General features: G+C 40.9%; 1 long non-coding RNA gene across 2 annotated transcripts; it reads right to left on the bottom strand.

The window, feature by feature from the left end:
* Positions 1-21,718: 21,718 nt before the first annotated feature.
* Positions 21,719-43,151, bottom strand: LOC308046055. 2 transcript variants are annotated; one of them, XR_013922859.1, is made up of 3 exons: positions 42,497-43,151; positions 27,596-27,770; positions 21,719-24,807 (listed from the first exon to the last, which is right to left on the bottom strand). It is a non-coding gene; the product is annotated as an uncharacterized lncRNA (long non-coding RNA). The 2 variants fall into 2 exon arrangements; XR_013922860.1 differs by lacking the exon at positions 21,719-24,807 and adding an exon at positions 25,932-26,643.
* Positions 43,152-55,283: the final 12,132 nt, after the last annotated feature.

Below are 55,283 nucleotides of genomic sequence, written 5' to 3'. Positions count from 1 at the left end.
GATGGAAACTGTGGTAGAGACATCAATTCACTGCAGCGTGGTACCATTGGAAACACTGTCTGCCCTTTTCCCTCGTAGATGAGGAAAAGCTGAAAATGTCCCAGAGCTCCTGGTGACCTTGGGGTCTGAGCTCCCACTCTCCAGAGGCCCTTCCACGAGTGCCTGTGTTCTGTCCTCCTGCTGCAGCCGCTGCTTTGCAGCTGGATTCACTTCAGTTAGCTTTGAAAGTATCCATTGTCTTGTTTGTATTTGCTGTCTGTGTTTGAAACTTATTAAATCAATAGGTCTTCTATTGTATAATCCTCACAGGATTCTTCAAAATCACAGAAGTATTACCGGCTTTCGTACTTCAAATTCTCTTGATGCCCACCTGGGCCATGAAGTATAGTAAGGATAGCAACATCTCGCTTGCTTCTCTGCTAACAAATTTCAAGAGTTTTAGTTGTGTGGGGTAGGTTTCTTATTAATGTGTCACTTTTTATTTTCTTCCATTTTAGCATACATATAAAAGTGAGATTTTGCAAAATGGGTGTTGTTTCCTTCAGGTATGTAAAGCAATTTCAAATTCCTGTAAAAGACTGTGGTTGAGAATGCTCAACGTTAAACTTAAGAAAGACGGATAATCATCAGAGTCAATGATTCTGGAAATTACCGAGGACTAAGAAATGTATCAGCTCCAATTGCCACTTTTCTTTTTAAAAGTATTGCATAAATCTTTTGGTTAAAACATCTCTTCAGTAACAGAAGAGATGTCTATCCTGATGTCTATCCAGATGTCTATCCTGAAAATAGCAAGATGATATAGAAGTTATAAATACAAAATTACTAATATATAACATGTTACTTAAAAAGAAATTTACACTTTATCACTTATATCAGTTGATTTGCATGGCAAATACATTAGAAAAATATAACTAAAGGGAAGGAAATTACAGGGTGTTTCTGTGCTTATGTTTTTTTTTACACATTCCATTTAGTCACTAATTATTCTGCGGCCCCCACTACTCTGCATCGTGAACGTTCAAACAGCTTGTTATATAATTCAATAAGAAGTAAAGCAGATTTTTGTATGTTAATGGTAGTTTGTGGCAGTGGGGATGAGAGTTGTACTTTGAATATGAAGAATTTCTCAGTTCTGTAGGAAAAGAGACACACAGACAATTGATGCCATAAAGCATTGACTTATAAATGAATACAGATAGTGTAAATGTTGAATTCCATAACTTACGTTTTCCCTTGCGGAATGGGGTGTTTTCTTTCTTTGCATGAGTGGGAATGAAAGTGCATGAATTAAAAAACAGTTATTGTGCAGCCTGTCTTCTGATTGCTGCAGACCACAGTCTGAGCAGCTCTGATGGGAAAGGTTAGATTTGAACTGGCTGGCTACATTTCATTGAGAACTTAGAGAAGGAGAGAGGCGGCAGTTACAATGTAATTTATCTTGATAACCAGAGAGATTGAATCACTTACCACATTGCCATAGCGCAAATATTTGTGCAGCTCGGTTTTCTGCATCCTTTCTTCGCCTAGTGGGAATCTTTGGCAGCTTTCCTCTCTGCCATCCCGATGGGGACTTCTGGGCTCCTCCTACACATGCAGCAAAGAACATGAAAGAAGCACAAAGGGTTTGTTTCTCCTGTTTAATTACCAGTGCTCCTCATTGTCTTTACCTGCTACATTATAAATGCATGCACTATTACATACTACAGATAAAGCAACAGCAAGTAACAGAGTTAAGCAAAGGGTTTTAGAAAGGAGAGGTCCCGATAGAGAGGCATTATTTTGTACATGTGATTTGGGAAATGGAAAAAGTATTAAAAGGTTTCATGGAGTGTTTAATTTAGATGTTTTTATTTTAAATTATTCAAATTTAAGAGCTAATTAAGAGACATCGCAAAAGTATATCACTTCGTCAGTACTCAAATGTACAGAAGAATTTATCTTCCATGTCAAAATGGTTTAAAATTCATACTGGATCTATTTTAGTTGCATAGGGTTTTCAGAAAGTGAGAAACATCAAGAAGCTGGGTGGATATGTGTGGGTTTGAATTTATTTTTAAAATATGAAAATAATTTCCATATTAAAAATGAACCTTTGAACAGCTGTGCTATGTCAAGGTCTTGAGTGGAGAAAGGAAAAATAAGCCAACAGCAACTGAATATTTGTAAGAATTTTAAGTATTATATAAATAACACATGCCATCTTTAAAGCAGTGTGACTAAGTACATCGGAGATGTTAGGGGCAGATTTGTAGTCTTGTTGGTTATTCTTTGCAGTGGAGCTCTTTGGCAGCGCGTTGTGTTCTGCAGCCACAGGAGCTGTCCTGAGGCACCTACACACGCCGTTTCCTCTTGGAAAATCCCGTATCAGTGGAGCGCTTGCTTTGGGGAGGGCACATCTCTTCGGTAGCTCAGAACTGCTGCTGCCATCGATTCTGTGATACCTTGCTGAGTTTTCTTCTGGCTGTATCCACCAAAAAGTAGCAGAATACCTGCACAATAGCCATTTAAATTCAATATATTCTCAAGGGACAAAATACTATTATAAATTCTCCCTAGTAGAGAAGAAGTGCTATGGCAGAAGCCCAGTGCTTTCCCTCAGGCTTCTCAGGAAATACTTTGCAGTTATTTGAGCACTGAGAAGCCAACAATCAGATTACACAAATTCGTTTGACCAAACTAGGCAGGAGAGGTAGTCAGTGCCACGAATTATCTCCTTATCAGATTTGGGTTTGCCATCCCACATTGCTGTTCCAAACTCCAGATTGCTTAGCTCCATTTCGGCAATCCAAAATGCCATGTTAGCAATCTGGAATTTGTCCCCTTCACTTGTGAAGCCAGATGAGAGGGAATTGTCTGTTGTGTTTGTGTATTTCTGGTTACCACAGAAATCTTTGTGTTAGAGAAATCTTTAGAATTCCCTTTCTTTTGAATCCTTTCTTTTAGGAGATTTAATTACTTTTTTTTTAGGGAATCTTTCTTTAATTCCTACTAATATAATTGTATCAAATAGAGTCACGCTTCCATAATAACAATGAAATAGTATAATGGAGTATAGAGATAGTGACAATAACAGATTGAAAAACTTTAAGACTAAAATGGTAGAAGATGTCTGGTAATTATGGCATTTACAATCAGCTCAATAATATCAGAGATTCTCAATACAGAAATCGTGGCAGGAGATACAATTGATTTCTACAGAACACATGTAGTGCTTATCACCTTATATATTCATTAAAATACATCTCCCAGATATTATGAAAAACCAAAAGAAGATGAAAAGTATAATAATAATAATAAAATAAAAAAATAAAATAGCAGACTTGTTGAGGCAAACACGTTGAAGTCATTCAGAAAAATAACTGCATGACATCATGTGAGAAAGACAGAACCAAAAAAGGGCAAGTTTTCTAAGCCAAATATCTTCTATTCATTCCTAAAGAATTTGTCCTACTCGCACAAGAATTGGGAAAGGGAAAGAAATAAAACCTTCGTCCTTGGAAGCTCACAAAATACCAATATGTTGTCCCAGACAGAAAAGGTCAAAAAAGTAAAAAAATAAAATAAAGACATGACTAATCAGGAACACTTACTGAGAAATACGGACTTGGTGCTCAGAAAATCAGAGCTGAAAATTGCTTCCAGTAATCCAAAGAAGTCCTGGAGCCGTTGTGAGTCCTGTTTGCTCCTGTTCTCTGACATTTTCAGCAAACTAGTGTTTGCATATAAAGGGATGGTTTTCAACACTTTTCCTATCTTGATCTCTCAGAACAGCGGAAGTTTTACACCTTCATTAAGTCCGCAAGGTGATCCCAGGCACTCATTCGGCACCCACATTTCAGAGCGGGAGCTGCCATGCCAGCTGCTCTGTGCGCTGGAGCTTGTCCTGCTCCTGGGCAGATAATTGTCGTCTGAACTCACCCACGTTGTTCAGCAGGAAATGAAGCAGTTGGCTGCAGAAGACTTTCAGGACTGAAGGACTACATGGTCTCAGTTTTGATGTCCCTTGAGAAATTCCGGCTGCTTTGCAGTAAGATGCTGTGCTAGATAGAACAGGGTGAATCTTGCTGTGGTTGAGGTGACCATCCCAACTCTTCTCTCCCAGGGCTATTTCTCTGCCCCAGGCTGTTACCACATGGCAGAACAGGACCAGCACCTGCCCCAGCCCTTTCAGTTTGTTTTCTGACATGGTGGCATGAATCAATGGGCTTCACGGTGTGGTAATGGGTACATGTGCTGTCTTGCACAGCCTGGGGACTATTTACCATCACAGCATCTCTAGCAGCCATACTCATCTGCTGCCCTGTCTTGTGTTCAACACACAGACAATTACCATTCAGCAGGGCTGTTCCCTGGCTCTGTTACTCTTCATGTTGTCTGGTAGGATGAGCTTTTCACTGTTCTAGTTCTCTTTGAGTACTTTATTTTCTTCTCAGCTATCAGAATCTGCATTGTAAGCTTGCTGCACAAAATGTAAAATGTTGGTTTTACAGGCTCTTCAAAGATCCCTTTTCAGCCCCAGGCTTCATTCTGTGTGCAGAGCCCGATACCAGGAACTCTGACTCCTGTGTTAAGAAGCACAGTCTTCACAATTGCATCCACGTTCACATACTGTGTCTGTAAAATGAGAACGTGCTCCGGTACAGGATGGTGTATTCTGGTGCAATATGGAGCTGGATGATATTCCTCAAAGAGTTCTGGTTACCTCTGAGTAACCTCCACATATTAATACCTTATTACAACTGGATCTGTTGAGCTATAGGCACGTTTCCTATTTTGGTGGCTTTGGTAGGGAAATGATGATCTGCAACAGCCACCACACCTTGACTGCTCCAGGAACCAGAATCAGCACCCTTAAATCTGGCTCTACTGCAAAAAAAATTACTTCGTATTAAAGTCAGATGATATTTTCCCTTTTTATGGAATGCTACTACAATAGATAGATGTCATAACACAACATACAGAGCTTTATTAATATTTTTCCGATTCCTTTTGTTTTGCCTAGATGATCTATTGACAATTTTCCACCTTGTGTTTATCCTGTAATAATACTACTTGGAATTTTGTTTCAAAGATTCCTTTACCTGTCCTACTACCATTTGGTGGCTTTACGTACTTCAAGAGCGTCTGTCTCAGGACAGGTCCCTGCTACTGGCCTCCTCATTGTTTCTGCATCGTCTCGTGATGGCCGTTACTGCACCTTCCCTCCAGCTGCCCACAGTTTTCACATCATGTAGTTCAATCCACTTTAGTAGAAATCTTATTTGTCCTTGAACATGTGCAATATGCGTAGAAGTGAGCAGATTGTCAAATTAACATATAAAAGCCCTTGAAATGGATATTTCTGGAAAAGCAGTTAAACTGGTGCACTATGTTAGTCCTAGCGTTCTGCTTTTATCAAGCAGAATAAAGGAACGACTCTTGTTGAGAAGAAAATAAAACAGCAAAAATGAAAAGAAGTGTCAAAAGCTTTACAAAATCAGCAAGGAAACTGGCTGTGTCATAGGGAAGATGAAAAGGAATTAGTTTAAATGGGTACAATTGGACAAGATTAGAATAGCTGGGTACCTTTTATTGCACATATATAAGTAATCAGAATTATTGTCTTGAATCAGTCTGGGGTTACCTTTGGAAGGTGGTGCATCTTAAAATAGCATTATTGTCACACACTAATGTCATTGCCAGGAATAACAACCCAGGCTTCAGAGGTATATTAGTGCTTAAAAGCAGATTAGTTGGTTTCCTGACATATAGATTTTTATCAGCTTTATTGATAAAATAATGATCTAGAGTATTTGAGACACTTATAGCTTTGTGATTTAACACCAAATGAGTAGTCCTAAAGTTCTAAAATACTAGAAAGGAAATGCTATTCTTAAAAGAACTTAGATGATGAAAATTGCTCTTTGGAACCATGCAGAGTTTCGGGGCAGCAGACCAAACCAGACTGACAATGTGGCTGCTGTGATGAGCAGCGTCATTTGAATGTTTTATGGTGTTAATATGAGAAGTAATGTGAGATTTGTAAACTTCTGTGGGAGCATGGTGTTACTGCTGCCAATAATTTTGGTTCTATTTATTCATATGCATGTGTGCATTTGCAATCCCCGTTGCTACTATGGTACGTGGGTGTCATAGGTAATTCATATGTACACCCCTCAGGAAAAGGTTTTAATGTTAAGTAGCATTTCTTACTTGTGAGAAGTTGAACCTTTTCAGCCATTTTTTGGTAAGACAAGATGCATCCTTCAAGTCATTGTTGGGGGCGGGTGAAGTGAGATTACCCACACACATTCAGGTGTAAGCTACACTTAGCTGCAAACTTGAAGAGTAAATATTAGTTTACAATCATTTATTTGCTACCATTACATTTCTGTAGTAGCAGTGTTGTTGCCATGAGAGTCTTGAGTGCTGCATGATATGCTACATAATGGGAATGGGCCCACTGTCTTACATGAGGTATGTGGCTGTCTGCAGTTCTGCAGGATTGTGTTTAGGGAATTGCCAATTTAAAAAAAAAAAACCAAACAAACACAAAACCAAAACCAAAACGAACAAACAACACACACACACAAAAAAGCTCCATTAATTTTGGAGCTATGAACTGTGTGTATTCAAACATCCATCCCTAATGGACCAGTTCCCTGCTAATTTCTGTCACCAGATTCTGTTCTTCTCCTTCAGCTGAGGAAGGATCAGAGGTTTAATCTCTTCTGCGACGATGTTCTCACTCCACCTTTTTAAAAGTTGGCTGTTCGGTCTCAGTTCCTTTGGAGTCACTCCAGAGTCAGTTCCCAGGACACAGGCACTTTTTCCCTCAAGACACAGACACTTGCACAAGGCAGTTTTGCTCCCTTATGCCTCTTGCCTTAAGCAGCATGGAGAGTGTAGATTTAGATGAACAACTGGGGTTTTTTTGCATACCTACAGAAAATTAATCTCACCTGAATCAGGACAGAAATGGTCCTGCTTCTTTTGCCTTGTTTTCATACACTGGTGGAAAGCATCGAAAAAATCTTCCATTTAATATGTTACGAAGGCAGAGTCCTCTTTAGAAAGCCCATGTGAAATATGCCTATGTGGTAGCTATTATACTAAAAAAACCTGACCTTTTATTTTGTGCTGTCCAGAAAGAATTCCACATATTTGTTTCTGTCATTCGCTCTAAAAATCTAAGTGAATGAGCCTGTGGATTTACTTAGTAAATTGTCATCTAAATCCATTGAGCAAAGAAGTGTTTACTGTAACAGTCCAGAAATCTTTATAAATGCAATCGTTAATCCCTTAGAATTCAGGTCCAAAACCAAAGTGTGCCAATATTACTTTCTCAGAACTGAAGCCTATTCATCTTTCTAAAGAGATGAAATGCATTTGTCATATTTAACAGGAGATCTAGGAGAAGAACACAGTTTTCCATCTAAATCTTTAGTCAAAATAAGGGAGTTGTAGGTGAGGCACAAAAAAAGACAAAAACGAGTCATGACAAGACATTTTCTTTCATGTACATACAAAGAAACCCCCCACCACAAAGGCAGTAAAGCTCTGTACTAAGGGACAGCTTTTAAACACTTGTGTTTTGCATCATTTCCATTACCATCACTTTAGAGCCTGATTACCAAAATGAGAAAATGATACATGGTGGATAAATAGAGGAACATTCAGTGTTTTATTTTTTGGCATTGTTAGTACATTTTACATGGCATGCACTAGTAAAAGTCAGAGCAAAGCACTGGAATTTGGCTTAAATTGTATGTGTTATTTCTTCCAACAGAGATAAATGAAAACAAATCCTGTGTGAGCTGGTTCGAGTTCAACATTTCACAATCAATGCGGTTAAGCAGCTGAACCAACCTATACACTACGTGTCCAATCTTTTCTTATAAACTAATGTTTTTGAGTTGTGTATATAAAACCCACTGCTTACTGTTATATTTCAAACAGCATGTGTGGTAATCCAGAAAATAAAAACCCAGGTTTTGTCTCAATAGCTTGTAGATTTAAGTTAAAAAGAAATCCAAAACTCTCTGTGCCAAGCAATGAATTTTAACCCAGAAGAGTATTAAAACCATGGCTGGGATGATTTAATGTCTCTAAAAAGCTTGGTGTGGCCTTCAGTCTCACAGACAATGGAACCGTTGATTCCTTTTGGTTGGAAAAGACCTTTAAGAGTCCAACCGTTACATTTCACCTGTTGCAAAGCTTGCCGGAGCTCCAGATGGTTTTGACTTACTGAAACATTTTTGTTAAAGGCATGTGCAGCTGTGAAGGTTTTCCTTCTATCCGTTGGAATAGAAAGATCAGTTTTGGTAAACCACATGACAGTATCATTGCGATGGATTTCAGATATGCACTGATTGTGTATTCTTTTCTTCTTAACCATTTTGAAGATTAGTGATATGAGCAGCAAATTTTTAGTAATAGTGCCATTAATAACATATTTTCAAATAAAATGGACGATTTAAAAATGGTTTAGTAATAGAATAATAAGAAATGGAATGTCGTGGATGATGGTGAAAAAGGAAGGGGACAGTGGAACACAGAGCTGCTACAGAAATTAATCTGATGGAGCTGTACCCATGCATGCTAAAGACAATATAAGGCCAAGAAGAAAAATGAAGAGACAAATCCATTTTTTTTAATTATGAATTTGTTTTAATTTGATGAAATTACATGTCTTTTATCATTGCAAGCGACAAAGAACAGGTGAATTTTCCTGTAACTTAACTGAAAATATTGATTTTATTCAGGAATCCAACTCATTTCTTTTTCATTAAGTAAGTTTAGAAAAAAAATATTGTAGAATAATAAAAATAATTTGCAGTAATCCAGGAGATAAGTAGGAGGTGAGTAACAGGATGGATTTGTGAACAACAAACCGTGTTGAGCAAGTCTGATTTCCCTCCATGACAGGATAGCGGCTCCTATGGATGCAGGAGAAGCAGTAGGAGTTGTATATTTTAATTTTAACAAGGCTTTTGAAAATGTCTCAGATGGCATTCTCACAGGCTATCCAGGGAAATACAGTCTTGGTCATACATTGGCAACATTAAGGGCTGTGTTCCTCCTCCAAATGAAGTGATTAAGAACCTGATGCAAGTTGGGAGAAGTTACATCTCAGACAAGATGCTTCACACTGGCAACGTGTCCCCTCTGTGGAGGTTGGTGGCTTCTCATATATCAAATGTCCCTGACCATGTGCTGCGGTTCCTGTTGTCGGGACAGGCACAAGACAAGAGGCAGAAATATCGGATGAAAAGGCTGCAACAAGCAATAGCTCAGAGGCTGAGCTCTGCCTGCTAACTGCTTTTATTAGCTCTCATGATACTAAATGCAAGCGCTACTGAAAACATCATGTTTACAAAAGATAGTCTCCTTTGAAGGGGTATAAGTCTACCCTGACACCTGTCTCCCGGCTTTTCTTGCAGCAACTCCAAATTTACACATAGATTTTCGTGTTACTCTTGCTATAGATTTAGCGGTGGTTGAAAAGTAGTAAAAAATTATCAGCAACTTGGTGGCGTTTACAGAGGTGTGTAAAATATTGTTTGGTGGGTTTTTTCAGTGTCTTGGATGCTGGAATTGGAAGTTAGAATATAATTATTAAAGTTCCACAAGTTTGGGAGGAGTTCCCAGTATACTGAAAGGCAGGATTAGAAATGAGAATAGCCTTTACAAATTCAATAAATAGTCTGAAAAAATAAGATACAATTTAGTAAGGAAAACCACAAATGTTTACATATAAATATTTCAACCATGAGGGTTATACAGAAAATTATGTGAGTCACAATGTGTTCATATCAGGGCATTCATCCTGGGAGTTGTCCCATTAATATTGTACTAGCAAAGGTCGGAATGGGTTACAAAAGGTGGTTGATTAGGTTATGAGACGTAACACTGTGGATAATTTTTTGCTCTTTGGTCCACAGCAAGGGGAACTGCTCAGCAGTGCAGATCTGAAGAGTCGCACTTGGAATCGCTGCTGACAGCTTGAGAAATCCCAGGTGATGAAGAATGAATCAGCACCAACAGCTGACTTTGCTAAACAAACCGTCGAAAAAGCAAAGCTTGGCTTAGAAGTACAAGAATTAATGAGGCGGCGTCAGGAACAGAAGCAATGATGGTTAATGCACCACCTGGGCATATTCACATCCACTGATACCGGTGGATACGGTGATACCGTCAGCAATGGAGAGCAGGAGGAGTTCAAGCCAGGAAAGTAAGAGTGACCTGGCTCAGCTTCTGAGTTTGTTTTGGAGGAGGATGAGTAGCAGAGTTCTCTTTCTGCTGAGTGACTCTGATCTGTTCCTTGTCAACTAAACAAGCCAGGGCAGAAGAAAACCAGAGCTACTCACCACCTCCAAATGGAGCGTGGATGCCAGGTGTGCTCAGCTCTTCACTGCAGAGTGACTCTGTCAGCCCTAAACCTGCACCTTCTGACAGCTGCTATTGCTGTACGTGGGGAAAGAACCAAAGAAAAAGATATTGACAACAATGCAGGTAAAGTCTTCTGCAGTCCTCAGCTCCAAACAGTTCTTTCATGTGAGAAGAACAAGGTCAGAAACACTTCCATAGCACTAATGAGGCTGTATTCTTCTGCTAACACAGCTTAACTCAGCAATTCACAGCCCCTAGCTTGTACCGAGTAATTCTAGATACTGATACGTAAATTTTGAGTGTAGTCATCTTAAGGTCTTGTGTCATCATCAGAAAGTTGCCTTCAGCTGAAGTAACTTTTTGGGGTAGATCCTGTGTGTCCCCATAGGCAGCTCTGGCTAGTCGGGTCACACAGCCGGAGCTGCTGCTCCTGGAGCTGCTCCAGACACACACAGCAGCTCTGTCACCCTCCAGTCCTGTGCTGTCCCAGAGGCACAGCAACAAAGACTGGAACTGAAGTGCATCCTGAGCAGCTGTTCTGTGCCATCAGATAAACCTCTGGCCAGCACAAGATGGAGAAACCATGTCTGGTGAGGTCTCCAGCACAGAGACCCTTAGTCCATGAGATCAGTATGATTGGAAATGGCTTGTTTCGTTGACCTGAAGAGGGGATTGGAACAAACAGACTGGCTCTAAATGCATCCCAGCATGTGTGAGAGATGCTGACTTGACAGCTTTGAGGACTATCTGTGATTTTATTTTTTTGCTTTTCTTTTTCCAGCATGGCCGCCAGGCACACACACTCTCTCCTCAACCAGCTGATGGCCAGTCTTCACTCACTGTTGACACAATGAACAGCAATGAATATTATTCTTGTCTGTGAAGCTATGCTTATTTTCTAGAACTTTCTTTCTTACGTTGTGTATCCCTGCCTTAAGGTTAATTTTGTATTGCACTCTAAATTACACTATTTTTTAATAGTTAAGTAATTTTCATTTTCCTGAGAAGTAAGAATGGAAGTAGTGGAGCTTGACAGTTCTTAATATTATACTCTGGAATCTGTTTATTTTTTTTCCCTGGCTTCTTTGTAGAACTAGTCTAAGTGGTGGTGTATCAAAGATAGTTTTAGTAAATTACAGCAACACAATTAGAAGTAGTTTAATTTGCAAGCAGGTATTTTTACTGCTATTTTCTGGGCTTCCTCATACCAAACAAAATGTTTGGCTTCTTAAGTATATGTAATAAGATAAAGATTGAAGAAACTAATGACTAAACCAAAAAATGTTTCCTATTTTATCCTTCAGGTGCAGAATCAAATTAAATTCCTTGTCTTATTACAAAAATTGCACCAAACCTTTCTTGATACAACGAGGACTGTAAGGGCTGATGTCTGAGAGAGCAACTGTCCCGTCCCGCACCGCCAGCCACAGAGCAAAGAAGATTCAGCTGCGCCAACATTTCACCAACCCATCAAATCTCAAAGCACAAGGACTGCAGGAAAGAAGTCTGAAGTAAAATAAAGCTTTGCAAGAAGAGCCCAGAGGGCTACAGTGGAGGTGAGGAGAATATAGCCGGCCTTTATGGAATCTTGGTTGAACAAGATTGGGTTGAACACGATCAAATGTGGGAGGAAACGTGTGCTGGTGTGGTCTAGTATTTTATTGACAAATTTGTGTACAACTATCTTGAACAACATGGGTAACTGTAATAACTTAAACATTACAAGTCCTAGCAAGAAAATGCTACGAAACACTAGAATTAAGAGCTCTTTTTAAAAAATTTTGATAAAGAAAACAGGAGTCAGCAAGACTCCTGGTATTGCAGGGCGTTAAAGAACGGCAATTAAGACTTTTTGCCCTGCACATTAGTATTTTGAATGATGCCAATTATAGTTCTGTGTTTCCCACCAAAGCTCTGTAGGCAACAAGATTTCTCTTTTCAAATGTTGATTTTTTTTCCTTAAAGAATGTGTGTACAGGATTAAACCAAGCTTGCCCTTCTACCTACTTTTTTGAGAAGAACCACCTTTCTATTGGTGTGTTAGAGGAGTGAACCTCCCTCCCCCTTCACAGATGATGGCTCAGTTCAGAAGTTGTTTCCAAACATGCTGAGTTTAATTACAGGATCAGTGAACACAGCAATGTTTTCTTGGCAACAGGTAGAAAAGCTGGCAGTTAATCCATTTCTCTGGAGCAGTTTCTTGGCATTTCATCGCTGCATGAGAAACTTGGATTTCATTTCTTATTTTGTTTTTCTGTTCCCCTTTTTCTTTATCTTTCTTTTCCCTCTTCTCTTAGTGGTACATAAAAATAACACACTGCATTCTTCGTTATGAAGAAATAATTAACTAAGTTGTTTTTTGAATTTATAAACAGTGGTGGGATCTGGTAAGAATTCTGCGTATGCATTATCCAATAATAAATAAGGTGGCTAAATGAAGATCATGACCAGCTTAGGAAACAGTTTAGAGGGATAAATGTTGGATGTTAAACTTACACAATAGCCATTGCTGAACTTATATATTGAGATGTATTACATGCATAAGAAACAAATCAGTTAGGTGTACGGTGTACTATTAATAGTACCTCAGGCAAGAGGAAACCCTGAGGGTAGGAAGACAGAGCACACTCGCCAATAGGACCTGTGACTGATGCTGGTGTCCCATCGCTGTTGCTTTACTGACTCACTGCCTGCCCCAGAAACATCATTTCTCATCAGCACCCCATATACTAAGTTGAATTTAATACTCAAAAGTAGATATGATATATTAAAAGCAGTATTTTTCAGAGAAGATATATTGTTCTCCTTGCCTTGTCCCTTTGAGAGACTGAACAAAACTCACAGCAGAAGTAACTGCTGGCTGCACAGAAGGATCTTGTGAGCTCTGCATATAAATCTACACTTGACAGAAGAGCATAATTTTCCAAGTTTTACCATTCAGATTGCTGGTTTTCTGCAATATAGTCACACATAGAGAATATGAAGAATTAATTGACAATCTGCAGTGGATTAATGATGGAGCTATGTGAGCAAAGATGACTCATAAAGAATGAAATGCCTCATAGTAATTGATGGAACTTTTAGGAAATAATCTACATACCTGTCTAGCATTCAAAATTGCCTCATTTTTGCTATACTCTTACCTTTTTTTTATCATATTTGTTTTTAATACTGTCTGAAAATAGTTTGATCAATCATTTGCTCTGCATGAAATAAAGTTGTAATTTTTGCTTAGATGATACATTGTTATTTTTATGTTTGTACAGCATATGGAAGCCATAAACAGACAGATTCTTCTTAAGAGTATGCCATGCCAGCACTCCGGCCTTAGAGTTTTAGTTCATTTTTCTGTTCTGTGCAAGTTCTCATCCAAATGAAAAAAACAACATTGGAAATAGTTTCTTTTTCTGTCTTCCTTTCCACTTAGGCCGTTGTACAACAATAACTGAATATGGCTCCCATTACAAATTCCCATCACGTACATTATCACGTTTGGTAACAGTTTCTCATTCTGCAGTTCCCAGTGTAGCATTGGAAGGAGGACCCAGATCAGATAACTTTTTCAAAGCTTTCTGTCTTGGGATGTAATTTTGCCCCAGTGCTGAAGGAACATATTTAAATTCCTATTCCAAAGCCTGCAAAGCAGAAAGTAGGGCAACACTTGATTAGGTGAAGATGTCAGGCTGTGTTTAGTGAATACAGAGCATAGAGTTGGGTTATTTGTTTGTTTATGAGTTGTTGAGCAGGCTTTCTGCACGTCTGTGCGCTTCCATTAAAACAAATTAAAATATATTGAGAAGTAATGAGTTTCAGGACAAAAAGAGTAAACAACTAAATAGTACAGCCTCTGAAAAACCGTAAACTTCTCCTCTAAATACTCCTCACAGCAGTAGCCTAAACTTTTTAATTTAAATTTTGCATGATGTTATGAAGTGCTTATAAGAGTTTGCAGTGTCGTTCACTAAGGCTGGAAATAATACACTGAAGTTATTTTCCAGAAGTGCTGCTTATGTCTGTCTAGCTCTCACTGAAGTGGCTTGAGCTTATTTCCAACAAATAATGTTCGAGGAAGCCTGTTACTGTACTAAACCCTTTGTTTTAAGACAGAGATGACACAGATCTTTGCCCATCCATGCCACATCTTACTATCACTACTACTCCTCAATTACTACACCAGTGCCCCCAGCCCCACTCCTCCGGGGTTTCACACCGAACACAACACCGGCAGCTTCAGTGCCACGCTCTAGGACTCGAACCCTGGAGCTCAAGCAATCCGACAGACTCTGCCTCCTGACACAGCTGGGACAACAGGCGCACACCACCACACCCGGCACGGCTGTGCTGCCATCAGAGACCTGGACAGGCTGGAGAGTTGGGTAGGGAAAAATTTAATGAAATAGAACAAGGGAAAGTGTAGAGTCTTGAATCTGGGCAGGAACAACCCCAGGTTCCAGTAGAAGTTGGGAAATGACCCGTTGGAGAGCAGCATAGGGGAAAGGGACCTGGGGGTCCTGGGGACAGCAGGGTGACCATGAGCCAGCACTGGGCCCTTGTGGCCAGAAAGCCAATGGTACCTGGGGTGGGTTAGAAGGGGGTGGTCAGTAGGTCAGAGAGGTTCTCCTGCCCCTCTGCTCTGCCCTGGGGAGACCACACCTGGAATCTTGTGTCCAGTTGTGGGCCCTCAGTTCCAGCAGGACAGGGAACTGCTGCAGAGAGTCCAGCGCAGCCACCAAGATGCTGCAGGGAGTGGAGCATCTCCCGTGTGAGGAAAGGCTGAGGGAGCTGGGGCTCTGGAGCTGGACAAGAGGACACTGAGGGGGGACTCATTCATGGGGATCAATATGGAAAGGGGCAGTGTCAGGAGGATGGAGCCAGGCTCTGCTGGTGACAACCAGTGACAGGACAAGGGGCAAAGGGTTCAAACTGGAACACAGGAGGTTCCACTGAAAGAGGAGAAGAAACTTGTTTGGGGTGAGGGTGTCAGAGCCTGGCCCAGGCTGCCCAGGAGGTTGTGGAGTCTCCTTCTGTGCAGACATTCCAACCCGCCTGGACACCTTCCTGTGTAACCTCATCTGGGTGTTCCTGCTCCATGGGGGGATTGCACTGGATGAGCTTTACAGGTCCCTTCCAACCCCCAACATTCTGGGATTCTGGATTCTGTGAAAATATTAAAGTTGCGTGTTGGATTTTCTCTTCCCATCTTGTTGTTCTTTTCCTCTCCACTGCATTCTTATACTACAGTTTATGTAGTGATAAATACGAGAGTAACGCCTGGCAATTTTGACTCACTTCTGATGATAAATACGAGAGTAACCACTAGTGATTTTGACTCAGTTCTGATTTCCCTGCAGGGCTTTCTGCTTTTCTTTTCAGGCTTAATCATTGCTATTGTAAAAATGTTTGGTCTCTTCACAGAAGTTCCCAAGTGATTTTGAATATGACTTGGGTGTGTCCTGTTATTCATACATATATAGTGATCCCAAATTGATACACATTGACTAATTAACTCCTAGGTAAGTACAAACCTCCTTATTTTTTTCAAATATTAAATATAGTTTTATCTTGTCATACTGTGCCACAGTTAAAATACTGTTTGAGGAATTTATCTTTATTTATATATGCTAATCCTGGTAAAAGATATAAAAAATATTGCTGGTAGCTAAACTGAATAGGATTTGTTCTACTTTTACTGGATTTAGCATCAAAATTTGGGGTTTCTTTCCTGAAGTGCCCAGCATCTTCATGTTTCCAGATCTGAAGTACTTTGTACAGTCCAGTCTCATCTCAGCAATTTTCTGGGAATATTCTGTTTCTACCTGCAAGGGTTAAGAAATAGTTCGGGAGGGGGGGGGGGGGGGTGTGTTAGGGTCTTCATTTTATTTATTTCTAACAGGGCACTTATTTAATCACTTGCCATTTACTGTGCCTTCTCAGTAGACTGTAGGATACTTTCGTAGGGGTTGTAAGTCATTTGCAGGGTAGAGGCTTACTATTGCTCATTATCTCACAATTTTCTGATATTGAAAGTGAGAAAAAACTTTTTCTGAACTGGAGTCATGGGCATTTATAGGTAACTTTTGAGCCATGTGGTGTTGAAAGCAATGGAATTTGTTTCCTATTTTTCACCTCTATTTTTCAGTCTGGTTTACCTTTTTCAAATTTTGTTTTCTTTTAACTGAGGTGTATTATTGCCATTTACAATATCAACCCACATCAGAATAAGAAATAGAAGACAGAAGGGAAAAGTGAGAACAAACAACTTCTAGTCTTAATAATTCTTAATTGGCTACTGCTTTTGATACTTTAAACATGGTGATAATGAACGTGGAAAGCTCTGGAAGCCTTAGTAAGTTAGCCTGATCATCTGAAGAATGCCAGTACTTATTAGGGAAAGTTCGTGATTCATACTCAAGGATTAAGCCAAGAGAATCTTGTGACCTAAGCAGCCTGGCTCTCCAGTGGTAAAAATGGGATTTTCTTATCTTCAGAAAAATAATAATTGAGACAGAGAGCAGGGATGGAAGCAGACAGCATACATTTGACTTGAGAGCCAGCAATACTTGGTGCATAGGGAAATTGCTGTTTGGCAAATTGTTGGTGCCGCGATAGAAATGTGAAGTTAAACTGCAGTATACAAAGTTTTCCGCAGAGATGAATCAGAGCACGGCCAAGAAACAGCAAAGATGAGAACAGTAACGCGAAATGTTGGGCCTGTTGTCTTCAATATGCGGGTTCTCCTTCAGAAATGTTTAGTCATTTGCCTGATATTCAGGAAACTGCTCTTCCCTGGGTATTAATCACTTAAAACCAAGCACATGAACATGTGTCATATTATGGTAGGTGGTCAGTGCTGAAAGTCTGGATGTGAGTTTTGGTGTGACAACATGAAATCTAATCCTGTTCCTAACAGCCAACATTGACTTGACAGAATCAGTCAGCTTCAATACTTAACTTCTCCATTTCTACAGCTGGGATAATAATTAACTTTTGATTTATTTGTTTAGAATCTTGAAAAAAAAGGCCTTTGAAATACAAACAATAAAGGATACAATGTGCAGGGGAGCACTGTGAACCAACTCCCTAAGAAAGTCACATAAACACGTACTTATACTGTTGCAGAGCTATGTGTAAATATACATTTAGATGCCTTGCCACCTCTAGCCTTCTCTTTTCCTTCTATTTTAGTGCTCTATCTTATTTCACAAAGTGGAAAGGAAAATGAAAATAAGATAGAAAAGCTCTAACCATCATCACTTTTTAATTGACCCGCATTCACAAGCCTCAGAAAAGCAAAACACTTCCGGTTCAGTGGAAGTCGAGCCTTATTACATTGCTTTCGTTTCCTTCAAAGAATTGATGAATATCAGCAGGCAAACATGTAATCATTGTATAAAATCAGTGATCCTGTTGTTTTCTTTAGAAACCCTGGCACTGACGCTGTGGAAATCTCAGGCGTGCACTGAGAGGGGGTTCAGCTGCAGCTTTGGTGGGAGCTGCGAAGGTACCAGCAAACTCCCCCTGTGCCTCCTGGCTTTTTATTGTACAAATCAATTGCAAGGGGGTGATGCTGTAAGGGACACATGCAGCCACACAACTCATTTTAATGACAGTCTACCAGTGCTTTGCTGCAAGTTCTGTGGCGGAAATCATATATTCAAAGCTTCTTGCAAGGAGCTCATTTGTAGGGAAAAATTTACCATCATTACGCTCCTGTGCCCAGTTGCAACATCTCAAATTCACATTTATTCATCCCTCCCTTTGCGCTCCTGTTGAGTCGCTGTTGAAATAAAACAAATTATACGATGAAAAAGTATAAAGCATAGCAGTGTATAAACCACATTCCATTGGTGCTGCCAGAATCTTTGCTCAAATGACAAGGGTCATTTAAAATCTTCTGCAAAGCATTTATTGCATTTAAATTTCAGTTTGCTTCTGTGGTGTTTGGAGTAAAAGCAGACAAATTGCATTAAGGAAGTCAATTTCTGTGTAATAATACTTTAGACAATACAATTTATATATAAGAATACTTTAGCTTCAGAGATTGCGGTCTAAGATTTTTGTTACATTTCAGGAGTGCACCAAACCTTGGCAAGAAGTAGAACTAGAGCTTTAGAGACATCTTGGATGCTCCTTTTGTCCCTCTTAGTGAAAAAAAGACGGAAAAATGCTCTCTCAGGACAGCAGGAGTTTCCTGTAATACAAACCTGCAATGACAGAACTGCTGGTGGACATGGAAACCCTGTAGAGCGGCCCTTGTCCAGCAGCGCTGTCCTTATTTTTACAAATATCACCACCTTTACTAGCAGTCAGGAATTTTCATTTCTTCTCATATAATTCCAAAAAAACTGACAAGTGAGGTTTAGGATAGCAACAGATTTCTTTCTCCTTTGTGTTTATAGTGAACACTTTTATATATCCCCATTGTTACTGTATTGTCAAAGGGAAGACTTTTAAAAGCAGAAAGGACAATTAGATCCCAAACTACATGGAAATTGTCCTGACTAACCTGCTTGGTCCATGTGCGCCTGGGACAGAGCCAGAGTCTGGTTAACAGATTTGCTAAATGTTATTTACTACATTCAACACATGGCAAAAAAAACCCTACAACTTTATATTATGAACGTAAAAGACCTTTCATTCTACAGCCTGTTTCACCTGCCAGGACAAGACAACCTATCATGGCAAAAATGAGGACCCAAAGCTGTAACATATTTGTAGATAAATGCCATTAGGAAGCTATCAACAATTTAAATAAGTCTAAAGTGGTAGTTCCTGCTGTTAAACTTGTCCTTCTTTCCATGCAGCGATTATTTCATGCATAAATTGAAACTCTGTGGGTCTTTCAATCTTGTTTTTTAATGTACATGTTTTAAAAGTATTCTCCAGCTGAACTTGCAATTCTGACTTCCCTGATTCCCATTCTGAATTAACACTTAACATTTACAGCTTCCCATCTATAATTGTGCCTAAGTTGCTAGCTTTCAGACCATGTTTTATTATTTACTGTTGTGATATTATAGAAGAAAATGCATTTCAAGTGTTATACTAAAAAGTCTATTTTATTTGAAATTTCACTTCTAATTCCTTTGACTTTGTTCTTGCATGTGAGCTGCTGCTGTCTATACATTGGTCCATCTCCAATTTCTTCCTGCTAGAAATAACACCATTCTACTAAATGTAAGCAAAGTAGAGGGTTTCTTTTAGGAAGAATGCAATGTTCTTAGTATTATAAATTATATCTTTGTTATTATTACTTAAAGATGCCTTGTTAATTAGCATTTATTCCTGCAATCAATATAAGAGAGGTCATCTGTCCCAGAGAAAAAATGGGCCGTATAACATTTGTGACAATTAAAGAGACTTTCAGAGATCTATCCAGTATTAGAAAAATATTTTATACTCATTTTATTCCTGTATCAAAGTTATGCCCAGTGTGAATACCTAGAACTCATATACATAATCCTGGCATTTGTATGGACAGAAATTATCTCAATTTTCAACACATATTTGAATAGCAGGCTAGAATATTTTACCCATAAGAAAAGCAATCAGCAAAACAAGGATTATTACAAAATTTAGATATTTTAATTCCCACAGATATTGTAAACGTTAGGAGACTATATTTATTTTCTGCTGAGTGAAAAGAAGAAGAGCCCCAATTCTAGACAGCATTGCATCCAGGCAGTCTGATTCCTGGGCGGAGTCCCACCAATTTGATTATGTCCAATGCAGATGAGGGACCTACTTGCAGAAGCACAGTTTACATAGTTAAAATAATACATTTATATCCCACAAATAAAAACTACTTCTACAATGTTATACAAATTTAGGAGTTGGATTTTGGAAAGCGAGCCAAAGCCACCTCTATACTGAGGGCAAGACTTTGACTCTGTGTAGTGAATGCCACCCATGGATATGGAAATGATGAATGTAGGTTTACAAATTAGGAACGATGTCAGATCAGATTAAACTATTTTAAATATTAGATGTAAAGAACAGAGCTATAAAGTTATTCAGCAAATTCTCTCGCCTAAATCAGGAAAACAGTTTACTTGGCTTTATTTCACATAAATCTCATTTAAATTTTTGCTGTGATGTGGATTGTCTGCATCCAGAGTTTCTCACAGTAAAAGACCGACTGAGAGATGAACTCTGCAAGATTGACAAGAAAGAGCTCTGTAAAAATGTAATAAAAGCCAAGTTTATATCTTTTGCTATAACTTCAAAGAGCGATCAAGTTTATCAATGATGAAGTTCCTCAAGCAAGGAAAACTGGTTTTCCTTCCAAAAATAAAGTAAAATGAAGGCATAATAGAATATTTATGTATAAATGTAATATCTCTCATTTATTTTTTTTAGCATTCATGTGAAACACTCAAGATTTAGTATGTGAAGATGTGTGAGGTTTCCCATTACTGTAATATACCTGTGTGTGTTTTCAATTATCCACATACTGGCAGCACAAACAGCATTTTATTTCTTTACTTCTGATTTTGCACGGCTCAAGTTTTGAAATGTGTTTTCAGATATATTGAGCACTGACAACTGCCTACTGATGGGAGCTGCAACTGAAACTGCCCCAGGAGCCCATTCTTTTTATACTCCGGAGGGACCTGGGGGGACTAATGGACAGGAAGCTCAACATGAGCCAACAGTGTGCCCAGGTGGCCAAGAAGGCCAATGGGATCCTGTCCTGTATCCAAACTAGCGTGGTCAGCAGGCCAAGGGCAGTGACCCTTCCCCTGTGCTCTGCACTGGGGAGGCCACACCTGGAGTATTGTGTTCAGTTCTGGGCCCCTCAGGTCAGGAAAGAGATGGAAGTGCTGGAGCGGGTCCAGAGAAGAGCAACAAGACTGGGGAAGGGACTTGGACACAAGCCCTATGGGGAGAGGCTGAGGGAGCTGGGCTTGTTTAGTCTGGAGAAGAGGAGGCTCAGAGGTGAGCTCAGCACTCTCTAGAACTACCTGAAGGGCAGTTCTAGCCAGGTGGGGGTTGGGCTCTTCTCCCAGGCATCAGCAATAGGACAAGGGGCCATGGGCTTCAACTCTGCCAGGGGAAATTGAGGCTGGAGATTAGAAAGCAATTCTGTGCAGAGAGTGGTCAGGCATTGGAATGGCTGCCCAGGGAGGTGCTGGACTCACCGGCCCTGGAGGTTTTTAAACTGAGATTGGCCATGGCACTTAGTGCCATGATCTAGTGAATGGACTGGAGTTGGACCAAGGATTGGACTGGATGATCTCTGAGGGCTTTTCCAACCCAGTCCATTCTGTGATTCTATGAAAAGGCAGTAAAGACTTCGGAGTGAGGGGGAAGAGAGAAGTTCAGTGGAAGACGTTTTTGGACAAATATTTATTTTACAAACATAGTATTTTTCAAATTAGTTTTAAAGTGTGATATACATCCATTGGTATAAAAACTTAAATATTGGGATAGTTATCTTAGGACACTTTAAACTCAAAATTATGAAGGATGCCTTCATAACAGCAAATGGGCTGAACAACTCAGTTTTATAAACACCTGGGATATAGAGATGATTTTTAAAACAATGCTGTATTTTCCTGAATTAACTTACAGCATTTATTTTGACAACATGTAAAAATTTCATGTAAGTAACTGAAACTCCATCTTTATCAACATTTTAGCAATATGGCGTATGGACTCTGTAAATTCCAGCAGTGCCCTTAAATTCCAGCTCCAAGTGGATTCCAGAGCGCTGGGCAGAGAGCAGAGAGTAACAATCTGCTCAGGCTTTTCAAAATGTAAGTAACTTGGGCATTGTTGTCAGCATAGAAGTAGTTTATTTGAAAAATCTCATTGTAATGCATTTTAATTAGGAAATAATACCTTTTTCCTCCCCCTAGCTATTAGAAATTTTGTAGATACTGCTGCAATCCTGGTTGGCGTAGTTCTGACATAAGGCTGAAATTACTTTTTCAGCTTGGAGCAGACTCGTTGCTGACTAAATCAAACCTTCCTACAAACAGAACAGAGACCAGGAACACTAATAACACATCCAGAGCTCTTTCACTACAACCTGATATAAATATAACAATGATACTTAATATCATATAGTTATTTAAAGGACTTTTATTTTCAGAGTATAAATATTTTTTTGCAGTGAAATAAACGTAAATTGTCTCCAGGAAATTGTTATAATGCCAATTTTCTTCAAAAAGTAGGAGAGATTTCTGCAGTAGTTCTGTACTCCTACACATGATTAATGTGTCGGTGTTGTCTTTTTTATCAGAGTGTCTTTCCTAAGGTATTTATGTCAGAGGATTAATAGTGCTGGCTGCTGTCAGATCTCATGTAGAGGCACCGTGCAGGCTGCTCCGGATTTTAACCAGACATCGCATTTTAGGACAGACTCTCAGCCTAACGACAGAGTTTACTCAGATTAACACATACCAAGCGGTGAAGCAGGTTAAAAGTCTAATGCCAAATGGAGTAAAAATCTCATTTGGCGCTTGCTCAGCTGCATTTTCTCCAGGCAAACGCCTCGGTAAGTGCAGCCGGCAGCTCCCTGCCCGTGTCCTGTCTGCTGTGACGAGGGTGGGGACGGAAAAGCTGCTGCCCCAGCACGGATGGGGCCACATTCCACGTGCACCTGGGGTGCACAAAAAAGAGACACTTCTCCAGTAGAGCCTTCAAAGTTTTCACACTTTGATTTGTCCATGCTGGTAAAGACTCGAGGAATTCTGATAGAATTGTGTTAGTATTTGTCTTGGTGAATAAGTGCTTATCACGATTTAATAAAAACAGTGAAGGTTTTGCTACATAACTTGGATCCAAGTGTCAAAAGACTTCTTTAATGCTAACGAGAATTTCAAATAGTTTTCTGTCCTAGCTATTAGTCATTCATTTAAGTCATTGTTTAAGGTGCCTGGCCTGAAACTGTGCTTTTTACATTATTCACTATAGTCAAGCTTTAAAGACTTGTGCTCCAAAGAAAAATCCATGCTTGGGTTCTGGCTAAGAGTTATACTTTCAATGGGCATGTATGAAGACTGTAAATATTCAGTGAAAATATATATTTGTATAATTGAAACAAGGTATCAAGTATTTTGTTGTGCACAGTGTGAAATAACACCTAATACTCCTGAATGTAAGTTTGAAGGAGAAGGTATAGTTACCCTACAAGATGTTTGGGTTATGCTAGTCATTGCATTATGTGCTGCAAGTATCTGAATATGGGATGTCTCTCTTTATTTGGTCTAGGTACTGGAATAACGTCAACATAATTTTCTAATTATCAGGCACTGTGCTACTTTATAACCAAGAAAGTTCCTAACAGTGCATTACAGGCCTCACTTCTGCATCACGTCCTGGCGCTGAGCTGCGTTTGCCCTCGCACCGCACGGCCCCAGCAGAGCGGCAGCTCCTGACGCAGCTGAGGAACCTCTTCGAGTGGTGAATTAAACATGTGACTTACAGTTAACTTGTTGTGCTCTCTCCTCCTAAGCCAACAGGAGTATTCCAGAAGAATGAGCACAAAGAAATTGCCAGTGGTGGTACCTGGATGGTCACCATCCTCATTCATTCAGGTGTTCACCCAGCTATCGGACTCGGAGAGGCCCTCCTGGGACAGGCACCAGCCATTTTTACCAAACAGCATTGACGGTGTCCAGCGTTCAACCACTGTGCATTCAATAAGTGAGTGAACCTTGTTAGCATGGATATATATTGAGCACTGGCCCAGGCTGCCCAGGGGGTTGTGGAGTCTCCTTCTGTGCAGACATTCCAACCCGCCTGGACACCTTCCTGTGTAACCTCATCTGGGTGTTCCTGCTCCATGGGGGGATTGCACTGGATGAGCTTTCCAGGTCCCTCCAACCCCTGGCACTCTGGGGTTCTGTGATCTCCTTCATTTCTGTTTCTCACGCTTTAGAGTTACTAATACTCCAGATTCCACGTGAATCTTGGCGAAAATCTTTCGAGTTTCACATTATTTCCTGTTATTAGTGCTAACTTTTTGCTGTGTTGAAATGAAATCATAAATCAGCTCAGGCATGCTAAATGTGTTAAAGGGAATTTGGTCTGGGTTTCCAGTTGATTTAAAAGCAAAACCTATTGAAATCAAGACTCTTTTCCATAGACTGAGATTTCTTTTTGAGTATTTCACACCAATCTGTGCGACGCGCATAATTTACATAAATGATTTTTAGGGTAAGATCAGAAATATAGGGAGTCAGAACAAAATGTTCTGTCAAGAGAACATTTTGCCGTGTCTCATTATAAACAAAACAGTCTCTTACAAATGTAGTTGTTTGAAGAGATGCTGAAGTTGGGGTTGTGCAGGTCAGGTTCAGACTTCAGAGCGGATCTGTGCCCAGCAGAGATGGCGGGTGACAGAGACACCTATTTCCGCACTCTCACATTTTCAGCAGGGCTTCTCCAAACAAGGAAGTGCAATAGTTTTATTATAACCTTATGCTGTAAGGGTTTTTACAACAGAATATTTAATGCACGCTCTTTTACTCCAGAAAGTTTTATCAATATAACTATAAAAACATAAAAATATTACTGCCGGTAATTTTCATTAAGTAGACAATTACTAAGTAAAACTGTGTTTTGTCATTTGGCCTTTATCTTTGAGTTCTTTGCGAGTCAAACACCTAGTTGCTTTATTTTCTATGTGCTATTAGGCTTGTCTAGTCCAATTTAGAATGTGTTTATATGATGATTCATGCATTATGATAAATGCATTATTTTTTCTACATTCTGTAGGAATTCTTTCAAATACTGTACTCACAATTTCTGTAGAGAACTTACCGTTCAGCTCTATAGTTCTTTTTTTTTTCATAGAGGAGGACAATATTATTTCAATTCCATTCATCTTTACATTCCATTTGCTGCTTTACTAGGATTAACAAAGCGTTCCAAGTATTTTAACAAGAAAGTAATACAGTCACAAAAATTCTCATTAAAGTCTTTATCTTAAAGTTACCAAAGGCTGCACTTTTTAATGATTAAAAACTGCATACTGAAGCAGCACATACTTAGAGAACGATTCTGATAGTACTTTAGTTGAATTGATCTGGGAAGATCTCTGCTGCCATTCTTGTGTCTTGGAGCTTTATTACTACAGTACCAGGTTCCAGTGTAAGTTGGGGAATGACCTATTAGAGAGCAGTGTAGGGGAAAGGGACCTGGGGGTCCTGGGGACAGCAGGGTGACCATGAGCCAGCACTGGGCCCTTGTGGCCAGGAAGCCAATGGGACCTGGGATGGGTTAGAAGGGGGTGGTCAGTAGGTCAGAGAGGTTCTCCTGCCCCTCTGCTCTGCCCTGGGGAGACCACACCTGGAATCTTGTGTCCAGCTGTGGCCCCTCAGTTCCAGCAGGACAGGGAACTGCTGGAGAGAGTCCAGCGCAGCCACCAAGATGCTGCAGGGAGTGGAGCATCTCCCGTGTGAGGAAAGGCTGAGGGAGCTGGGGCTCTGGAGCTGGACAAGAGGACACTGAGGGGGGACTCATTCATGTTTACAGATAGATAAAGGGTGAGTGTCAGGAGGATGGAGCCAGGCTCTTCTGGGTGACAACCAGGGACAGGACAAGGGGCAATGGGTGCAAACTTGGAACACAGGAGGTTCCACTGAAAGAGGAGAAGAAACTTGTTGGGGTGAGGGTGTCAGAGCCTGGCCCAGGCTGCCCAGGGGGGGTTGTGGAGTCTCCTTCTGTGCAGACATTCCAACCTGCCTGGACACCTTCCTGTGTAACCTCATCTGGGTGTTCCTGCTCCATGGGGGGATTGCACTGGATGAGCTTTCCAGGGCCCTTCAACCCCTCACATTCTGGGATTCTGTAATAAATACTGAATTCTAATTCCAGGATATAATGTGTGGCTATCAATGCCCAACTAACTCACACAGATCTGTCTTATTATTAAAACAATACTGCTATGGAAAAGTTCAGTTTTAAATGTAGAGGATCAAATTATTTTGCGGTTTGTACGAAGTGAATAAGGCTCCAAGCACAACTAAATAACACCTTTCCAACCAAGGTTTATTGCCTTGCAAGATGTACGTATCTCAATTTCATGAAAATTTAGGAGTCTTAACGCATACTAGATTTTTGTTAAATTCAGAAGGGAACTCTAGATATTTACTATCTGTACTGAAATACATTCTATGAAGAGCAGACTAGGTGCATTATCTGCTTAAGCAGAGAAAAACAATTCACGCAGATGAACTCTCGGCGTGGCGCTCCTGGTGCACCAGCTCTGGGCCACCTCTCATGTTTGGCAACACACATCCCAATAAACAGAATTCCCTACAAAACACACAGTCAAATTCTTAGGTAAGGAAAGATTTTAACAAACAGTCACTAGCTATATTATTTTCAGAAGCAGTCAACATAGTTTTAAATAAATCCTGAATTCAAACTTTACGTATTTGGCTAAATCCAAATATCTCTTAGTTAAAAAGAATAAAATATTTTCTAGCTACATTTCTGCTGTCTTATATTCCAATTTAAATCTAATATGTAGATATAATTGTGTGTGTCCACACCTTCTTCTGTATCTGGAAAAGCTCCTAACAGATTTAGATGGATCTCTACCAGATATTCCAGAACTGCCTTGTGGATACATTCTGTGGCAGAGGGATTTGCCTCTAAGTTGTGCTAAGGTGTTTTCTAGGGTCAATCAGAGCTAAAACTTCAGCCAGTAAGAACTGGCATAATACTACTTGCCTTAATGCTGACATATACCAGCTGTCATGTTATCCTTGGTTTTTCTCTAGACTTAATAAATCAGGGTAACAGAACAAGCAATAAGTTCCCCATTAAGGTAATTCATTACTCTAATTATTCATTACTCTGAAATTGAACAAGACATTTAAGATCGTTCAGGTCAAATTTTGTGTCTAAATCAGTCTTCCTTCTTGAAAGATGATACTTGTTTTGGGAGACCTAACCTCACCTAATATAACCTGATAATAAAAAATAGAATTGAATACTCCTTCAAGCAGGATAAAGAGTCTGAAGTGCTATGTCAGTGGCATTTTACGATATACGAACCCTAAAAACTAAATCCATCAGACCCAATATAAGACAAATGTCATCAAACAATATCCTCTTCCATTTAAACTTAGATTTATTAGTCCTTATAGCCATTTGGGTATTTGCACAAACTAAGGAAAAATATGCTTAGCCGTCAGCAGAGAAGTGCTGCCTGCGTCCGCTGTGCCCGGCCTTGCCTGCGTGATCTAGTGATCTGAAATACCTGCAGCAACGCTGCTGGGGTGAAGTTGAAAGCCAGTGTTTCCTTTAAGTGGTGTGTTGGTCCTGTGGGCAGCCAGTCACCGAACCGGCACATTTCTTCTTTGTTTCTGCATTCTCACGCGTTATTTTTGGTGTTACAGGCCTACAAGAGTTCCTTTGATCCAGAGCTAAAACACCTGTGGAATAATGCTCCATCAACATCCGGCTTTCTTCATGCCGCAGTCAAGGTAGTTTCATAACATGAGGTTTCTGCTGGTTATCACGACATAGATTATCACAAACCAGATTATCTGATGGTATCACAGTATCATCAGCCTGCTGTCAGGATTAGACACCTCAGAGGAATCCCATTGCACTGCAAGAGGCTGGTGACCCCCCAGCAGACCTCAACTGACATGTCCACCTTACAGACGCCTCGTTTCAGTGCGCTGCTCATGAGGGCCACATCCCACACCTGAATTTACATCTATGTGTCGGTGTCTGCTCTGTTGCTTAAGTTTTGATATTCTGAATTTGAATATCAGAAGAACAACTAAATACATGAACTTAATAAATAATTTTAAAGTATTAATTTATTAAATTATTGAACTTATTAACCTAATTAATTGAAATATCTAGCATGCCAATAGCAATACTTCTGTGCTATTAGCTGTAGTTCAATTTGAAAAATAATAACCCCAAGTTGACTAATATTAATATGGTGAATAAATATGCTACCAAGAAAACTGTTTGTGTTTTCAAGGAAGCCAAGCATCTGCACACAAACAATTCCTGTCTTGCAGCAGAATGTTATTCAGTGTCTGAGAATACAGGGGAAAACAACTCTCTGTTCCTTTTCCTTCAAGACACACAGGAGCATGTTTACTTTCACCAGATATCCATGTATATGTGACACTCTCACAAGCATTCACTTGCTGTAAGAGTAAAGCTTTTTTATTCCTTTCAATAAACACCCTGCACATGCATCTCCTCTGTGTGTGCACTAAATAAAGGAGGGAGCCCTGACACCGTCTGTGTGTTCAGTTGTGAGCTCCCAGTGGGAAACCGAGGCAAAGGACACAATTCTCACACAAACGAGCAAAGGTTTCCACATTCCACAGTGCCAAGCGACCATCAAATCCAGATGGCATTCCTAGTCCTCATCCCCGCCCTACTTCAGCATCTGGGAATCACTGAAGTCTTGCAAATAACCCAAAGTTACTCTGGTTACTGATCACATCTTGCTGAACTATACATTTCATCTACCTGTCCTAATTCTTTTGCCCTTTTACCCCATAGTGTGAGACAGGATATTAAAATAAGTTCTTTATATTTCTTTGAGCAGAGTGTAACAACATTTTCCAGGCAAAATGTGTCACAATTTTCTCCACGGTGTATTATTGTTATTTCTCTAGAGCTGTGAAAATTGGCATACCACAAATGTCAGTGGTACTTAAAAACCTGCCTTAGTGGGGAAAAGGCCCATGAAAGTAGTATGGTTACTTTTGCAACAAAAAAAAATTTAAACTTTTATAAAATAGTTGTTTAATAAAATAAATTATACCAAAAAGTCATCAGAGTGTAGGACAAAAGTCTCTTCCTGTAACCTAGGAAGAACGCCTTTTTCCTTATGTTTTTTATCATCTGTGATTAATTTAGCCACCTGCGATTTTTGCCAGTAAACCTGACACTACATTGCTGTGCATGATCTCTTTGCTTCTCCTTGCACATATTACACTGCAGGTAACTAAAAGTGACATTTGGGATACATACAGCAGGATGTTTGATATTTACTTTGGCAGATCTTAGTTAAAATACAGATTTGGTGACAGTATCAAGAGTCAAACTCTATGAGTTCGTTCTCAGGTGTGCAGGCCCACATCACCAAAATCATCAGGCAAGGATCTACGGAGTGCTTACCAGAGGTCTATGCCAGAACTCATCACAGCGCCTATTCTCTACCATACCTAAATACACAGCATTCAGTTTTCAATAATTACAAAACACAGAAGCATGGAAACAAAATCCAAACATCCACAGTTGAAGGGAAAAGTTACAGAGCAGAAAAAGCTCATTTTTAACCTAACAAAGTCACTAAGGCAAATTCCGCCTATTGTGCCATGACTTTAGCATTATTGCTTAATTTTATCAGCGTAGAACTTAGACTCTTGTATTTGTATCATCTGAAAATGCGGAACCACAATGCAGTGGCGTAAGATGTACTAAGGAGACAGAGACATTGAGGAATTTGCCACAAACAGAAAGAAACGTTGTCTATGGCAGTGAAAGCTCCAGTTACTAAGAGCAGCAAACCTTTCTTCATCTGAACACTTTGGGAATTGACCAATTACTTTTCGGTTTTCTTGTGCAGCTCAAAACTTCCCAGCACATTTCTATCTTGTTCAAATGAACTAATAAACTCCTGATCCACCTCTTGATCCCGCTTATCGCCCCGTCCCGCACGGCGGCGTTTGTCAGCTCGCCACAAGAACACCGTTATCTTTTTGCTACACTCCAAGCAAGCAGGAGAGCTGAAGGTTCCTGTGAAAGCAGCTGGGAAGTTGCCCAAAGGACTTTGGTTTGCTCTGTTTTGTTTTTCTTTCCTACACCTTTTCTCAGCAAAACATTTTTTATATTCCTAATGCTAAAGATTAGCACAAAAAATATTCCAAAATAAGGTACAACACCTTAAAATTATTACTTGTTCTTTCCAATCTTTTAACACCTGAGTGTTAAACACATAGATCAGGACTGGGAGGTGTAGAATCACAGAATAGAAACCAAGTCCCTATCTTGCAAATAAGTTTAAAACTCCATGTGTTACCGCTGTAACGCTGCATAAAATACTGAAGTAGTTTTCAGTGTTCCACAGATAGAACAAGGCAATATTTTTTTCTGTTGTCTGTGATATAAATAAAAGGTGAGAATGTCCTTGGAATATATAATATCTAATATACATATTGTTAATATCATCCAATATTATGCTTCATTAGAAATGTTAACTTTTTTGTGCAATAAGATACACTTGCTATGACTAATGTTGTCAAATACTTTTCAGCATGTAGAGTATATGACATGTAGGGTATACTGCTCTGCTCGTGTTAGTTCCTATTGAAATTGGTTAGAACTGTGTAGCTCAACAGTTGATCAGTTACACGGGATCAGAGTTGTAGACTCTCTTCAATCCTGTTATTAACAACGGTAAAGGGAGTTTCCTTGGGGAGCGGGGTGAAATGAAACCCATGACACAGCAGTTCACCATTTCTTGCTATCTTGTGGGTGACGTCTGAGGAAAAGTCAACAAAACCAGACACATAAACCAGCAATAACAAAGGTCAACCGCGAGCTGCGAGCTGCCCAGTCCCAGCTGGGTGTGCAGCACAGGGGACAGACCCCGGTGTCACCCCAGCCCCATGCTGTGCCTTCCAGGGCGCGTGTCTGTTGCCCACCCTGCCACGACAGACGCACGTCTCTCCTGCAGGACACGACTCTTTACGGGAAAATCCAGAGCTTTGAGTCACCCAACTGGTGTCATTTTCCCACTCATACACCCACACGGGGATGTCAGTGAGACGAATGATATCAGGGAACTGCAGCTGTGGCTCAGTCTTTACTTTCTGGCAGAAGTGTCTTAAAAAGGAGTTACCTCTGGTCTGGTGGTGTGGTTTGTTTGTTTTTATTTCTTAGAACTTTCTGTTTATGAAGTGGATTATCTCCAGAGGAGGAGACAGGAACAGAGCTGGAACAGAAAGATACTAAGTCTAAGGCCAGAGCTGTCTTGCCCTGGCCCACTATTTCAGGCTACCGTGCGGTCCCTCACCTGGCCCAGGGGCTAACGGGGCTGGTTTGCACCTTCCTGGGCTGGCCAGAGGGCACTTTGGACCCAGACCATGAATCTGGAACCTCGTGAATTCGCAACATTCATCTCCTAATGCTCAGACTGGATTTTCATTTCAGATTATGTTCAAAGAAGGGGGGTATTTCCCTTTTTTGTTTTAGATATACCCATAGTTTTACAAAATATTACTGTGAAATTCTAGTACAAATTAGAATAAGATGACTTTATATGAATTATCAAAATACTGAATCTAGACTATTTGAATATGAGTCCAGATTATATCAGAGAGTCTAGATTGAATTCAAGCTGCAATCCAAGGATCCTTCTGGACACGCTCAGTTCTCCTCACTGCCAACTCCAGCCATGGGAGAATTTTCTTACGGATTAGTTCAGAACTCCAAAAATGACCAGCACAGATTCCCTGGCTTTAGGTATTAATATCTTAGTGCTTCCTCTGAAACAAAGAGAACTGCTGCAGTCTAGTTGGATATTTATGCTGTTCTCACCATTGAGATCTCCGAAAGCCTCAGACACAGCAGCCATAGCAAGCCTGTAGGTTTTGCTTTTAAAGGAAAATACAAAATGTAATGTGTCATTGGAAAGGTAAAAAATAATTTTAAGGAGCTTTTTCTTAAAAAAGAAACAACCCAGAAGTCAACAAAAAATCATTTTGGTTAATAATTCCAGTCATTTGGTGGATGATTTATTGGGTAATATCACCTGTCAAGTCTAAGTACTGGATAAGTTAATCATCTCCAAATATTTCAGCTTCTATTTTAATTGCTTAAGTGTTAAAATAGATCATATTATCTTGATGAAAGCACAATTATGAAATGTACAATTTCTTTTAATGATCTTTATTAGCTTACAATGATCCCTTGTATTTCTACACTGTATGCACACTGGCAAATCTTCCAGCTGTAACTATTCTGATGTCAGCACTGTGCTTCGTAACTTACACTTGTTTATAACACAACCAGAAAGATCCACTTCAGTCAGAATCTTGGCACTGCTGGTTTAAATTTGGGAATAAAAATGTTTATACACATTTGAGATTTAAGGAAAGTGAAAACAAACCCATTTACACACATTTAATCAGCCCTCAATGGCAAAAACTTAACAAAGTCTGAAACAGTTTAGTGTAACTGAGAAACATAGTAGTGACTATTTATTAATGGAGTTTATTTTGGTATGCATTTCTGCTCCCACAACAGCCACTAAAGGAAAAGGTACCTTGCAGGCTCACTGTGAATCCCGGCCTGCGTCTGCACCCTGACTTCTGGCCATGTTCTGCTCCCTGTGCAGAAAACTCATTACAATGGGTCTTCTGCTATAGACCGATGGATAGTGTCAGACTGTCGGGCAGTTGACTTGCTGCTCTGTTCACTGCAACTCTTCCCTCTCCCACGTCTTTCTCTGACGCAGCGTGAAATATATGGCTTATGAGGGCTTTTCTGCCCAGCGTCACCAGGACACAGGAGCAGCATCACCATGACACAGGAACAGCATCACCCCAACACAGGAACAGCGTAACCTTGTACAGGAACAGTGTCACCCTGACACAGGTGCAGCATCACTATGACACAGGAACAGCGTAACCTTGTACAGGAATAGCGTCACCCTGGCACAGAAACAGCATCACCCTGACACAGGTTCAGCATCACTGTGACACAGGAACAGCGTAACCTTGTACAGGAATAGCGTCACCCTGGCACAGAAACAGCATCACCCTGACACAGGTGCAGCATCACTGTGACACAGGAACAGCGTAACCTTGTACAGGAATAGCGTCACCCTGACACAGGAACAGCATCACCCTGGCACAGAACCAGCATCACCCTGACACAGGTGCAGCAACACCCTGACACAGGAACAGCATCACCATGACACAGGAACAGCGTCACCGTGACACAGGAAGAGCGTCAACCTGACACAGGAACAGTGTCAACCTGACACAGGAACAGCGTCAACCTGACACAGGAACAGCCGCATTCTGCACCCAGCTCCCATTCTGCTCTCATGGAGATGCGTGTCCTGCAGGTAATGTCACAGGGACCTGCACTGGTGTCCCCTCAGCACTGACAGAAGCAGAATTAACACCATCATACCTCAGTAAGAATCTGGAGCTAATGAATGAGAAGTCTCATAACATAGTAGATAAATAAACTTCAGTAAAATGGATGAGCCAAGTTCTGTAATCTGAATAACATTTTAAATAGTCTACGTAGAGCTGAGGTTATGTTCAAAACTTGAGATAATAATGGGCTTGTTCAATACATGAATGCAATTGGGTTGTCTTATTCAGCCAATTTAATAACCGCTTGTCTTTTCTGCTCTTTGTTTCTCTATTAAGAGATTCTTGGTAATTGCAAAAACTTTATACACAATAAAAAACTAAAATGCTGTTAATGCTCTTCCATTTTGTAAAAGAATGGAAGTATTCTTGTATTACTCATTTCTTGGCACGTAACAAACATATAATGTCTTTTCCACTGTGGAACTTCTATTTGAAAAATATTACCTAGTCGCTACTGTTGTAACTTTGAGAAAAACACTGTGACTCTTTTGGTTCATATTAAAGACACTTGGTCCTGCAATTAAAAGAAATCCAAATCCCTAAGGAGAGCCTAACAGAAATCTTTGCTTTGCTCATATTTAAAAACCAACCAGATAGCAAAGTTATCTTTTACAAAATATTTAATACTGAAACCTACTGGAAGCTTATGCACAGACAAAGTGCTTTTAGCTTTAGTGGGCAGTTTTACAGACGAGTTTTGCAGTCCTTCCTCTGGGGCTGCAGCAGATCCAGAGGGTTTTGTGACAGACTATTTCAAACCAAAATAATTTAAACACTTAAAAAATTTGAAGTAAGAACTTGAATTAGAAGCTTTAAGCACACATCTCAAAGCACGTGCTTGGCTCTCATTTTCTAAGGCTCATTATTTGGTGATAAAAATGTGTAAAAAATGCAATTGTATGTCAGGTGATTCCTATTAGATATAAGAGGGACTGGATTATAGTGTTACGGATTTTGATTCCCTTCCTTGCATTTAACCTCAGGATTGCTAAGTCTGAGCAAATATTTTTGCATTGATAAATACATTTTTACATATTTGCAGAACACATGTTCAGAGGGAATGTGATGACTGCTGCAGCCTGTCAGTAGGTATGTATGGCAGAATCAGCTGGGCAGACCTACAGGCTATACATGCAGACAGATGGCAAAAACCTTTACTAATAACATTAAGAATTCAATTAATTTAAGACCTTGTAAGTAACTTGAGCCAGTCCATGTTGTAACACTTTCATTGACGCCAGAAGGTGGTAGGAATCATCTCGACATCAGTGGTCCAAATAGAAACACTGAAGGACTGATATAAAAATTTAGAATTAATACACTGACTAGTTTTTCTCCTGCCTTCTGCCTATACATACATTTGAAATGCTGTAGCTCGTTGAAATGTTGGATGTCGACATGAATATGCCAGCATGTTTTGACCTGTACATGTAATATTGTGTAACGCAGCTCATTCTGTCCTTCTAGAAAGTAATTTTCTTGTTACTGTGGTATTTATCTGGTCATCAAAAGTTCTGGGTTCCAGTCATAACGGCAAGCTTGCTTTGTGACCTATAGGACGTGACTTAACCTGTAAGATTCTCCTGCCTGAAAAAATAAGGAAACACTCCTTTAGCAGAACGAAGAAGAGCATTTCCTTGGGGATTAAATTCAGCATAAAAGGGGCAAAGGGGGAAAAGTCTACTCAACTAGTTTCTGTCCTAAGTCACCAAATATTTTGAAGGCTATTTGAAGATATTCGACATGGCCAGAGGGATGATGTGATGTTGCAAATCTATCAGATATTCTTTTAAGCCAGTCAGGGAAGAGCACACTGAGCACACGGCAGTCCCAGCACTGCCCTGCACAGCCCACAAAACCTTTTCCAGGTTTAACTGTAAATTTAATTTGAGGCTGCAGGAAAATTTGGTTTGAATATTTTTGTGCTTTGAATTTAAACAAAATTACTAGGCAGACCTACTCATTTGATAAATGTCCTGATTCATGTCCTCAAAAGTGGTTAATATTCTATGTGAAGTCCACTATAGCAGTCATTCAAATTAGCTTGCAAAACCTCTGTCATGTTTTCAGAGACATACACATTAAATTCTCGTGTTAAAAACAAGTTAGTCATATCAAAAGAGCGCAGCTCTCCCTCTTAAGCCAAAACATATTCCTCTTCATAACACCACGCAGTTACCGGCATGTCCCTTGGATTTATGACTTATGACATTCATTTACCAACAGGTGGTTGCGTATCTTGCCATTTATATTTTAAGCAACAGTAAGCACAACTAAAAATAATATAAGATAAACAAAATAAAAATCAATGTTTTTTTCAAAGTATTTTCAGAGAAAGGCTGTACTTATAAGCCAGGTCTTCAAGGAGTTCACAGCAGGCCCAGCAACACAGAAGAATACTGCAAGAGCAATAAGGATTTTTAGGGGCATTATGATAGTGTAATGGAAACACATCTGCCCCCAAAAGTCCCTCATTCTCCCTGCGGTACAGAGCCATGCAGGAAGTGGTGAATGCTGTGGAACATCAAGAATGAAACTATAAAGAAAAACTTGGTAAGTTAGAACAATTTTCCAACAATACTTGAAGATTTCATAATTTCCTGCTCGTCCACTCACTTACTTTGGATGTATAAAATGGTTCTGTCCATTCATCAAAGTGTATTCTGAAGCAGCTACCTTAGAAATGCTATTAATATTGGGAAGCTAAAAACATTACGTGTAAAGCACACATAATCCTGGACTAGTTTTGTTCTTTTATCTCCCAAAAAGCAAAAAATAAAATAGAACAATCATCATTAACAGTTGACCTGCACCTCTCATGTTTAAGGATTTACTTCAGTGACAACATGAACATGAATTTATAGAAGAAAATGATACATAATAAAATCATATAGCATTTTATATTTTAAAGAATTTCAGAGTATTTTGCAGCCAACCATGGGGGCAGATTCCCGTACATACAGAAAGACCACTCCAAGTGAAAATGCAAAGAGGAATCCCAATTTAGTAAAGACCGGATACTCCATATTTACAAATCTCCTTAGCAAAACAGGACGTTTGAACTTTGTTATGGCTGTTCAATTGACATGCCTAATGAAAAGTTGCTCTTCTGAAATAACCCACACTAAATAATACCTAACAGGTATATTCTTCAATGGATCCTTGTAGTGGAACGTATCAAATATAATGTTGAAAAAAGCAATGCTCAATTCCTCCTATATTATTTAATATGGTGTTCTGCATAATACATTTGTTCTTTGTTTATTAGTGTTATACTATAAACATTAACCCAGTTCTTTCCTCAGATTCCAGAAGTTTTACTGGGATCTCGCCTGTATTTTCTGGGGATGTAGGTCCAGTGACTGCAGTGGAGCATCTGCTGCCTGACACCAGCACCCAGGCACCGACTGACGAGGTGTGTGCGGTTTGTGGGGTTTGAAGGAGGTCTTTTGGTACAAAACACAGCTTTTCTACACACGGCAGCAGTGTCAAAGCAAAAATGTAGATTCTGCTGACTTTAATCGGCATTTTTAACAACACCAATATATAACAAATAGAAACACCCCTTCAGCAAAATCAATGCATTCAGTTATTTTTACTGACCCTTGTGGGCCAATCTTGAAACATCCTGAAATGATTTTTCTCATCTTTCCCTAAAACCATTTATAGGAGCCTTATTGTAGATGACAGAAGGCATCTTGTCTTTTTGTTTTGTTGGAATTCTTATCTTGACCTACAAAACAAAAGCTGTTATTTTACCAAAATTGGTGTCTGCCTCTGATGTTATATTAGTTCACACAGAAGGCCATGATTCCAGGAAAAGAATTGCGACTGTCTGACTGAAGCTGAGATACTTAAACTAGCAAAAATGCATCAATATTACATTACACCGGTGAATTGTAGCTTCCCCCATTAACAGCTACATTAAAATATTACAGCAGTATTAACTGAAAACATTGAAATAGTTTTGTTTAAAGTTATTAATGTCTGTCAACAATGTAAGCATCTGGTATATTAGGAAATCATGTATTTAGCTAGCTCGCAAAGCAAGTTAGCTCAGTAATAGATGTGGGTTTATTTCTATTCCTATTATCTTTATTTATTCTGTACATGTTATAGAAGTGTCCTTTAAACAATCCACGAGCTGAGCGCCACCCATCCACTCACCCATCACCTACATGAACGTGGCCCTTGCACCACAGCCTTGGAAACAGAAATTATTTGGGCATTTTGACAACAGGCAATAAAAGCTGATTCGCTGTTTCTTTTTTCCATGTTTGTATCTTTACCAAATTCCCTACACATTTGCACTGTTTGACTGAGAAAAGTGTATCACATTACCCTGAGAGATTTGTGTAGTTATTAACTGACGTGCACTGTGAACAGGGCAAATGATGCCTTGAATTCACTAATTTCAGCAGAGGTTTCACGATGTTGTGCCACCACAGGTGCCAGCAATATTTGCCCCCTAACATTTTAAAGCCGTCAAAAATTATTTTGCTTAATAACCTTCTAAATATATATTTTTGAGACAAATAAAAAAGGATTTTTGAGTTGTACCTTTGAAAAATCTGTTCTGCACATACCGCCCTGCGTTTACGCAGATTTTCTTTGTGGCACAGGGTCCCGGTTTTAGGCGGGGAAGCAGCGGTGGTGTGTAAAGTTCCAGCAGAGAGCACAGAACCAGATACCATTTAAAAATCATACCCTGGGTGTGTGTGTTCTTGCCCTGGAAAAACCCTGGAGGGCTCCATAGAAAGGGACGACTGATTTTGTAGCCTTTACTAAGGCAACATTTTCAGTTGTTCCAGGTGATGAGCTCCCAAACGCGGGGTCACTGCCTCACTCCTTTGTTTCTCGGTGGCTGAATCAGCGGGAGGCGCAGACCTCGCAGAACTTTTCTGCTGTGACAGGAGGTCGGGAGGTGTCAAAGGTTGAGGCTCCGCTTGAGAAACCGCGGCCCCAGAGCCATCCCAGCCCTGCCGCTGGTCCTATGCGGACCCTGCGCTTTTCACGGCTTGCAAAAGTAAACACATCGGGCCGGTTGATAAGCCGCTGCTCATTCGGTGCCTACAAGCTGGTTTTTAAAGCTTTGCCTAAAACTACAGAGAAGCTATTCTCATAATGTATTTTTAAATGCATTTTAAATAGAAATCTAGCTAGGAGGGCTTTTGATTTTATAAATAATAAATGCACTAAATAATTGTAGTTGATCTTTCTAAAGATTATTTTTTCAATAATTCATGACAGTTTTTATCTCAAGGAACATTAATTTTGATTCCAAGCGTACTGTCTACTTTTTATCTTCTGTAGCTTTCTGTTTTAATTTCAAGTAGCAAGACAGACTGATCCCAGGTATTTAATTATGGATGCTCTGGATACTCCACGTACTTCTCTGTGGCCACCACCCCGTGCTGCACGTAAAACTCGTGGGAAAACCAGAGCGATGGAAAAGAAATCACATTTTTGTAACATAGACGTTTAGGGAATCTATCACTGTTTTGTCTGATCGTCATTAATTTGGGTACGACATATAAAAAGAACATAAAGTTTTTTGCATATGCATTATATCCATAGTAGTTGTACTGCACAGTAGAGACAAATAGGAGTTCATTCTGTACGCTTACTAAGGGAAAAAAAGGTGAGTACAAATTTTGCATGAGGAAAGCCTACAGAAGGGTGTGTTCCTCAACGCTGCTCATTAATCATTTAAATAGTTTATTAATTCTATAGCTAGGTTATTGGTACTAGAAGGGATGCATATGAATTTTATGTATCTTCAATACGGAATCAAATAGAACCCATTCAAAAAAAAATATTTAAAAACAAAGTGTGCTACGAAAGCAGCCACACAAAATCACAGGTTTTCATTTAAGGGCTTTACAGCAACAGCTGGTGAGGAGCAAGGGCTGGATCCCAGCAGGGCAGAGCTGATCTTTGCTGCCCTTGGGATATGTGGGTTTGTTTCTCTTTTCCCTTCAAGATCCTCATATGAATCCACCTTCTCATCGCTGATCTCTGCCCCTGTGTTCCCAAAACGCTGGTGCGGAGAGCACAGCAGTGAAACTAATCCCAGCCGGACAAGTGGGGACACTGGCCAGGCCTAGAACGTGTTCACAATCTAAGTACAATTCAAAAATTAAAGAGTTCTACAGTTAAATTTGTAGCTTTATGAAAATGTCACCTTCTCATAAATACTGCTTTTGAACAGCATTATTTCATGCAAAATAGTGGCTAAAAGGTGTATCAGCAGCACAATTCTGACCTAAGCTCTTCCGCATCAGATTTCAGTCTGAAAAAAGTGAGGAATTTGCTGCACTGAGGTTTGGATCTGTCCTATTTCATGTATGTAGTCATTATATTGCTATAAAATGTAAAATAGCAGAACTCCACAGAAAAATCTTGGCAATTCAGCACGATACGCATTTGTATGAATATAAAGATCCTGCATATAGCCATGCGATATATCACGTACCAACGACTTGGCTTTAACGGGGTCTCGTGGTGTAACTGCAGCTGCATTTCCAGGCCCTTTTGAAATACTCACATTGATTGAGTCTCAGTAGGTCAGCAGTTCAGATTTATCTGACTGCAACGATAATGTGATAATGATAATGTGGCCACAATGTGAATGTCTAGATGTTGATGTGTAACTTAAGCAGGTGATTAGCTGGCAGAAAATGTCAAAACCATGACAGACACATTTACACCAACTAAGAGGATGCTCCTGTGTGTGTTTTGTGTGCATATGCTGTATATGTGAAGTATTCTATAAACGACCTTGTGTGAGTGTTTCATTCAGTCTTAAATACATGTACAGTATCTTCAGAACCACAAGAAAGTTCAGCTTATCTACCGACTAATATTCAACATTTAATAGAATCCCATGGGGAAAGTACAATTACATAATTTTTAAGTAAAAACTATGCTTAGATTCTTTAGGCTATTGATACAAAAATGTAAATAGTAACATGAGCTTAGCATTAGCAAGCTCAGGTTTACAATGCTTTACTCATAAAAATATATTCTATAGCTTTTTCAGTACAAAAATTGGTAATCTTTAAATTGATTCATAGATACAGACCATGTACATGTAGACACACAAACACACACTTAAAAATAGCAGCTCGTTGACGAGATACATTAAAACTGAACACTTTGTGAGGAAAACACTGAGGAGGGGATTGACAATATAAATGTACTGATGTTTAGATGACGTTTTCGAGGTTTAAGCTGCCTCTCTTTCCTAAGGACTTACTTTTTCTCCCCGTGCACCTATATTGAATGACCCCTCTTCGAAACGTAACTTTTATTTGGCTTTCGTTGTTTTTTTTTAAGAAAAAACCACCACTGATAGTTAAAAAACTTTAAAAAATGTTTTTACTTTCAAAATGATAGTATTTTCTACCCACTATTTATAGCTGAAGACAACATTAACGTTAGAATGTTATTATTTATTTATACAGTAGTCTTTTGCTAAGCGCAACAGTAGTTTACTACTAAGTTCAATGTCCCGTGTAAGAGCCATAACGTACTGGTTTCTTTTGCAGAACAAAGTGACCACCAAAAGCGGGACTTTGTGGGCCAGTTGGATAAAACATAAGCTCATCTCGCCCCCAAAACCCCGACTCTGGAACCACAACCTTCCAAGATTCAATTTGTAAGTAAAGTATCTTTGTAAGATATGCCAAATTAACTGAGAGAATCATTGCTTATGAAGTGGGTCATTTTCAGCCTAATAAAAGAGAATATTGTAGCTAAGTTGCAATACACACTCCTTCATTTTCTGGACAGCAGGAATTGCTAACTGATACTATTTGGTTTTATTCACATTTTACCATTTATTTCTTAAGCAGGTAAGCGGCACCTTCTATAAGCGTCTATAAAGTGACACGGAACTCCCCCAGAATAAGTTATTTATTAGACCCAGCACTCAAAATATCTATTAAGATTTCTTCTCAAAGTAACAACTTACTTGTTTATCTCTTTCACTGTATTTCAAACTAAAGTTGATACATTATAGAGATGTCTGTCATTATTCTAAATTTGTTATTTACACAATAAACAAGAAAACACTTTCACTTTACTTGAAACAGGTCTTTTCCCACTAACAGTGGTAGATTCAGGTATTCAGCTGTGTGTCTAGATTTTACTACCCTTAACATTATGTTTCTTAATAACTTATTTCAAAGGCGAGAGGACAAGTAGACAAAAAGGAACATATTTTCTAAATCCTCAGTTTATAATTCCAACAGAACTTCTAAATAACATCCAAGTTTAGAAGCATTATAGTTTACACTTGGATGACTGAAGTAGGTAAATGCTGTCAGTTATTTTAAAAGAAACTAATTGCTGTGCTCAAAAAGCCACTATTACATTCATTGTGCTTTCGATAACCCGAACACAGAGCCTCAGAACACTGTCCTGGCTGAGCCGCTCCGGAACCAGCAAATACATCTCGAAAGGCAAACGCAGAGATGTTGATATAGATTCTGGCCAAGTAGGCATGTTAATATGAAATACACGCCTGTGAGCGGGGAATTAACTGACTTACGGTCGGGTGATTTAGAGGCTTTTTCTCACTATTGTTTCACCGGGTTACGCTTTGCTCGGGAACGCCGGGGCCGCGCTGGGGCTGCGGGACGGGGCTGCGGGACGGGGCGGCGGGTCGGGCCCCGGCAGCCCCGCACACCTGTGGCTGCCGGGGCGCCCAGCGTCCGCACCCCGGCCCGGCCTCCGCGCCCGCTCCGCGGCCTGCGGCAGGTGGCGGGGGATGTGCAGCCCCGCACCGCCCCCTCCGCTGGTCCCGCCGGTGCCCGCCTGGCGCGGAGCGGGCGCGGAGCCGCCCCATCTTGCGCGGCAGAGCGCGGCCCCGGTGCCCGCCTGGCGCGGAGCGGGGACGCGGGGCGGCGGCCCCACCTGCGGGCCTGGGCGGCGGCGGGGCCGCGCGCGGGGCCGCGCTGCTCCCCGCGGGCGGGCGGGGGGCGCGGAGGGAGAGCGCAACTCACCGCTTGTCAGCCAGAGTCCACCAGCGGCCGGCGGGCTGGCAGGTTCCCGCTGGCCGGCACCGCCAGCGCTCCGCTCCGCTCCGAGCCGGCTCCTTCCGTTGGCAAAATCCTGACTCATTACATAAAAAGATCACCCTGCCAGGCGCCCAGAAACATTTCTTCATCACGGTCACGCCACAAGCTAAACAAGAGGCCACATCAAGGGGAGGGGGAGAGGGAGAAGCGGAGGGGAAAAAAAAATCCAGAAGGTTGTTGTTTGTTTTGGTTTTTTTTTTCTTATAATCCTCTTCCTTTAAAAAAGAAAAAAGTTCAAGAGGGAAAAAAAAGAGCAGCCAGCAGGAAATAACTGGAGGAGATTCACGCATTGTTGCCACAAAGCCACCTCTCCCCTTCCCTTCGCTCTCCATGCTCGTTCCTCCGGCACAGCCACAAAGCCGCGCGGGTGCGCCGGGACCGCTGAGCCCGGCGGCTCCAGCACCCGCGGCCGCGCCGGGAGCGCCGGGCCCAGCCCGCCCGCGGCTGCCCCGGGAGCCCCGCACCGGCCCAACATCAGTTCTTTTCCTAGAAACTACCTCCAAATATAGTAACAGGGAAGGGGCATTCCTAGAAATTCGGGAGACGTCAGAAAGGGAAGATTTCTGAAATTCAGCCTCACTTCCTGCAGAGGGCTCCTAGCACAGGAAAAAAAAAAACACACCAAGCGAGCAATAAAGTGCTTTTCATGCTTCTCTGATCAGATAATGGTTAAAAAAAGAAGAATGGTAAAACCCTTAACTCACATTTCTCTGATATGATCCAGGAGTTTCATATGGGAAGAAAGCTAATCAGTAACTCCCTTCTCTCATTTTCTACTAATGTTTATAGATGTCTATCTCCTGTATTTACTTTGCCCCATGTCATCATATCAGACCTGTGCACACAGCAAATAAAAGGAATACGCATATGAGTGAAAAATGGGCCAAATGATAACCCTCTCATGTATCACTAATTAATGTTCGTGCGTTACTTTAAACAGGCTTTGCAGGTTGCATTTTCACTCTACACTGACGTGAATAATTCATCTTATGACTGTATTTGTGTACAGTGTTGTCACTCACATGAACGGGAATTTGTTGGTTGGCTTTTATTTAAGGGCCTCAATACTGAGAACTGCTGAGCACTGTCCATCCCCATTGACTTAATGGTATCTTAGGCTGTTAGTTAATTCTGCTCAGCAATTCACAGGATCAGGCCCTAACAACTAAATCGGGACTTGCAGCAGACCTGCACCACTGTTCTTCCTCATATCTCATAAACGTGTGTGTTTGCTTTGTGGCTGTGTCCAACCCTCAGTCCTTCTTTAGTCATGTCTTTTAAAAATACGCTATTGGATACATTTCATAGGAAGCAGAAATGAATTTTCGCAAAGCAGTAACAGATGAGTATGTTATTATATGCTATTAATTATATAAAGATGTCAACGCATTTGTAATAAAACATTATTTATCCAGGAATAGCAAAGGTTGCTATATAAAACACAATAGCCAGCTTTGGGGGAAGAGAATAGATTTCAGTGTGTGCAACTCTTGCAGGTTAATTGAATTTCCGTAATGAAATTCCCCTCAGCCACATGAAATCCTTGGGTTTGTTCTTTGAATTTCGTTATGACTTGCAGAGTCTTCTCTGCCCCAAATCAAATGCAATAAAGATACTGGAGTCTGGCTTTTCCTTGGTGTTTTATAAACACATTTAATCTAAACTTAGTTACAGACACCTTGTCTGTCCACAGTTCTGAAGGGGAATTAGCAGAGTTCACCTGACCATCCTCATGTGCTTTGACTCCTGACTGTGTTGTAACTCTTGTTGCAGTGCTCAATAAACAATCGCTTCAAAATCCAGAGCCAGCACGCAGAGAGCTGCACCCACAGTGTTTCCTTAGCAGTAATGCCTGGTTAGCAGTAGATTTATTTTAAGTAATCTCTTGGAATTCAAACCAGGCTCTAGTTAATTGCAAAAAAGCCTTTTTAAGCCGGCTGGCTTCTTTGTGGCACACTGCTCCGTCTGCCTGTCACTCGCGTTTCCTGAGCGAAAAAGTGAATGGAAGCTCCAAGTTCAGGATCTTTCGATCATTAAAAGAAATGAATGTGCTGTCCTCTGTTGGCCAGACTGGTTGTCACATGTAGAATTCAAGCAACTCAAAAAGGCAGCAAGAAGCTCTGTTGAAACAGCAGAAATTATGAAACTAAATAAAATTTGCTTCACCCTGCGCTTTCACCAAGAAGACTGCACAGTGTGAGGGATTTCTAAAAAATGACGCAACAGTGGATCCTAGAAGCTGGATTAGGAGAGGACTCATTTCACGTGACTCAAACCATAAATTCTGCCCGGGGTTCAGCCCCATTGGGCTCTGGCTGCTGTTTTAACCACTTGCTGCGGGCCCCAGCCCTGCTGTGCTGGGTGACGCTGGGACCTGCGGTCCCTCCGGCTCCGGTCCCCTGGGGCCAGGGCTGCCACGCACCTGCTGGGAGAGGAGGTTTCCAGCTGAAGTTTAATGCCACACGGTCTGGTCTGGGGCCAGGGCCATGTGTGCCCGCTCAGAGGGTTTGTGCTCTCGTGTGGTGGCTCCTGTTGCGCGATGCGGTGCCCGTGACGCAGCTTCTTGATGTGCTGGAGCTGTGGCAGCACCGGCTTTGCTGGGTACCTGTGATGCGGATTCCACTTTACTGCTCCCAGTGTCCCCCTGAGCATCCGCTGGGGGCTGGAGAACAGCAGTGCCAAGGCCCCTTTGGGTTCTCATTTCGAGAGGAATATGTGGCAACGGGAGAGGATCTGGGGGTGGTAAACCTGACTTAAAAGGAGAGGTTTTAAAATGTTGGGATTGTGTTGTCTAGAAAGGAGAAAGCTGAAGGCAAATATAGTAACACTTTCAAAAAGGTTTAATGTCACATAAATGAATCTATGTCATGGCATTAAACCTGTGCGGCATGATAATTATTTCTCCATCTTAACTGCTGCTGGAGTTATGAATTTCTGGTCTGCACTAGTTTCTCGTGCTGTGATTTCATAGCTAGTTTTCTAATTACAAAATTAATTTCAAGTAAATAACTATAAGACATGTCTTCAACTGTTTCCTAGCAAAATCATTATCATGATAATAATGTAGCAGTGTTATTTAGCAAAATATAAGTTCTGTCTGCAAACTATGGACAAACAGACTCTCTATCATCTCATTCCATGTAACACAGACTCACAGGCCCCACACTGTTGCTGGGTGGGTGAGGCAGAGCCAGAGCTCTTGTGCACACCTGGATCAGTCTCGTACTTCTGAAAAACAAGGAAGGATTTCTGGAAGCATTACTCACCGCAGGCAGGGTGGCTCCTCTCCTGAGGTGGGAGGAACAGAAAACAGTATTTATCAGACATGTATTTTGTCCTTGAGTTTGATTTTGATGTTTACTTTTGCAAACCCTCTTGTGAAAGCAGCTTCAGGGACACAGCTGCTCCTTGGTGTCTTTTGTAATCGTGAGTAAAAATACCTAAGAAAATAGGAGCCAATTTAGAATGTTTGGGGTTGTAGTTTTGCACATGATCTGTGCTGAAATTGTCACTGCTCAAAATCAGTAATTTACATTTTCTGGATTTCACGCTCAACATTTCAAGTTCAGAAATGAGCTGGAAGGAATGTGCTACTCTCTGGTGATGCTTCACAAATGTCATGCCCAATTTGCTAAAGAGCAGTTCTGGAGACATGTGAATATCGATGGTAAAGGAAGTGCAAAAAATGTAAATTTTAATTACATGTAATTAGTACAGTCAGATAATGTTCATAACACTAGATGCGTGGAAAAAAAAAAGCGCCTTGTGTAGAATTGTTACAACCCTTATTTAAATCAAAATACAGCTTGAATAACGATTTTGACCTACCAACACAATTTACATATTTTATTTGAAAAGATTTTACAATATCTAGTGTAAATAATTAATGACAGTTGGTTTTGTTCATACAGCAGTTGCACAAATTTGCTTCTAGACAACAGTGGTGCAGAACATGAGAGGAACATTTGTCATGCAGAAAACAAAACAGCGTGGACTCATCAAAGGTCAGTGAAATTTCAACTAGTAAGCAAATATCGAACATGAATGAGTCAAGATTTCTTTCAACTTGTGGTGCTGTTGGTATTTCTGTTGCTGATGGTTTGAAGCGTGTGTTTGGTGGCTGGTCCAGGCCGTGTCCCCGTGGTGCTCAGGGACCAGCTGTTGGCTGGTGCAGCATCTCCTGTCAGCAGAACAATCGCCACCTTTCCTCACCCCTTGGCAACGTGATGGGGAGGTTCTCTAGTTAAAAACAAAAACAAAAAACAAAGTGAACACTAACCACATTGCAAATAATCCTTTCAAGTGGTTAGTGACACAGGTGAAGAAGCGGCATTGAATTAATTGCAGGGCGGGAACAATGAAGGGAGTGAACCAGGAATGCCAGGACGCTGTTGGCAGCTGCAGCCACCGGAGCGGGGTTTGCAGGGGCTCCGTGTGTTCCCCGGGGGATGAATCCCCGGCGTGGCGGGGCCAGCGCCGGCTGTGTATGACACCGGCTGTGTGTGACACCGGCTGTGTGTGTGTGGCACCGGCCGTGTGTGTGTGGCACCGGCCGTGTGTGACACCGGCCGTGTGTGTGTGACACCGGCTCCTCGCACACGGAAGCGGCCGCTGCTCCAGGCTGAGCCCCGCGGTCTGTGCGACACGGGCCCCCAGGAAGGCGTCTGAGGGAAAACGCTGCTGCAAGAGGGAAGCGAGTGCACCGGCGTTCGGGGGCGATGTACTGGCGCTGCGGGGGCCCGGCTGCCCCGGTGCGACACGACACCTCTCGGTTTCGTCACCCGTGCTTGGTCTGTTGACGCCGAGCGGCGCCGCTCGCACTCCTGCCGCGCAGCCGACGGCAGCCGCCAATACCGGGCGCTCTCCCGGGCCCGCGCACCGCCACCCCGCCCCGCTTGTGCTGGCTGTCACCGCGGGGCAGGGCGCCTTCCCCTAAAAAGGAGTGCGGAAATTCCCGCCGGCGCGGAGCCGCCAAGGCACGGACGGGGTTCGAACCCGTGATCTTCGGTTTACGAGACCGACGCCTTACCACTTGGCCACCGCGCCTGCGTTAACGGTATCTCCAGAGCCCTTCTATCGCTGGCGCCCGCCCCCGCCCCGCCCCTCGCGGCCCGCGTGCGCCTGCGCGAGCCCCTGGCGGTCTTCGGGCGGGCTGCGCGCGGCTGGGGCTCCGAGAGGCGCTGGGCGGCAGCTCAGTCAGTGTTGTGTGTGTGTGCGGGAGGGGACCTGGGGGTGCTGGGGACAGCAGGGTGACCATGAGCCAGCACTGGGCCCTTGTGGCCAGGAAGCCAATGGGACCTGGGGTGGATTAGAAGCGGGTGGTCAGTAGGTCAGAGAGGTTCTCCTGCCCCTCTGCTCTGCCCTGGGGAGACCACACCTGGAATATTGTGTCCAGTTGTGGCCCCTCAGTTCCAGCAGGACAGGGAACTGCTGCAGAGAGTCCAGCGCAGCCACCAAGATGCTGCAGGGAGTGGAGCATCTCCCGTGTGAGGAAAGGCTGAGGGAGCTGGGGCTCTGGAGCTGGACAAGAGGACACTGAGGGGGGACTCATTCCTGGGGATCAAGATGGAAAGGGGCAGTGTCAGGAGGATGCAGCCAGGCTCTGCTGGTGACAACCAGTGACAGGACAAGGGGCAATGGGTGCAAACGGGAACACAGGAGGTTCCACTTAAAGATGAGAAGAAACTTGTTGGGGGTGAGGGTGGCAGAGCCTGGCCCAGGCTGCCCAGGGGGCTGTGGAGTCTCCTTCTGTGCAGACATTCCAACCCGCCTGGACACCTTCCTGTGTAACCTCATCTGGGTGTTCCTGCTCCATGGGGGGATTGCACTGGATGGGCTTTCCAGGGCCCTCCAACCCCTGACACTCTGGGGTTCCGTGAGGAGCTGCCCCGGCCGGCTGTGGCGGCGTCTCGGCCCCGGCGAGGCGTGTGGGCCCCGGGGCGCTGCCGCCGCGTCCCTGAGGCACCGGGGGTTCCCGGGCGTGGGCCCGCACGGCTGCACCGGCAGGCGGCGCTCTTACATTTGACCGGCCAGTGTCCTGGTGGTCCCGCAGTCTCCGGAGCAGAAAGAAGAGTTTAGAGAGGGGCGAAAAAAAAGCGGCAACAAAAAACCTTCCTGCTATGAGAAAAGAAGCAGAAATGCAAGACGTTGGGATAATGAAATGGTAAATATTAAATTAAACTAAGTGCCTGGTACTCGTTCCTTATAAAAGCTTAGTGTTGTGAAATACAGAAAATATACTAAAATACCTGTTTTTCTAGATCTGGTCTAGATACTTACAAGTGTGACCTGGAAACAAAGCTTTTCGTTTTCATTTATTATTCATTGTGGAGATTCCTTTAAATTCCCTGTGAAACTTTTGCTGGACACCCAAGTTATATCCCGTGTTCCTGGATGTTGTCTATTGACCTGCGGGGGTACCGATCCCACCTGTGATCAGCTGTTTGTTTTGTGAAGCGTGTGAACATGTTAACAGAAATACCTTTGTAAAGGTTGAGATCACAGTGACTAACTCAGTGGTGCCGTAATGTGGGTGGTTAAAAGATTATTATATCTGGGATGTTCTTTGAACTGTCACCAGGAAAACCCGTGCCTGATGGCTTGACTGTATGTACAAATTTCACTTCTTTAAAAGTTGTGATTTGTCAGCTTCTTCATGATAACTCTGTGTGAGTCTGTGTTTCAGCAAACAGGAATTTGAATTAGCTTCACCTGCAGTGAAAGGTGTCTAATTTAATTACCTTATTGGAAAGTCAGCCCATGTGAAACGTGTTTGCCACTACCCTGGGATAGCTGTCCCAAAGGTGATTCATTCTGATTTTCCAGTCCTTATGGGCATAACTGATGGCCTGGCCAACCTGAACACATGATGGAGTTTATCTCCTAGTCCAGTTCATCCATTCATATGGTGAATGGAGTGAAATCCAGTTGGTGGCCGGTCATGAGTGATGTTCCCCAGCTCGGTATTGGTGCCAGTTGTGTTTCATATCTTCAGCAGTGATCTGGACAAGGGGATCGAGTGCACCCTTAGTAAGTTTGTAGATTACACCAAGTTGGGTGAGAGTGTTGATCTGCTGGAGGGTGGGAAGGCTCTGCAGAGCCTGCAGAGGATGAGAGGGAACGGCCTCAAGTTGTGCCAGGGATGGTTCAGATTGGATAGTAGGAAAAATTCCTTCATGGAAAGGGTTGTTGAGCGTTGGAACAGGCTGCCCAGGGCAGTGGTGGAGTCACCATCCCTGGAGGGGTTGGACAGATGGAGATGAGGTTCTCAGGGACATTATTTAGAGGTGGGCTTGGCAGTGTTGGGTTAACGGTTGGACTCAATGATCTTAAAGGTCTTTTCCAGCCAAAATGATTCTATGATTGTAGCTTCAAAGGACATACCCTCAGCTGGATGAGGGAGAGCTGGCAGGGTAGCATAGCTGTGCTTTTGTGTTGGTCCTTGTGATCAGTGGGGGACTTCAACGGCGTGATGAGGTGTGGGAGTAGAAACTGCCTCGCTCAGCTCTCACACCGGTAATTTAATGGTAAGGACTGACCTCAGGGGCTGGTTATCTCAGCTGACTGAAGAATTACTCTTAGTATTACCAAGCTGGCAGCAGGAAGGAGTTAGATTTTAATAAATCATGTTGGACTTCTGACTTCCCATTTCTAGCCTACTAGCTTGTTGCAAAATATGCTTTTTTATGTGCCATACTTGCCAGTTGTATCTTGTCATCACAGCTCCGGTACAGCTTGCATCTGTCTGTTTTATTCATCTTTTTGTATCTTTGTGAGCTGAGAAGTAATTTTGTGATGTGAGGAAGCAGAGAGGACTATTTGAATTATTTGTGGAATTCCTAGTGTGCTTGGAAAAATGTTACTGTCTAAACAAAGTTCTGTTCAATAGTGACCTGATTTATCAGAACAATAGGTTTTATAAGTAAAAATGTAAACTTGATTTTAAAATGTGTAATTGCCCATGGTTTCTTTTGACATCTGGATATTTTTTAAGTGTCTTTTATGTTGGTCATTACCCTCGTTTGAGCTCCTTGTGAAAGCCCGTATTCTTTATGCTGAATCTTACATATGCTCTGTTCTCTTCTGACAAAATCTTTTTTAAACCACCACATAAAAGCAACTCTTTAGAAGACACTGATGCTGAAAAGATAATGTGAGACATTTTGTCGGAAGGAGAAAATAATCACCTGGTTTTTTTCTTTCTGCGCTAAGCCTCATTTTTATGAGCTGGAGGTGTTGCTTTAGGAGAGGGTTCTGATGTCTGTTTTAAAGTACAAAACTAGGCCTTTCTACAAATCTGAGAGGGAAACAGTAATACTTATGCACAATTTGTGCAACTATATAGCTGAGTTTATTAAGAGTTGCTATGGCATAGCCGGAATGCTCCTCAGTTACCAGTTACTTGAGCATAGACTTGTCCTGCCTTTGTGAAACCATGTTTCTGTTCATTATTTTAACTTTTTATCAACAGCAGTTGTCCCGGAGGGACCCCAGAATGGTGCAGCAATAGGGCAGAGTGGTCCTGCAGCTCTTGCTCTGCAGAGATGACTGGAGACTCATCTTCAGGTAATTTTTTATGTGAAGTCTTAAAGTTACTCTATTCCTTTATAGATAAACACTTAAAGGAAAAACAAAAACAACAAACCAACAAAAGAACCCCCAAGCCCACCAAACCCTAGCTGTTGCATCTCAGGTGCTCCTCTGTTACTTTGATTCTCTTTTGGGAAGGTCTCGGTGGGGTTGTAGTATATAGTATGGGGTGTGGGCAAATGTGTGTGACTTCTTTGCTATCAAAGGAACATTTCTGACTTGATACAGTACAAATATTGTAAGAAATATGTCACTCTTTAGCACCATTTCGATAATATGCAGCAAGTTAATAGGCAGGAGTATATAGCATTTTTCACTTTAAATCAGTAAGCAGAGACAAACAAACACAGTTTTCCTTTTTTATTTGAGACACTTAGCAAAAATGCTGAAATATCAAACATTTCCTCAGTAGCTACAATATTGCCACTATGTACAAAATATTTGATAAATGTAGTACACATATAAAAATACAGTATGCATTACATATATACAGTACAATGTGCAAAACATATGGCATTCAAACATATGGAATTGATTTTAGGGGTGCAAACAGCAAATACAAAGGCATCATGGTTTCTCATAGAAAGGCAATACAAAAACTGACGCCCTGATTGCCATCATTTGCATTTAGTAAAGTAGTGCTTAAATGAAGGAGGCCCTAGAGACAGGTGTCTGTCTTCTTCTCTTCACAAAATGAGATGCTAAGACTTAATTATGACTATGAAAACGAGAAGAGAAACACCTCCTAGGGTTAGCGTTATTTCTACTGCAAGCAGTACTGTGAAGAAAAATCCTATCTATCTGGAAAAAAGGCTGTGCTATTACTGAATACAAATTCTCAAACAACAAAAACAAATCTGTACTGTTAAACATCAAAAACAGCTTTGAAAGTATCTACATCCTTAATTTTAAAAAAGTATGGATACTACTTCTGGGGAATTAATTTCCTATGCTTCAAGATACAAAGTGCCTCCTTTGGCGATATAAATGGCAATGCTTTGGTTCCTATTTAAATTTTTATATTATTAGAATTTATTTTAGGCTGTCTTTTGAATATCTGAGCTGTATTTTTTTATAAAAATAGTGTGATTATATAGCTATCAACCATTCCCTGCTTTTTATTGAGAACTTGCTCTCCTTGCTAGAATGGCTTTTTTTGGCTAGATTTCTACAACACATTTATGCACTTTTAACTTAAAAAGTCTTTATCTTCGGTACTGGACACTACAGAATGATGTAGGTGTCTCTTTTTTTGCACTTTATTCCTAGCAAACTGGTATAAAAGGAGTATTTGAGATTACTTCAGGTTTTAATGGATGCTCTTTATTGGCCATGTATATACTATATGCAAGTCCATTCCACATATCTCACATAAACCAGCATCTGTAGTATGGTCTAGAAGTCACCAAAAGGCAATTTAATAGACCATAATATAAAGAGTTTCAACAGAACATTTATTAGAGATAAGTGGAAGAAATCTTTTTCCAGTTTTAATAGAATTTGCCTAAAGTTTACAATACACTGAAGATACCATCCAAATCCTAATTGTTTCCATCGGTGAGCTTTACTGGGTTTTGATTCCATAATGCCCTTCCAGTTAAATGTGTTCCATGATTGCATTTTCTCTGCCTTGACAACAGTTGAGCAGCTTGTGCTTGGTTTCAATAACGGTGCTTACACTCTGCAGGCATCTGATTGGTGGAGGTTCCATTAAATAAATGTTTAATATTGAAACTTCTGTTTTCATCACCTGCTTCCTTGGACATAACTACTGTTGGTGGATTTAGAAATACCTTGGAAAGAAGTTTTAGTAGTAAGTAGTGATTATTTCTAACAGCTGTGGCCTCAGCTTTTAAAAGGTCTGATTCTGTAAGCTCACATTGCTGGATTAGGCTCTAAATTTCTGTACAGAATCGCCATAAATTCATTTTCTTCTCGGGGAGAACTGGTAAATTCATGACAACGTTTTCTTAACTATTGATAATGTTAAACAAAATTTTGCCTCTAAACTTACTTAACTAATGCTGAATGGCACTAGAAGTGCATAACAAATACCATTTCTGTATTAAATGCAGGATGTGACTCCTCTTGATTAACATTAGCCTTTGTAAAAGAGATGTCTGAGCTCTCTCCATGGCTGGAAGTGTAAACACCTTTTGATCTTCACACTGCTAAAACAGTATTCTTAATTATTTTGAAGGATCTACTAACACCACATTTGAGAGGATGTGTTCTGTTAGGATATTGCAGCTATTAAATGGCAAATTTAGTGTCAGTGCATTCCTTTGCAACTGTTCTCTTAATGAGAAATATTCCATTCTGTACAGTCAAACTGCACAGTCGTGATTACATTTCTAAGATGTATTGTATTTGTGTTACAAAAATTGTCATGTAAAACATGCACACACAAAAGTCTAAGCAAAACCTATTTCTGCCATTACAGGCATATATAACTATGGCAAATAGATCACATTTCAGAACGAAGTCTAAAGCAAACCATTATATATAGGGTTTAATACACAATTCTGAAATGTACAAAAAAGTAATCACACACTTGCTACACTAGAATATTTGTACTTCAAAAATTAAAATGATCCCTTTTAAATGATTTTTTTTTGTTTTTGCAAATAGACTTTTAGAGTAGAAAGCTATACTGTACTGATAGCAACACATCTCAGCCGTTTGGGTTTATTTCTGCACATAGATTCCTATGGATTAGTTAACATTCTACGCTGCCAATAAGTATAGTTCTGTAGCAAGATGACTTTGCCGGTTTAAAGCTCTATTTACATGCACATCAAAAATGACAGTACAGTTGCTCTAGGTTAATTTGACCTTTAAAATTAATTTACTTGCCTCTTATTTAATCAGAAGGCAGGGTCAAAAAGGGGTAACTCTAACCACACATGTGGTAGCATGTCTGGTATATCACACATAATAAATTGACAGTAATGCAGAACACTAAATTTCATTCAAAGTTGTTCCTATCAGACCAAGAGTCCTTAATTCTCCTTCTTGTAACAGCTGAGGGCACTTAGTATTCAGAGTATTGGCTCCCAAGATAATGATGACAAGGAATGCAAAAAGTCAAATGTAATTGTTCAGTGTTATCGAAGAGTCCCATACCATCAACATTTAAGGCAGCCAGACAGTCTGTGTGTAATATCGTACTCAAGTATTGTAGGCACAGCAAGAAGGGCTTTAAAAAAACATGTCTTTCAGCTTCACCTTTTGTGGTGAAACTCTCCATAGATTGTTTTTTCTGTACTTAGTTTCAGATTAAATTTAATCCTGGCCTGCAAAACTACTGAAGATCTAGAAGAATTTAAAGTGCTGGTAACTGATACGATGCAAACCTATGATGCCAGTTGAAACCCTGAATCAATGATATAATCCACTTTTATCTAAGCCAAGGGATTTCTCCAGACCGCATTGTGTATCTGGAGGCAAATTTGCAGTTAATTCCACAACATTTTCTGACAGAAGTATTTAGTTTGATGTTAAGGTGATTGTGTTGTTTTGATTTTTTTTTTCATATGTGCTATAGGTTGCTAAATAGGTAACAGCTACTCTCTGCAATGATATCAGTTTTCAGACTAGAAAACATATAATGCTTAAATGATTCAGGAAGTAGAGGACTGTTTCCTTTTATCTTCACTTAGGAATGCCCTAATAGGAAATAATTATGATTTTATGTTTGATTATCAGCCTACGTCACCTATGGCAACATTTAACAGCTATTACCTGAGAGACAACCACAGAATTTCAAAGTGTTTTACTTCTATTTGCATTTTTTTGTTTGTTTTCCCACCTGCTTTCATGATAGACTCTGAAAAGAACAACTAAGGGCTTTAAAAACAATAATACTTTCATGTGCTGTGCTGTGAGGTAAGAGCTTCATTTCTGCTATTCTGTGTTTCAGGTATGAAATATGCCTTCTCATAAAACAACCACCACATCCTGATAGTGTTATTTGGGATTCTCACTGAGCAGCTTCTCTGTTGTTATGTAGACAAAGCTGTTCTATAGCTGAAGTATTCATTAAGAAATGATGGTTGTCCTGTCAGTACTGTCCCCTGCAGCTCAGTTTGATCCTACACACATCCTTTATTGAGGGCATTAA

This window comes from Nesoenas mayeri, assembly GCF_963082525.1.
Source record: "Nesoenas mayeri genome assembly, chromosome: 15".
Classification (NCBI taxonomy): Eukaryota; Metazoa; Chordata; class Aves; order Columbiformes; family Columbidae; genus Nesoenas; species Nesoenas mayeri.
The sequence above is the reverse complement of the archived record's forward strand: the minus strand, read 5'-3'. Positions and strand labels throughout refer to the sequence as shown.